This window comes from Thalia democratica, chromosome 2 (assembly GCF_965202585.1).
Source record: "Thalia democratica chromosome 2, ktThaDemo2.hap1.1, whole genome shotgun sequence".
Lineage (NCBI taxonomy): Eukaryota > Metazoa > Chordata > Thaliacea > Salpida > Salpidae > Thalia > Thalia democratica.
In genome coordinates this window covers 66,231,699-66,303,787 of record NC_139166.1, presented here as the reverse complement: position 1 = coordinate 66,303,787, position 72,089 = coordinate 66,231,699, and the positions used below count along the sequence as shown (strand labels likewise).

The following is a 72,089-nucleotide window of genomic DNA, read 5'->3' as shown; positions in this document are numbered from 1 at the left end:
TTTAATATTTAAAAATCTAAAAAAATCTTATTGAACAGGTATTAAAAGTTGTATGCCCTGTAAGGATTTTTTTTACTGATTAATCAGACAAATTGCCCACCCATAGTAAAGTCATAAAAAACATAAACTATAAAAATAAATAGTTTATTGATATATGTTACAAATAAAAAACTAAGTTCATTTAGGAAAACAAACAGTTCAATAATCTCTAAATCTAACATTTGTGGCATGTTAAATTGAAAAATCCTTTTATTTTATACTTAACATAATTCTGTGTGATCAGTAAATTCAATAAATCAGGAATAGTAAAAGATTTCCTTTTCTGTAGTTATCTAAACAGTTTTTTATATTTAACTAATTAAGTACGGTTTTAAAAATATAATTTTTATTTTAAGTCTAATTCTCTTCTAATATAGGAAAAGAAAGATTAGAAAATAAATAATTAAAGAAAAATAATAGGAAAAATTAAAAAAAAAATTGAAAAAAACTGTTACCCACCTTATTTACATAACATAGTTAAAATATGTTTGGTGGTACAATCTTATCCAAATAATTTTAAAATATTGCATTGCATAGTGTAAAGCTTTTACAGGGTTGTATAGGAAAAAACAAACGATGTTAAAAGAAACATGGATAATTAAAAAAAAAAGTATTACCTGTAGTTAATACTTAAAAAGTATATACTTAAAAAATAAAAAAATAAAAAAATGTTAAATTTGATTTTAATATTTTGTAGTATTTGTAAAAAGCTTCTAATAAAAGAACATACAAGATAAAAATTTCACTATCAATTTTAACTAATACCTAATAAAGAATATAGCTCCTCTCATATTTTTGGACTAGTAAACCACAATTTTCATTTAAAAGTTTAAACTTTTAAAAATTGCTTGCATTATCCAAAACAAATGTTTTTCAGGCATATCATTACTATTAAAAAATGTATATAAGTTAGTTGAGAAAAAGTGCTTAGTTAAATTTTGAAAAAAAAATTAGTATAAAATCTACAAAATTGGTTAATCAGTTTGTATATTATTTTAAAGAAAAAAATTTGAAAATGCATAAATTTAAAGCTGATTAATAAAAAAATGTATTTGAAAATATATTTATGCATTTTAGTGTTCAGATTAACTTAAATGTCCTGTATTTAAAAAGTTACCTTTATATTTTAAAATCGGTTTAAGCTTAATTAAAAGTTTACCAAATAAAAAGAGGTTTCAATCTTGTATGGTCTTATTATATAAAAATCTGTCACAAAAAAGTGTGTAAAGATAATTAAAAAAAAGGTTGAAACAGTTTTCTCATACACACTATAAAAACTATTTTATAAAATGCCTTTCGATTTTAAGGTACTTATTGCGAGTATTAGAACTTTTAATGCCTGCTATTAACACTACTCTTATATAGAATCATAAAACAAAACAAAATGCTGTCAGAATGGATAAAATCGCACTTGGATTCAAAAGACATTTCTGGTCTAAAATTTGTTGAGCAAACAGTAAAAGGTTTAATCTTTAGCATTTCATGGGCTCGTCTTGGAGATGATGATTGGATTAAAAAGTGGGATGTATTTATTGTGAGTTTGATTTTGTTTATTAATTTATCTTAAAATATTTATATTTGGTTAAGTTCATTGAGCCAATCTTATTTACTTATTTATAATGGTTTTTTTGTAGCTTTTTTAGGTGCTAGTTTATAGAACAATTATAGGCTAAATATTTTTAATGATTTGGTCACTTTATTTTATAAATATGATAAGAAATTAGTATACATGTCATAAATATTTTTACAAAAATAATAAAAGCCTAGCTAACCATACATATTTCAAACTATTTGAAAATATGGTTAAGCATCATAATTTTTACATTTGGAAAATCTAAACTACCGTTTATTAACTAAAGCTCTTCATTTAAGGGTTGCCAAAAATACAAGAATCCAGTAAAAATCAGGAGTTTGACAATTTAGGCTTAAAACACTTGGAAAAACTTGGAATTTGAGAAATTTTGAAGAAATCTGGAATATCAACAAAAAAATACTGAAAAACCTGAAAAATTTAAAATTTAAACAATTTGCACATGTGAAGTGGTAAAATTTCAATTTGACACAAAAAAAGTCATATAGTATAGATAAATTTTTATTCACCATAAAGAATATTTCATTAAAAAACACTTATAAAGTTTTTTTTTACAGTATATTTTAAATTTTGCTTTACTATTTAAGTCAGTTTTTACCTTAAACTTAGTACTTCTGTACTAAAAATAGATCCAAAAGAATGTGGTTTTAAAAACCTGAAAGAAATTCTAAAATCTTGAAAGAAACTTATTAAAAACATTTGACAACCCTGTTCTTATCTAATAATTAGTGATCTGCAAAGTCAAAAAAATTAGGATATTATCAGATCCAATTTTTTTTTTGAGTTTAAGATCCGGCTGGATCTGGGTCCAAATCCAATTTCGAAATTAGGATCATGCCAAATCCATATCCAAAAATGCATTATTTGGCCAGATCCAAATGCTAGGATCCTGTAGATCACTACTGTTAATCAAAATTTAGGAATACAGTTAGAAAAATACATGGTATATTGTATTTTATTTTAAAGCAATTTTATTTTAAAAAGATACTAAAATGGTTTAGTTAAAAAAAAAAATTGGTAAATGAAAAATTAAATATTTTAAAGATTTATATTTTTAATATTTTTAACAAAATATAAATTTTCCACTTGAAAAATAATAAATTAATTTTATTTAAATATTACTTTTTAAATGAAAAAAATTTCATATGCTTATAATAACAATAAGTGTAAATTTTGAAAATAATATTTTTTTACCTTTAGCATTAGTAAGTTTTATTTTTAACAAATTGAAAATATAATAATAGTTTACCCAAAAGCAACACAATTTTTATAACTAAAGCTAAAAACTTGATTTTTTAAATATTACCATTCGTATTGTATTTTAATTCTATTAGTTTTATTAAAGTCGTAAGCAACTACCACTATAAAAAACAACTCATACCTGCATCTCAGGCCTGGGCTAAACATAAAGGAAAATGTAACATGTCAGAAGATATTCCAGATTATTCAAGCCCAGAAGGTAAAAGGAAAATGTCTTATTATAAAAATCTGCTCAACAATGCGTTATCAAAAAGCTTAGACATAAAAAGAATTGACTACAATTATGCTCAAGGACTTAGATATTACTGCATAACAGATACAAAAAAAAGTAAAAATCAAGGTTCATGAAGTTAATTTTGATGTTGAGTTATATAATGCTATTGAACTAGAAATTTTAATGTTTCACCTTTTCAAAATTTCTTTCTCTCAAGTTTAGTTATTAAGTTTAAAGGAATTAAAACTATAAATACAACTAAGGTTTTTTGTTGTTTAAACTATGGAATTTAAACAAATTTATTGAAAATAAAGTTATATTGTGGAAATCAGAGCTCTAGTTTTTGCATTTCTGTTTTTATTATTTAGTACCTTATTCTGATCGTTATTTTTGACAAACTGTTCTTAAGAAGTCGCTTATTATTTAGTTGCAACTTATTTAAGTTGGTTATTAACGAAAAAAAAAAAATGTATTACTGTTTGTTGCAACTTATTTGCATTATTTTGACAGCCAATATGAAAAACTGCAAAGACGTTTGTGTTGATGAACCGCAACAAGTAACTAGCAACTGTAAAGTGTTAAGTAAGTTTATTGTAATTAAAACAAAAACTTCGAAATATGGTTTTTAGACATGCTTTTTATAAAAGAATATTTGTGTTGTTTGTATAAGTTATTGTGTTAATAATATCAAAGTTGATTAAGGTCATAGAGGGGTCTAACTTAAGGACATATGGGAGTGAGGGGGGTGTCTGACGTTTTTTTTTACTTTAAGTAGTATTGGATCTTATATGAAGGCTTGAAGTACAAACTACAAGCCAGTTTTTATCGAATAAAATAAATTCATTTAACTTTTGTGATACTGTAAATTTTATAAAAAGTTTCCAATACAAACGTATAGACTACAAATTTTCTAGTTAAAATTTCTTGGAACTTCAAAAAACCACTAAAAATCTATCTTCTCCTTCATTTTATGAGCTAGAGACCTCAAAATTTCAGGAAACGTTCCTTTTATAGTTTAAAAGACTTAGAATGTTTCGATTTTATAACTATTAGAAAATAAAAATTTGAGATAGAAGAACAAAAAAAAAAGGTTTTTTTTTAATTAAATTTTTTTTTTATATCAAAAAAATTATTTTATGCAATCTTCTTAAAATTTTATAATAGATTTTCTATGAAAGTTTGAAGAAGATTGCTTGAAAAATGAAGGATGAGATAGATTTTTAGTGAAATGTCTTTTTTGGGTTTTTAGTTTCCATTAGGAACCTATTTAGGTCATCAAATCAAATCTTGAAGGTTAATTTAAATTTTTTTAAGCAGTTAAAAATTTCTGACTGCTCAAAAAAAAAAACTCTACAAAATAAGATCAAGTTGTAAAAATCAAGGTCGACCCTCCTTAAATCATAAGTTGACCTTAGTTTGTAAGATATATTTCAGTAATCAGATACTTCATAATCATTAACAAAATACAAACTAATTTTTTAGATATGAGGCTAAAAGTTAGTGAGTATAAGAGAATGGGGAGTATAAAACACTTTTTTTTAAAATTTAGTTTTATTTTTTATAGAATGAACTAAGCTACTTGTTACATTTTACTGCATGCAGGGTTGCCACTTTACCTGGAAACCTGGAAAAACCTGGAATTTGACAATTTAAGCAAACATGACCTGGAATCTGAGAAATTTTGAAAAAAAAAACCGGAAATTTGTTCAAAAAACCTGGAATTTTTAATGATTTTAATATTTTCAGTAGTAAAATTTCAATTTGACACAAAAAATCTATCATATAGATATGATTTTTTTGTCATCATCAAAATTTTTTTTTATTATTAAAACACATTTAAAGTAACTTTACGATATCTTTTCAATGTTTTTATAGTATTTAACACAGTTTATTACATAGAAATTAACTTAAAACTAAAAATAGACCCAACAATGTGTACTTTTAAAACGAGTGGCAACCCTGTGCATGTTAAAATTCAAAGTAATTTCAAGGTATAAGGGATCAAAATTAGAAGTTTCGGAGGCGAAAGCTAAAGGACAAAAATAGATTATTTCACTAAACATCTATCATCTCCTTTAGGTTTTGAGCAATTATTTTAGAACTTTCTCAGAATGATTTTTAATAAAATTAAAACAACTTGTAGAAAAAATATGTTATAATTTCTGTATATTTTTTTTCTTATACAAACTAAAAAAAATGTTTTTTAATTTTGGTAATAAAGTTTTTTTAAATGTTTTTTTTTCTTCGAAAAATCTGCTTTCAACAAATTGTTTGTAATACTTAAAAGACACTCCTGAAATATTGAAAAAAAAAATGCTTTGAAAATGAAGGAAGAGATAGATTTTTAGTGAACTTTCCAAAATTCCAGGAAAATTAGCTACGAAAATGTTTGATTCCATCTGGTTGTATTGGATTTTTTTTTTAGAAAACTTGCTATATCTTGAATTTTATTTGATTTTTTTGTTCTGTATAAAATATTTTATAATATATACTCTAAACTTTGAAATAAGAGCCAATATTAATTTTTTTAAACATAAATCTTGAACCCCTGTCCTATATAAATTACTTTTAGAAGTCAAGTTAAGGAGGAAAAAAAAATTACTGTCAATCTTTTTTCTCCTTTTTTTTATCAATAATTCTCCTTTATTTTTAATAATTATTGTCCTTTTCTTTTACTTAGATAATAATTTGCTATACAAATTAAAAAAAAATGTCTTATGCAAGCGTTATAAATTCTTTTTAGATGAAAACAATCAACATTGTCAACCAGGAGATGTTCAGAATAAAGTCACTATTGCTGATAATGATACCTGTAGGTATTTACATAAAAAATCTTAATCTTTCTATGTACTATTTAACATGTTTGCTATCAAAGTTTTTTATTTTTTTATTTAAGCTTTTGTATGTTTATTAAAAACATGCTTTAAGCACATTTCAAGTATATTGTTACACAAGTTTTGAGAAATATGTGTGTATTTGAAAAATAAATTGAGTTCGCTCTTTTAGCACAAATAAGTTTGATATACGTTATCCAACAGCACAAAATAAAAATATTTGCAATGTTTAGTTTCTGCAAGTTCACCTTTTCAACCACTAGTCAATACGGACCAATATGAACAAGACCTTTTCACAGGTAGTTATACAAGGGTGAGTAGTTTTTTTTTCTTTACTGATTTTTTCTAACTGGATTTTACTATTCAAAAAAATAACTTCAAACTCAGTACAGTCTATTTTGGTTATCTGATTTGGTTTGTTAAAGTTTAGGTTTTAAGCCTAAACTGTATTTATTTTATCATCACGAGTATTTGCTTTTTCAACCCTTAATTTTTAGGAGAGGAGACTTTTTATATAAGTGTTGACTATTTAAAAAAATTAAAAAAGGGTTTAATACAATTTAATAAAACTGCTCTAACTATTTAGATTTTTAAGATTTTATTTCAATTTAAACGGTATCTCTTTTAATGTTAAAAAGTTTTAATACTTTTAAGGGAAGATCAAACTCAAAATTTACACGTTTTTATAAAATTGTAGATTTTGGTTGAGATTTTAGGTAACTTACAAACATCTACAAATTTTTAAGTAAGTTTTTGTAAGTAGTGGGTGGATTTAAAAAAAAATCTGGAAAACTTAACACAGAGTATACCATTTCTTATATTTTAATTTGATAGTTCAGCTCAATCCTATGTGTGTTTATTTATTTTTATAACTAGAACACAACGTATTCAAAAAATTATTATATTTTGTTTTGTAAATATCCAATATTTTAGACAATAACTTTTTATTTTCATAGAATATTTGTTGACATAAGTCATAATTAAAATATCATTACATTATTGCTAGATTTTTTAATTACTGTTTTGTTATTTGTCTAACAAACTGTAAGCTAATGACTGTTTATTATTAAGTAATATTTTGTACCAATTTTACTTGATAATTATTTAATTATTCGTAGTAACAATAAACTGGAAATTTTTTTTTTATTAGTCATGAGAGCAGATAAGTTTCATACATTTATATACGTATAATGAAAAATAAATTATCAAAAGGGCAACTTTTTAAAATAACTATTATAAACTTTACAAAAAGTTCATTTTAAGAACACGAAGAAGGCTGTAGGAGGGGCTCATGGCTTTTTCTTTGAAAATTATCATTGATTTTTGTTATGAAAGGTTTATGTATAAATATATACTTTTTTACAGAAGTTTAAAGTTTCACTAAATTTTTGTTTATACTTCAGTCAATTTTTTATAAAAATTAATGCAAAAACATTCAGACTGAAATTTTTAAAATAGCCAGCTTTCTCAAAAATTTAAATACTTACTATAAAACAGTAAAGTTTTGTATTTGTAAATATTACAGTCTTCGCTTTTTCAGTAAAAATTTCTTTAACAGTTTAAAACATTTTATTTGTTGGATTAAAAATATTGGGTACACAAATTTCTAGTAAAAAACAGAGACATATACACCTATCTTATGAGTTAATAAATATGTATGAATAAATTTTAAAATAATAAAACTTCTTTTTTAAGTTTATAAACCTGTTACAAAACTTTTATTTTTCAAAACAGGTGAAATGCACCTAAATAATTTGATAAAAGTCTACAAATTTAAAAACTTGTAAATTTTGTTTCAAATTCTTGTATACATACATGAACTTGCTTTCTAGTTTTACTTTAGTAAACTGTTTTGAAAACATATTTTGTTTAAAAACAAAGTATAAAAGTGTACATATTTTTCAACCTTAGTTTTAATTTTTATGTTGTTTTATTTGCAGCTATCAAAAAAGAACAACAGTCAAAAATTATACCTGTTAAACGGTCATGGACCTAAAAACCTGACTGAAAGCAGCTTTTCCTAAGCTCTACTTGGTATGAAAATTAGCTGATTGCTATAATTCAACTTACCATTTAATCTATTTATTTAGCTTTTATAAGAGCTAATCTGTTAGAGATATTGTAATAGGTACATTGCTATGTATTCTTTTTACAAAATTAAAGAAAAATCTATTAGTTCATCTTTCTAGTAAATACGTTCAGAGTTAGCATCCAAAGTATCATAGATACTATTTTAATGCTTTCTTTTTCGTATAATAACAGTTTCAAATTTTTTTTTCAACTACGCACATCAAGTATTAATCATCCTTTGAAAATTTGATAGTTTTATTCATAATTGTTTATTTTTACTTTTTTAGGCATTAAAGGTTTAATTGATTTGCTTAAATCAAGAAGTAAGACCAAGCAAAACCAACAGAGCTATACTTAGCTGCAATAATTTGTGTAAGTTTAAACATTATTAAACAAATATTCATTAAAATGAATTATTGTTTTAATAATTAAGTAGGAGTGATAATTATCTGTCATATGAATCTTTATATATTTTTGTACTGCTTTTGTTTAATTGTTTGTGCCTTTGTAGTAAAATTAACCAAGTTTTTATTTGATTAATTTTATTTTGTTGCTTTTAGTTTTAGTTCGTATATCTAGTACAAAAATGAGTCATAATGGCAAAATAGGGGAATTTTCTAAGCGAAAAAGTTAAAAATACTCTTCTACAATCATACTTTTTACATACTGTTATATTTAAGATAATTTGAAACATACAAAGTCTCATAAAATTGAATCAGTTATGAGTTAACTTGATTTTTTATTTAACCATTTATCATATTAGTAGGTATCAGGGTAGACACTTAACCTTGAATTCTGGAAAAACCTGTAAATTGACAATTTAGGACTGAAAAACCTAAAAAAACCTTGAATTTGAGAAATTGAAAAAAACTCGTTAAAAAACTTGGACTTTTGAACAAAAATCGCTAAAAAACCTGGAATTTAAAAAAAATTTTACATGTTAAGTAGTGAAAATTCGATTTGAAACAAAATATCTATCATGAAGACAAAAATTTTTTGTTATAATCATTTTTTTATTTAAAAAAATTTAAAGTAGCTTTACAGTATCTTTTCAATGTTGTTATATTTTTTATACATTGTTTTTTTATCTTAAGCTTAATTTTAAACTAAAAATAGACCCGAAACGTGTACTTTTAAAAATCTTTTAAGTTCTTCTTACCATAAAAACTTAACAAATGTTTAGTTTGATTAATTATTTGTAGTTATTATTGTAAGAAGCTTTTTACTAAACTTTTTAAATTTTAACAGAATTGTTGTGTGGAGATAAAATATTTATTAACATTTAGATGTTGGATGATGAAAACAAATTGGATGATGGAAACGGGGACCTACCTGATTTATTTGGCATGAAGGAGCTAGATTGTTAGTTTAAATATTTTTGTCAAACATTGAAAAAACTTCTTAACAAATGTTCAGGTATTTCTTTTTTATTGTTTTTTTTTTTTGAAACTTAAAAAATTAAGTAAAAGTGTACCTTTTTTAGACTTTATTAGCTAAAGAAAGCAAGTTTTGAATAAATGTGTGTTGCATGATTTAAAACAATTTAGAGTTATATTTAAATTGTTATATTACAAAATTTTTTGATACTGTTATATTATAGAAAGAGTTTCACCAATAAATATTATTTATTAAACTAAAACAAAAGTCTTAAACTATAAATATCAATGCATTAAATTTATAAATGTATTGTAAGTATAAGAAATAATTAAATAACGATTATACAAATACTGTCGGAGATAATATGACTTTTAATTAAAAAATACCTCCTGACTAGGTTATTTAGTCTTATAAGTAAGACCAGTTTGAAAAAAAAAGTTTAGCATCTTGGCTTCAAAATATTAAATTTTTGCGTTTTTTTAAATGCATTCTTTAATAATATTTAAATTGCTAATTTATATATTTTAATTATTTATTTATATATTTATAAATATTTAAAGTATATTGAATTTGATGTCTTAACTGATTACAGTGTTCAATACTTAAGGAAATAAAAGTGATTAATGTTTTATTCAATAAATAAATAGTATTTTTATCTTTCAACAATGATTAAATAGTTATCAATTGCTTACATGGTTTTATAATTTGTTGTAATATTTTAGTTAGTGATTGCATTTGTCAATTACATTTTGAATTTAACTTCTTCAAATTCACATAACTATTACCAGTTTAAATTATGAGTTTGTTTTTGACTGGTTTAACAACTGTTTGTAAAGTAAAGATAATATAGATAAACTTTTTCATATTTTTAGTTTTTTTTAGTAGTATTAATTAACCAGACTAACTTAAGGACATGGGAGGAGGTCCAACATTTTTTTTTACAAAAAATTACATAGACTTTTATATGAAAGGGTTAAGTCCAATCTACAAGCCATTTTTTATAAAGATTAAAAATCTAATTTAATTTTTGAGATCTTTTATTTTTTGTAAAAAGTTTCCAATACAAACGTATAGACTGCAAATTTTTAGGCTCAATTTTCTCGAAAATTTTAAAAGTCGCTACAAATCTATCTTCTCCTTCATTTTTTGAGTTAGAGACCTCAAACTGTCAGGAACTGTTGCTTTTATAGTTTGAAAGACTTTTAATGTTGAGATTTTAATGATATTGAAGAAAAAATTGAGATTAAAAAATGGGAATTTTATATGATAAAATTTTTATTTTTTTAAATTAAAAAAATCTTCCACTATATCTTTTTAGTAGTAGACTTTCTGTGAAAATTTGAAGAAGATTAGCTTAAAAATGAAAGAGAAGATAATTTTTTTATGAAATAGTTTTTTTTTCGCGTTTTTGGTTTGCGTCTTCCATAAGGAACCTAATGAGCACACCAACTTTTATCGCTTATTTTTCAAAAAAGTTGATTTAAATTTTAAGAAACGGTTAGAAATTTCTGATAGCTCAGGTAAAACCCTTCAAAATAAGACCAACCTGTTTAATCAAGGTAGACCCCCTTATGCCCTTAAATAATAATCTATTTCAATTATCTGTGATGTTTTGAGTGTTGTTTTGTTGATGTTAGCACAGAAAACTGTATTTAAGTTTGCAATTTTGTAAATAATTTGTTTTGTTAGCTAGACGTGTCGTTTCATCTCCTTGGTGATAAAATCTGGGGGGAGATGTATAAGTATTTACCTAACTTTCATTATGTTTTCTTGTACAGATTTTATCATTCTTTTAATTAGTTTGTGAATAAACTCAATAAAGAAAGATATATTTATTTACTTTGTGTTTTCTTTGTTGAAATCTTCATAGAAAAAATCAAATAAACTTTTACCTATAAATCAGGAGATTTAAATAAGATTTAAAAGTTATTTATTTATATAAGCTATATTTAAAAACACTTATGTCAACAAAAAAGCTATAAATATTAATCTATTAGGTGCGCATGAATTATTTGAAAATGTTATTTCATTTGAAATAGTTTTACGGCTTAAGCATTTTAATTATCTAATATATTTCTTAAGATAAAGCTGCTAGTTATAACTTTCAAAGCATTTTTTTTGTGCCAACAGTGATTAAAAAATGTAAAAAATCTAGATCTCGAACAAACCGAAAATGATGGCAAGGTAAATTTTCCTGCTCCAAGATTACAAGAGAGTCTTGCTTATCAGGGAGGTCAAACTTTAACAGACTTTGACACAAATAATGAAAGTAAGCTTCAAAAGTTGTGTATATGTTTTAAGTATTTTAATATTTTATAGAGTTTTATATACTATTGTATTTTTTTTTTATTGAAAAAGGTAACTTAAAACAATTTTAGTCTTTAAAACATAAATAAGATGTTTACTAGTTGTTATAAAAACAAATTTCTTAGAAATTTCTGAAGCTATGTTCGTATACTAGTAAACAAAATGGTAAAAATTAATTTTTATGTGTATTTAGGATTAAAAAAATAACTTGTTTGTTACAAGTACAAATGTCTATATATATATATATATACTACCACAGATGTTTATGTGTCAAAACTTAATTCCGACTAACGGCGTTTCACTGCTCTCAAATAATTTTAAGAACAGATCTACGGAGTCTATAAAATATTAACACACATTAGAAAAAAAGCATGTATAATGTTTATGTGAGTAGTAACTTTAAACCAGGGTTTCCCAAACTCATTTTCTAAATCGCCCCTTTTTCAGAAATTTAAAAAATAATCGCCCCCACGATTTTACAAAGTAGTTTTTTTCTTGAGTACAAACTTTTGAGTCGAAAAAGTTGTGTTCGAAATGTAATTTAGTCTGGTACTTCTTATGCATGCACTTTTGGGCTGTGTCCAAAGTAGTTTACAGGGCTTGAGAAAATAAGTTACATTTGTTTTCTTATAAGCCCAGTAAAGTGTATTAAAATAATTTAAAAAAGCCTTTTGTAATCTGTAATAACTCCTGTTTAGACATGAATTGTTTTGAAACTAATGAAACTTTTAGGGTAGTGGTGGACAACTTTTGTAGTCAACAATTCATATTTACTAAAAAATATTTTCTAGTTTCAACTCGTAAAAAATGTAATTGCAGGCTGCATAATTTTAAAAAATGAAAAAATGAAAATTAAAAAACTCCAGTAAAGTTGTAATAAAATTATTTAGTAATATTGTGATCTAGGAAATTCTATTGTTAACTGAAAACAATATTGAAAGTGTATTCCAAAATATTGAGTTTCAAAAAACTAAATTTTATTTATTTTGTATAAGTAGTTTTCAAGTTACTTAGCGGGTCGAGGTTTAACTTGATTATAACCGTACGTTACCCATCTGAAATCTTAACTGAAATCTGACATTATAATAATCTCTCATATAACGATTTTCGGACATTTAGAAGTTAATACTAAGTAACTTATTTAAGCCGCACAAAATATTTGAATTATTTTTATAAATAGGCATATTCCAAAATTACTATATCACAGATTAAAAAACTATAAAAGAATGAACAGTTTATTTTAGACATAATAAAATAAATATTAAAACATAATTTATGATCTAGTTTGAGGAAGTTTGACCGACTGGTTGATTATCTCACATGAAAAGTGGTTTCATTAACAGCTTCAGATAATGCTGTAAAATAATTATTTTCAATGCTAAGATATATTATAAGTAAGTTAGTTGTAAAGTTAAAAACTTAATTTTAAACTTTTCAAACTATATGTTTTGTAGTAGAATACCATTAAATAGTATTTGACTTGGAATAACCTTTAGGAAACTAAACCTTGATTTTAACATTATCTATTTTCTTAATTAAAATTAAAAAAAAAAATCAAAATTTCACAGTTAATTCTATGATCAGAAAGTAATCGATTGAAAATTTCTTTTAATTAGGTTAAAATTTTGTTGTGTAACTGTAGCAGTCTTTTTGATGGCTTATTTAATAATATTTAAATTTATGTTTTCTCTAGTTATTAGCCTATAATAATTTACCGGAGGAAAATAGTGAAACACTAAAAGCTAGTGTAGAACTATTAAAATAAACAACACATTCTAATTGATAATATATTAAAAATTAAGATAAAACAAAAACAGTTGTATTAATAGTTTAAAATTCTTTAATATATAGAATTTTCAATAATAATAAATCAAATTAGAAAATAAAACTGAGTTTAAGGTTTTTTTAAATGAAAATTCTTAAGTAATTTCAAATATAGACCTCAAATCTATATTCTTTTAAAACCAAAAATAAAACTTTTGAAATAAAAACTTTAATGGTATCAAGATTTTTTAAATTTATACAGATTAAATAAGTAATAACAAAAATATTTCAAATAAGTTTCTTTTAAACAAATTCTTTAATCACTATGCTATAAAAACTTTTAGTTTAATGTAAACAACAAATATAAACTAAACAATTAACTAGGTCAAAATAAAACTATTAACAGATTTAAAAGAACATAAACCATTTAATAAATACAGTAGACTCCGCTTGAGTTCGCACTTTAAACAAAATCAAAAAGTGCAAACTCTAAAATCATTACCATTTTTTTTTACAAAATGATAAATTTAAATGTGTTATATGCAATAACGTTAGGAATAAACATGAAATCAACTAAAACATAAAACTAACATTCATTAACAAAATAGATCTATATAGCTATTAAATCTTATGTATTTTTTGTTTTATTCATACATAGTTAGTAATAGACTTTATTTAAGTTGAATTTTAGAAAATATAAATTTGCACTATTTTTTGGGTAAAAAGTGCGAACTCAAGAGGAAGTCTACCGTAATTAATGTTTATTAGGCATTATGCAAACCTGTTGTAGAATAAATAACTTAATAAATTTTTTATTATAAAAAGACTACTTAAATACAATACAAACCAGGTTAAATAAGAAGTATTTTAAAAGATCAAATAAAATAAAAAAAACTTTCATAAAATAATGTCTGCCACTGAAGTCTAATATAATTTGAAGGATGAGGTTCGTGATTGCTTGCAATTTTTTCTAATCTGATTCTTAATCAGTAAAATAACGCCTCATTTACAAATTTCTAGATTAGATCTTTTGCTGAATATGTTGATAACTGAACTGAAAGCTTTCTTAACAACATAGCTAGAAGGAAAAACTATAAACAACAATCTAAATTCCTCTCAAATGATTGGACACTTTTGCCTTAGGTTTTGTTGAGTCCAAAAACTTTCATATCGTTTTTTGGAAAAATTTATTTAAGTTGAAGGTCAGTTTGTAAGTCTAAGAAAGTTTCCTGTATGTCGTTTACTTCAAAAAGATCTGCCTCGAAGGGATTCATATTCTTATCTATATGATAGCTTTTTTGTGTCAAATCGAAATTATACTACTTAATATGTTGAAATTGTTAAAAATTCCAGATTTTTTAGGTTTTTTTGCCTAAATTGTCAAATTCCAGGTTTTTCCAGGTTTCTAGACAAATTGGCAACCCTGTATAGTTTTATTTCTTAGTCTAACTTAGTGACTTTTCAAAAAACAATTAGAAATATCATGAGGTGATAGTTAATAATATATAACATAGATTTTTACAAACCATTTAAGATCCTAAATAACATATATGTCAGGTTATAAAATGGTGAGAGGGATTCCGATTGTCTATGATCTATGTAATTGTTTTATAAGAAAATATATGAATGAAAATATGTAAATTACTTGAAAGAAGAAGTCATTACTTCAGGATCAAAAATTTAATAGCAAGCTAAAATTAGTAAAATAGCAAGATAAAAAAAAATTATAACAACCCAAAATTTTAAAATCGCCCCCTTTTCGCCCCCTTACTTGTTATCGCCCACCCTTTCGCCCCCTTACTAATTATCGCCCCCCGACTTACTAAAATCGCCCCCAGGGGGGCGATATCGCCCACTTTGGGAAACCATGCTTTAAACGAACTTTATGGTTTAAAAACAAAGTTTGGAATAAAAACATAAAAATGTAAAGTTGTCTACAAAAATTATAAATTTAACAAAGTATATACTAATTTCAAAAAAGCTCTAAGAATAAGCAAGTTTTAAAAAATGAAATTAAATTAAGTCATGCAGAAATGTTACGTCATAATAAATTTTTAACCCATAAAGTTTGTTTATAGTTACTACTCACATAAACATCATACATAATTATACATGCTTTTTTATATATTATACAAAGTTTTTTTTTAACGTGTGTTAATATTTTATAGACTCTTTAGATATGTTCTTAAATTTATTTGAGAGCAGTGAAACGCCGTTAGTCGGAAAAAAGTTTTGACACAAAAACATCTGTGGTATATATTCCGATAAGCTTAGCTTATCAGGATCTCCAGGATTTAACGCCTTTAAGCTTACATCTTATATATATACTAAGTTTTTTTAATATATATGTATATAAAGTTCATTGCAAAATTGTCTAGTTAAAAAAACAGTAAATATTTTTCATGCTTTAATCAGGGTAGCCATCAAACCTGGAATCGTGGAAATGCCTGGAATTTGACAACTTAGACTATAAAAACCTGGAATTTTAAACAATTGTTACATGTTAAGTAAAGTATTATTTCATTGTCATCAGAATTTTATCATTGAAAAACTCATTTAAAGTAGCTTTACAGTACCTTTGCAATGTTGTCTTACATACATAACACCGTTTTTTTACTTTAAATAAAACTGAAGCTAAAAGTAGACCCAAAATGGTTTACTTTCAAAAGCCTTGAAAAATTTTTTCAAAAACCAGTGGTCACCCTGTTTAAACCTCAGCTGTTAAAGTTGGAATTGATTTGCACCTCAGCTGAGGATTAAAGCTTTCAGCACTCTGCATAGTTAAATAATTAAATCTATCACTTCCCAAGTTGTACTAAAACCTATGTTTTTGCGCTTTAGGAAGCAAACATATTCGAAGGCTCAGTCTCATTATCATATAAACCACCTTTAATCGGTTATTGAGCATAGGCCAATGTAGAACTTCTTTTCAAGGTCAGAGTTAACTGTTGCCTTCTAAATAATGTTCTCCAACGACAATTTCTCCCTTTCAAATCATATTTGCAGTCGCCAGCGCAATTACATTGATTCAGAATTTTATTTTTTTTATTTAATATGTTTTGGTTATATGACTTTATTAATCTCTCCAAATTAGTCTTACATAAATAACTAGTTCGCATATTATGTATGTTGAAGATTTTCGATAGTGGATTGTTTTTGTTGAAATACTTTTTACTAGACTACACACTTTCTGCCGATATTTGTTATATCTGAACTTCTGAATGGAGGAGACAACATACATATTATGCAAGCTAGCTGTTCATGTACGGCTAATTTAAAGAGAATAATTTAGTCACATAGCCAAAAAATATTTTTAAAAAGTAATAAAAGTAGTTTTTAAAGTTAGCTACCTAAAATTATTCAAACTTATTTAACACGTCATCATGTGTATTTTTGTTATTCTTTAATTGCTACAAATAATTGTTGAAAATTGCTAGTAAACTTTGTTAGTGTTTTAATGATATGATAAACGCATTAAAACTGCAGTAAACAAATCGAAAACAAGTTTTTTTATTTTTACAAATAAATATATATATTTATTTAAGAAAAAAAATATATAACTAAAATTACAAAATTTAGAGTTGAGACCAGAGTCTAAAGATGAAAAGGATAAACAACTTGGAGTTGTTTTAAAAGAACTTAATCTAAAAAGTTAGTTGGTTTCTAAGTACCAGTATGATAGTATTATATAGTTAGAGAAATGTTTTTAATTATAAAACAGCTGTAATTAACAATTTTAAATAAATTATTTCTAAAAATTTATAGAATTAACAAATAAATTAACATGTCGAAAATCATTTTTAAACTCTTAATCATTGTCTATAAGTTATAGAAACTTTCAAGTTGATAATAAAACAAACATTTATTAAAACAATGAATTAATTTAACCTGAATACAGGCAAATAAACTATCAGAACTAAAAACTTTAAACAACAGGATTTCCACATACTTGGGATACTAGGACACTCAGGATAACACAGAATATTAAGAATTTGTTTTTTAAACTCAGACTGACTCAGGATAGTTTTTTTGATAAAAAATTCAGGACAGTTTAAAGATTTCTAAAAGTCTTAGGCTAGTTTTTTTTAATATACTTTACATGAGATACAGTTGATTTAAATTCAGTATTTTGTTATTTAATAATAATTTTTTTTTTAAACTTGATGTTTTTGATTTTTTACTTTTTAAATACTTTTTTTAAGATTTGTACAAAAAATCAGGATGACTTTTTTTAAACTCAAACAGTGGCAACCCTAAAACAAGCTAAAAAAGTATGGTGCAAAAATTTTCTTTCTACATTTATACTTTTTTAATAAGTGTTAAAAAGTAAATCTTCATTCATTCTTTATTTCACATTTAGTTTTAGCAATTAGTCTTCTTACCCATAAACGTTTTTGTTATTGAAACTATTTAATTCTAGTTGTTCTAAACACATGATTCTTTTGCAGGGTTTTCTAAAGTAGACGAGGCGCTAACTAATAAGGGGTAACTATAGCAAAAAAGTAATATATAACTTGTAAAGCAGCAATATCTTACAAAGGGTAAAATTATTTTAAACTTGCGCAAAGGGGTCGATTACGAAAATGTGTTTTGGAAACCCTGCTCTGTAGACACTTTCAATTCCTAAATCCTCAAGTGAAGTGTTTTATAAAGAAAAGTTGAAGTAATGTCTATTCTTCACCTTTATCATTTAAAAAAAGTTCTTTGAAATATACTATACTTGTTTCCGTTGGCATCTATTGGCAATAAAATCTAGTTGCATATGAATTATTTTAACAACTGATGATCTCCTATGATTTGATATAATGGTGAAACATTGTTTTGTTTGTAGTAATCTGAGAAAATAGATTATAGTTCGTCTTCTTTATGATACTTAAATTGAGAACTTATATATTGTCAGGGTTGCCACTCGGTCAGGAAAAGTCAGGAAATCAGGAAAAGTCAGGAAAAATTTGAAAAAAATTACAAAAGTCAGGAAAAGTCAGGAAAAAATGGGGGTTTTGAAAAAAAGTCAAGAAATTTGATAAAATTAAAAACAAAAGTCATATTTTGTCAGTTTAACTTTACAAAATTCCTTGTTTTCTAAAGCCTTCAAGTGGTAAAAAATTAATTAAAAGTCCTTTAAAGTCAGGAAAAATTCCAAAATTTTCCTAGAAATTTACAAAAATATTTAATTTTATTTCCAATGCCTTCAAGCTGGTATAAATTAGTAAAATATTCTTTATTAAACTGTAAAAATTTTCTATTAACATATTGAACAAGTACCCTACTTGAACAAGCAGATTTTGTAAGCTTTTTAGTTTTGATGATCTGTAGCAAGGACACTTCCATAGTGAAACTGTGATTTATACACAAAAGTTTATCTAGCATAATTTTAGAATCAAAGAGTTTTATGATTAAGTAAACAATTGAGTTCTTTATAACTAAGCAGTTAGTTTACTATTTTATGTAACAAGTTAGTGTGTATACTTTACCTCTTTATAATTTTTCCAAATTTGTTTAAATTTATAAAATAAGTTATAAGAGAGGTATATGCAAAGATTAAGTTTACTTATTATTTGTATTTTTTGTAGAGTAACTCAAGTTTTTAAAGTAAATAAGAGTATATCTATTTGTTACTAATTTTATACTAACTTAGTATTAGATGAAGAGGTTGAAGTGCTAATAAAAAAACTAAGAAAATAAATTTTAGTACATACATTTAAAAAAAACAGTATTTGATTAAGTTCTTTATTGTTTTAATGTTATAACTGTAAAAATTCGTTATTGTTTAAAGGTTTGAGTTGTGAAAAGTTCCTTATTGATTTAAGGTTTTAATTGTAAAAGTTCCTTATATGTCGTTTCGTTTATTTATATACATTTATACTAGGAAATTGTAAAAAATTGTGTTCTTTATTGTTTCAAGGTTTCAACTGTAAAAATTTGTTATTGTTTTAAGATTTTAATTGTGAAAGTTCGTTATTAATTCAAGGTTTTAATTGTAAAAGTTCCTTATATATCGTTTGTTTATCTAGATACATTTATGCTAGGGTTTGCTAAAAAATTGTTTCTTTTTTCAGACAAGCTGTGTTTATAAGGTAATAATACAAGTATTTTGCTGATAGAGCTGTTTATTACAAACATCAATCATACACAGATGGTTTAAGTGATGTACTGAAAGTTTGATGATAGAATTCAGCAAAAAACTGTTGTTTTTAACCTGTATAAAAATTAGATTGGAAGCTTTATATAGTTTAAAGTGTTAGATTATGTATTTTAGAATAAGTTTAATTTAAGAGTTTGATTTAGAAAAGTCAGGAAAATTTTGGTAAAAAGTCAGGAAAAGTCAGGAAATTTTTCTCAGCTTGATGAGTGGCAACCATGTATTGTTCAATTTAAAGCAAATTACAATATCTTAATATCGTAGAAAATGAACTTGATCAATTCGAATTTACTGTTGGCGAAAAAACATATTTATGTCAACTGAGCCAAGGACTGCATGTTAATTTGTTTGGAAGGTGTCAAATCTTGGATGACTCGCTTGTTGAAGGGCTCATTGAAAGCGTTGGACCATATGTTGTTTTGTTAGAAAACTCAGGTACTACCATCGTTCTTATTCCATTATTGTTTAGTATTTATTTATTTTTAATAACTAAGATTTAAATTGTATTTAGGAATTAAACTTTTTTTGTAAAGTTTTTATAATGTTATAACAAGGTCTTTTCTATTTTTACTTTAGAAAAGTATTTCATATCACTTAAATGAAATACACTTTATTTAGATGTCAATGAGAATGTAATAAGAAGTGCAGAAGGGGGTGTAATTTTGAAGTTTGACGAAGCCACATCCACTTTAAACATGTATCGGTTGTGTGAATTGAAAGTGTTTGTTAGCAGTTATGGAAAACACAGCTTTGAAAGTCTAAAAAGATCTTCCAGCAAGAGCGGATCTTCTAGCAAGAGTGTATTTGATTTCCATCGTTTCAATTCTAAGATCCAAAAAGGTAAACACTTGGAAGGCAAAGTCTATATCAGGTTATTGAAAGCTTAATAAAGTAAAAGTTATCGTATTTAACTCATTCAAAATTAAAATTCGATTTAAGTTAAAATACGTTCTACTTGACTGTCTTAAAAATAATTTGTATATATTAATAACTTTTATGTCAAAAATTCATTGCTGATATCATAAGTCTTTTAAAACTAAATTTTTAAACTAATGTTGTAACCACAGGTTTCAAAGCATCACAAATCCTTTGGTCACCATGGAACTCAAACCGCTGGTCGGTGAAAGAATTACTTCAGTTAAAACAGTACCCACTCAAAACTGGTAAATTGAAAACAGAGAGTCTATTTGTGTAATTGAAGCTTAGTTTTTTTAGTGAATTGTTTTTTTTAATCTCCAGAATTTTAACTTGATATATAATGATTATTTATTCCTACGCATTGCACTAAACTCGAAAGTGATTGTTTAAACTTTTCAAAAGATTTTTCTAATCAAAATATGAATTTTTGATTTTGCACTAATTCTGTCTGTTTGTGCAGTTGTTTTATTCGCTCTTAACTGAGAGCCACTGTAGTAGAAAATGTTGCAACTATGTTGGTTTATTAGGCGAATTCATTTATCAAAGTTTATTCATAAACTAAAATTGTTATATCAAGTTACATTTTTGAAACCATTTCTTATTATCTGTATATTGTTTATGTTGGACCCATAGAATTTTGGTACGTTTGCTGTTTACTAATCTTTGTTACGACTTTAAATATCTATATCTAAAAATCTAAGCTTAAATTGGAGCTTGGTATAAATTTGGTAATTTGCTTTTAATTAAAAGCAATAGTGACAACTATTTAAACTTTATTTGGTATTGTTTAAGTATTATTATCAATTAATATGTAAAAACTACTTTGGTTTTTAGATTGTAATTTTGAATATAGTTTTTCAATTGATACATAGTCTGTAGCAAAACACATTGAAAAACTGTTACTTAAATCATGGTATTTTTGACACTAAAAAGACTTTGTTTATTTTAAACGTTTATTTCAATGAAAGCAAAACCACGCATATGACTGTTTTTAATTGACTTGATAAATTTTTTTTTCTTAAACTTATGCGTTTTTTTTTAAACTTTGTGTTTTAGTAAATATTTTATAAGCATTTATTATTCAAATTTTAGACAATTTTTAGTTCTGTAGAAAAATATTTATTAATACGCTCAATATTTATACGTTTTTTCTACAATTACGAACTACACTTCAGCGTTTCTATGTGAAAATAGTATCTTTAAGTTTTACTTTATTGATCCAAAACAATAACTAAAAGTTAAATTTGTTTAGATATTTTCTTTTTCGTGTGTTTGCTACTTTTTGTACGATTTTCTTTCTAAAGTTCTAAAAGGTTTCTATGCTGTTTCTTTTATCCAATGTTGTAATTCAGGTTAAAGTGTAAAAAAATTAGTCATTTTAAAGAGCATTGCTTATTGCTTTTTATTATATGTTTTTATTTATTTATTACATTGTAAATTAGTTTTAAACTTAATATAATTTAATGGTTTAATTCTCAATAACCTATGTTATATTTTTTAATGAAAAAACTGGCAGCTTCAACGTTTATATTAGTAACTAATTATATTCACTGAAAATGTTCTCAAAAACAAACTTCTTGTTAAATAGTTTAATGTGTATGGAAACTTTTACATATCATAATTAATCTTCATAGGTTGAAAACTTGTTTAACCTAAATGAATAATATATAGTATATTGTTTAAATTTCTCTCAAAAATAATTGTCTAGCATTGTATCTTATTTATCCCTCAAAAAAAGAGTATTATATTATTATTTGTCTTTAAAAAAGACATTTTGAAATCTTATTAGACCTGGACATATGTGTTTACAACAATACAAAGTGCCTAATGAAATGTAAATTTTTAATTAGCAGTATTTTTTAATCAACTTTTTACTCATCAAGATTTAAGATCTAAACCTTTTTTTTCTTGTTATCAAGCTCAAAAACATCACTGCGGTGCCTATTTCATTTTGCCTTTAGTTAATTATAGTTTCATATTGGTTTATCGACGTTAAAAAATTAAAATTTGTAAAAATCAGGTGAATATGTTTAAAGTAACTGAAATCCGTATAAACGAAGCAAATCCATAATTATATCTATGGTTTTAGTTTATATTTTATCGCATTATATATAAAAAACTCTGTTTTACATTTTACAACTTACTTTTCCTGAATAATATCATTACCATTTTTTGCTTATTTCGTTTATAACATTATATTGTTTTACAATGTTTTTTTATAACTTTTTAGCTGTATCAAAAGTAAGAAGTTATGATTAAAGTTTTGTGTTGTAAGTATTTTTTTCAAACAACTATTTACTCTATAAAGGTAATACTTTCGACTGTTTTGAAAATTTGTAGTATTAATTTGCTGTTTAATATTTCTTTTTGTAGATAAATTTCTATTAGTTTAATAAATATATAGGTTTAAAATAATATTGTGGTGGTATTTATTTATTTTAACTGTAATAGTTTATATACGTAACTGAACTATTACAAACTTTTTTCATTAAATAAATTTTAGCTGAATAGTTTAGAAATATTTTCTATCTATTGATAAATAATATTTTGCTTAATAGTATAAATTAAAAATAAAAAGTTTGGCGAAAATATCCAGAGGCTTTAATATACCGTTAGCACAAATGCAAAACACTTGTTATTTCAATGATAATTTATTTATACTTAGTGAGTTTTAAGTGTAATTTGTCGTATAAAGTTTTAGAAATGATAATTTAAACCAGTTTATGGTTATTTTAGTTGCACTAAAACTTTTTAAGGTTTAATTAGATTTTATCATTAGGTCTTATTTTGCAATCCATTTTGGGCAGTTAATAACCAGTTTCAATATACTTAAGATTAACTTATATATATAATATATGTATAATTATATTAAATTATAATATTAATATATACTAAGAATAAAAATAAACCAGAGATTAAATTTTTTCAATAACATAAACTAAAAAATTACGTGTGTACCAACCAACTTACAAGACGTGATATAAGTTTTGGCCAAAGATAGGCAAACTGCGGCCCGCAATATACGACTCAGCTAAATACATACATTTAAAAAAACAATTATAAAAGTTATTGTGCTTAAAACTTACTATTAGGATCTTAGTTTAATTATTAGTGTTTTATTATTGCTTTGCTTATCACATTTTTGGTTTAAGTTAGCAATTTTATAATAATTTCTACAGTTTTAAAATAATAGCAACCACCGTGAACTTTTAGTTACACGTTGTAGCCTGCAAGCAACTTTTTTTCAGAAAATTGACCCGTCACTTTTAATGGTTGCCGATCCCTGGTTTAGATTATACTTGAAGTTTAATAATGCTTTTCATAAAGAATAAATAAAAATGTATCTGTCTAAAAACATCAAAACAACAACTTTTTCCCTAAATAAAACGTTTTAGTTTAAAATCTAGTTTGAAAATAATCATTTCAAGTATCGGTATCTTTATATTTATTTAAAATATTTTAAAGATAAGGTTAGTTGATAAGTTTTTTTTAGGTGAGAAGTATTTAACTGTAACGAACGGACTGGAAATATATGTTATATTAAGACTAGTACTATTTTAAAAGTCTTTTTTGCGGCTTCTACATAATCGACAACGTTAAAATATTTAGAAAAAAAAAATCGATAATAACTAAATTTGTGTTTAATGTTTTTGAGATATACGTAAGAATTGACTGGTGCTGAGTTCACTGATAAAATAAACTGAAATAAAATTATAGACATAGTGTTTTGCATAGAGTATGTCTTACCCTGTAAACTACAAAAAACAGAGACCTGAGAATATCTTTCATTTTACTATTTAATGTACTGCTCATCTGAGAAAAATTTATTGTTTTTCTCCATTTAATCATTCGTACTTTTGTCTTTAACTTAATTACTTAATAAGCTTTAAAAATTTCCTTTTTATCCATTATATCAAGCACAACAGTATTAATATTTATTAAACCTAATTGTTACACTGACTTAAATTACTATTTGCTTGTTTTAAATATCAAAGTTTTTTAGTAATGAAAGCTTTTCCCTAAATGTAAATTTTGCTAATATAAAAAAACTATAACAAGTAAACGGCCGCTAACAATGACGCTCGACTACACTTATTTTCGTTTAAAGTTAAATTATTATTTCTTTAGTGTAAAAGTTTAAGAAGTATTTATTATAGAATACTGTTTAAGTTTCTCTCTGAATTATTTGAATAATTTTTTGAACACACTAATTTGTTAATTTTAAACTGAATATGTAAGTTTCTGAAAATGATTAATTTAACTAATTTACATGATGTACTAAATATATGAAAAAAATATGTTTAATTGTAGAAATGTATTTAAACTAAATAAAATTAAAGTTAAAATCTCAGGGTTGCCACCGACACCAGTTTAATTGGAATTTTAAATTTAAAACTAATTTCTGTTGGTCAAAGTTTAAACAAAATTTTAAACAATGTTTTCTTACTAGCTAAATATCAGTTTAAACGGCAAGAAAGAAGTTGTAATTTATGAAAATACGAGTAACCTATGAAAAAAATTATTTCATGATGTTGTCAGAAAGTTTTACCTGAAAAAAGGTTTTAGCAAGTGTTCTGAACCTGCCCTAGTAAACAGAATAAAATGGTTTAAATAAACAAACAACAAGTTAAAATACAGTTGTATTAACCTAGTTTTTATCTTACTGATACATTTATACTGAAAAAAATATTACATTTATTTTTTTTACAAGTTTTTTATTGTTTATGATCAAATTACTAATTATTTTATCATCTTATACAAAAAATAAATAAAAAATTTTAGGTGTGAAATTTTATTTTGAAGTTTTGCGAAACTTTAGTTTCAGGTGCAAAGTTGCCTTCCAAGTTTTGAAAATGTTGAGTCAAAATTTTCTATATATGCTGATGCAATGGAAACAATCAAACCAAAAATCTTTTTTTTCCAAGACCAATACCAAAGTAAATGCAGTTACCGGAAAAATCGAAGCAGAAAACGAACGAAAGGTAAAAGAAATGAAAGAATTAAACGTAATTTTAGTTAAAATCCTTGAGTGGAGAAATTCAACCACTCTAACTTCTCTTGAAAACTATAAAAATGACTTGCAAACTGTCCCAAAAGTTCTAGGAGAAAGCAAAAAAAAAGGGTAGTTAAAATCACTATATCGTATGGATAAAACCACAAACGTCAAAAATAAACCGATCATAGTAAAGCTTAATGATGTGGCCTCTAAACACAGACTGTTAAAACTGAGAAACCTGAAAGTTATGCATAATGGAATAGAAACAGATGTCTCTACCAACCCCGATAGAACTATTATAGAACTTGAATCATTCAGAATCTTGAGAAATGGAGTTAAACTGAGACAGCCGTTTTGTTTCAAAACTGTGAGTCAAACTGTGGGTCAACAGCTTCAAACCCTTCTAAACATTTAAAATTTTCTGATAAATATAGTAATTATCATAATAAGTTTTTTTTTAAATGATATAATTACTGTAGAAGTAAACATTTAAGAATTGGTTTCACTAATATAAGATCTGTTTTGAATAAAGTTGATTTAAGAAAATTATTTGTATATGAATAATAAAAAAATATTTTTCTTACTGAAACATGGTTGACTCTTAAAGTCAGCCATGTCATAGTCTGTCCCTAAACTCTAAAATAATTTATAACGATCGGAAAAGTAGGGGTAGGGGTGCTGCTGTACATTACAGAAACTCCTTTAAAGTTAAACAATATGTAATCTCTACTTACAACACAAACTTTGAATATCTATGTATAGAAGTAATTAAAAAAAAAAGATTTTTCTTTGTCTACCTTCCCCCACTGTCTGCAGAATGTGCACTGACTGTTAAAAATGTAACTAAAATAATTAAAATGAATTTTTTTCAAATGATTCTTGAGGGTTTTAATCTGCCAAAAATAAATTAGACAATTTCTAGCGCAGACTACAATGAATCCCTTAACTGTTTTCTTGATTCTTGCAAAGATAATTTTCAACTCAGGTAACCCAAAGTCCAACTCATAAAAATGGAAACATATTTGATCTCTTAATTTGCAATAACTTTATTCTAGATAAAATCTTACCTCATTCAATAACTTTTCCATAAGAAATACGTGTGACTATAAGTCGATCACATTTAAAATTGAAACTGAAAGTTAAAAAGTTATCGACGGTAAGGAAGATTCATATAATTTTAACAAGGCAGATATTTAAAACATTAATAATTACTTGTCAAAAAATAACCGGATTTCAATATTTAACGAGTCAAAAAATCTCCAACATATTTATGACCAATTCATCAGTTGAATTCAAACCTCAATTAAACGTTTTGCACTACTTTATTCTAAAAAAAAAAAAAAACGTGAGAAATATATTATCTACTAATAGTTTATCTTTTTCTTTCAGGTTTTTCAAAGTAAAAGTTTTCTTTGTCTGTTTTTAGTAGTAGAAACTAAACATAAGGTTAAACTGAAAGGATACTTCGTTTTATATATTAAAATATTATATAAATATTTAAGTGTACATGATACTCCTTATTTTTCGATTTTAATTTTATCTTTTTACATGTACTTTTTATTATAATTACCATATTTTTCTATATTATTATTTCATTTTCTAGTAAATTAGTCACCTTGTAACAATTTATGCAGTAACTTAGCTAAAATAAGGTTTTAGTTTTTAATCAGAACTGCTATTGAAAGTAAGTGCCTGAGTTTAACTAAAATGTGTGGCAATCATGATATATTTATTTCAGTTGAAAAAACATCGTATAGAAAATAATAACTGATTGATAGATTAATATACATACTTAGTTTTACAATTAGAGTATAGAAATTGTTTTTGAAAGTTCTTGATAAAAAGTTTAAATAAAACATTTTCATAATGTTCTTTATGATAAAGCTGCCTCAATCAATTTAATATAGATATTTATTGATAAAACTATATGCTTTATCTTAAAATAGATTAATTTTTTTTTTGAATTTATTTTAGTTTAAACTATTAAATTTCTATTCAAAGTTTATATTTATAATATTAAGTAAATTTAAAACTCTTTTTTTGCTTTCTACAAAACAAGTATTTAAACATATTATTTAAAACTTTGAAAAATTTTGATTAATATAATTAAATTAACAAATCAAATTATGATTAATCTGAACCTTTTTCCCTTTAATTACTATAAGTTTATATTTATAATGTTAAGTAAATTTAAAACTCTTTATTTGCATTCTACAAAACAAGTATTTTGTATAATCAAAACTTTAAAAATTTTTTATTAATATTTATTAAATTAGCAAATCAAGCTATGATTAATCTGAACCTAACTACTTCTAAAAACTAATATCTAGAAGAATTATTAAGGGTTTAATAAAAAGATGATTTGTTTCACTTAAATATTAAACTAAATAATTAAACAGTTTAATTGATAAACGTAAAACAGTACGATTAAAAAGAAATAGTTTTTGTTTTTTTATTGCATGTTGTGCTTCCTAAATTTTAGTTAATATTTACATAAAATCTTAAGCATTAGTTTAGTAAATTTTGATTTTCAAAATATATCTAAAAATTCTAAATTATATAAAAATAGCAAGTTCTTTAATAAAAAACGGTTTGGTATTTATACATCTCCTCGAATGTAATGTAGTTTTAAATGTTTTTCAAACCAGCTAAAGTAAAATTAGTCTACTTAGCATTTATCTATTTAAAATTAGCATTACTTAGAAAAACTTTTTTATTTATGTTTAAAACTCTTATAAGTTGTAGTAATAAAAAGATCCTGGTTAACAATACTCATCAATCATTAGGATAATCGAAAGCCAATATAAGGCTTACCTACAACAATGACCGACTTAAAATTTTTTCAATTACTTTATATAGAATTAAATATTTTAAATAAATTAAAATAAGTTGTTGCTAGTTTTCTTGTCTATCTTTTTATTGTTTACTTATATGCTTGAAAATAGTTCAGTATTTTAATAATTAAAGCTCCTGTACATACTCAAAACAAAAATAACGAAATTTTTAAATTAAAGTTGCAGCTTTGAATACATTTCTTATTAAAAATTAGTATTTTTTTTTTCAATTGGCAAAAAAATCTTAATTGTACATTTGCAACTCTTAGTGCCTTAATGCGTTGGTTTTCATGAAAAAACTAAAACAATTTTTAACAAATACTAAAAAACAAACGGCCATCCAAAACTTGATAGATTTGTTTCCTTTCCCTAGTTGTAATTTGATGCAAGTTGTAATGCTCGCAAAATTCACTTTTTAATGTTGGTTTTTTTTATTGGAAACGTGATACAATTCATAAATAGCGCGTACAAACTAAAATTTATAGTTTTTATGGTTACACCAAAATTAAAGAATTTGTTTTGATAAAAATTACTTTAATTAAAAAATAGGTTTATAAAGTATAGTAACGATTCTCTTTGAATAGATGCATAGTAGTAGTAATGAGTAAAAGTTAAGTAACAATTTTAAGTTTTTAATAATTCAAACTAAGTAACTGATGATACATTTTTATCCATGATTTAATAGTGAAAACAAAATCTACAAAAATTATAGGCTTTAATTAATACAGAGTTGCCACACACTGAGGCTTGTTTGAATTTTATAAAGGTTTTTCAAAAATATCAGGCTGGCTCATTTTATTCTGGGGTTCTTTTGTAAATCTCAGGCTAGCAGGGTATGCTTTTTAAAGATTTCAAGTTACTTTAATATATTAAATAAAAGTTTTGAAAACTTTGTTCTTGAAGATTATTTTTATTTTCTACTTGTTCTGTTCTGTTGTTCTAACAAGAAAAAAAAAAAGAGTTTCCAATTTGTCTTTTAATATATATTTAATTTTTCTTTTTTTTTTATAAATCTGGATGACTGGACTAGTTTGAATTAACTCAGGATAGTTTTTTTTGACTCTCAATAAAGATTTTTGCTCTAAAAAGTCGCAAACCTTATATATAACTTCAGTATAATTCAGGGTTGCCACACTTTCAGCCAAGTTAAACTATTTTTAGAATTACAGTCTTACTAAGCATATTTTTTTTTGCGGAAGGTAGTATAGTTTTTGTATTTCTGTTAAATTTCTGAATACATAATGTCAAAAATTTTATTGAAAAGTATGAATTTTTAAATCATAGCGTTACTTTAAGTATACTGCTCAGATTTTTACATAATTTTCAGATTTTGCTTTCTCTTTAAACTTAAGTTGACTTAAACTAGTTCGTTGTAACTTATGCAGAATAAAACAAACTTAGTTTAATTCAGGACAGTTTAAATATATAAAATTCTCAGGATAGTTTAAAATTCTTTTTTTTTAACTTTTTCAATGTTTTTGCTTTCATTGAATGAAATTTCTTTGTTGTAATTTCAATTTTATGTTTTTTTTGTTTAAATTCTAATGTTGTTAAATAAACTGATTTTTTTATTTTTATGTTCATTTTTTTCAAATATATTCATATTATCTTTTATAAAATATATATTTAAAAAATTTAAGGCTCATGATAATTTTTTGACTCAAATAGTAACAACCCTGCTTATACTTGTTACTCCGGCTGATTTTGTTTTAGTTTTAAGAAAAGCAAATTTAACAATTATTACTGAATTCATATTCATTCAAGACATTTTCTAATCAATCAGAACAGTTTTGACTAAAAGGATTTCAAACCTTGTCAAATTTTATTAACAATTTCTACTTTTTATGTTTGATTTTATAAAAAAAAAGTTTTTGTTTGATAGCAACTTCGGTGTTATCACAATTAGATTTATTTTTATTACAAATTATTAAATTGTCATTTTACTTTTTTTTTGCATTCTACATTTTTTTATTACTATATTTCTGATTTTTATCTAACTTTTTATATTAAACTAAGCTAAAATAAAATAAAGTATTCATTACTACAAAATTATTTACCAAACAAAGTATTAAAAAGTATAAAATACTTAATTTACTATATAATACAAATCGTTAACTACTTTTTTCATTTAAATTTGCTTCTTGGAGTTTGTTATAGAAATAAAAAGTTTTAAAAAGTTAAAAGTCAGCACAATTCTTTACTTCTAGATGTTTATTTTTGATTTTGATTAAACTAGATTAGAAAGCAATCATGTAACTTAGTTGTTTTAAAAAATATTTTCACATACTCAAAGTACTCAGAATAATTTTAATGCTATTTTAAAAGTTCGGAAAAGTTAGGCTAAGTAGTTTTTTTTTATTTTAAATTCATGCTGCCACATGTTTGTTTGAACATTTATTGAAAAAATCAGACTAGTTTGATATTTTCTGAATACTAAGCTAATACTAAGCTATATTTATATTAATTGACTGTTTGTTGAGTAATTTGATGTCAATATAATTATTTTCTAATTTAGATTAGCTTTAAGAATTACAAACTAGTTTTTGGTCGATCAAGATTGCTGTTTCACTCGAAAGAGTGAAAAACTCTAAATTAAATTACTAATTCCAGTTAAAATCTTAAAACATATTACTTATATGTAACAAATTTCATAAAATAATATAGTTAAAATTTCTTTTATTTTATCAGAAAGAAGTGACAATCAGTTACAACCCTAAACTTTTAACATCAATTTTAAAAAAATCTTAAAACATTTACAGTAAAACTTTATAACATTCTTCGTTAAAAGTTTATAAAATAATTTTTTACGTTTGATTTTCCGAATGTATAATTAGTATAAAAAATTGGTTATAAGCACTTACTACTTAGCTGGTAGAAAAATGTTTCAGAATCGTAAGACATAAATTAGGTAACTTAAAGATATATTATAAGTTATATAGTTTTTCAAAGGTAAAATAAAATATCATTTTCCATTTTAAAATATTACAAAGTTTATTGTAAGGATTTAAAAAGTAGAAGAAGAACAAGTAAAAAACGAAAATGTGTACACTTACAACCAAGGCCAATGGATTGAGTTGGAGAAAAACATTTAGGTCATTAGCATCACATAATTTATTTTCAAACAACTTTTGATCATTTATGAAAATTTGCAGAATACAAAATAATGTAAAAATTATCTTAAGTCTATTCCTTCTCGCACAATCTTTTTGTATTGGATTTCTTCTACTTCGTCGTATTTAAATTATTTTGAACGTTGCACTTCAAAAATTACTAACGAAATCTGCAATAATTTTTTTTTGCTTATTTCTACGACTAGTTTCGATTATAATTATCAACCATTTTCAAGTAGAGATTAATATTATGTACAGAGCATTTTAAAGTTAGTAAAAAAAGTGAAAACATATAAAATAGTGACGTAACATTCATTTTTAGTTTAAAGATCTTTTAGTAAAAAAGTTACATATTATTGAATTTGTATTAGTATTTTGAGATAGAGCAACTTTTCCACGTACTTATTGAAAATTTTAAAGTGAGGTTTAATAAAAGGGGGAGATCTTAAATTATTTTTCTAGTTGTAAGAAAAAATACGTTATACAAAAATTCTAAAGCTTTTGTAAAACAACCATAACTGCAAGTTTAGATTAAAAAAATCAAAATTAGTAAAAATTGCAAATAAAGAAAATAATAGTTTATCATTAATCTGTATCTAAAAATAGAAACATTAGACAATATTTTAATAATTGACAACAATTTTTCAATCGCAGTTAAAACTTTTTTAATGTCTGGTACATAACTAGTAATGTATATTTTATTATAGTAAATGTGTATGTATTTAACCATTATTATATGTATTTAAACATTTTTGTTTATTAAAAATATCTCACATTAATATTTCAAAGCATTTGATAAGTTGAACGTTTTTAAAACACTTTTCTATTAATTACGTAGGATTAAATAGAAAACTGATAGAGTAATATTTTTAAGTAAAACTTTAAATTATGTTAAATATAGGTATTAAAAAATCCTTAACATTATGATTATTATGTATTAGTTCTATTCCTTAAAATTATCAGAAAAACTTTACTTTACTTAAAATATTTTACAGAGTTTTAGGAAACTAAAAAATTATAAATATTGCGGTAGGACTTTTTATGGGTAGTATTTTATGGGCACTATTTTATGTGTAGAATTGCTGCAATCAATTCTGCCCATAATTTGATGTGATGTCATTAGAATTATAGGTAGTATTGAGATGCTGCCGCAATTAAATGAAAAACAAAATACTGTCTAGGGCTAGGCCTTTTATAAATATTATGGATAGTTTTTTATTTTAAAATTTATAAACAAACAAATAAAAAATAACTTGATTACACGTAAACCAATGGTTTGATTTATTTGAACATTTATTTAAATTATATTTTGTAAACTAACATAAGTAATTGCTAGAATTATTGAAATATCATGGATAGTTTTTTATTTAATATTTGATGAAAAAAAAAAAGCTAGAATACACTTAAACCAGTTGTTGATTTCGAAGTATATTTATGTAATTTTTATTTTTTATACTAACAGAAGTAATGGCTTGGCATATTATAAATATTTTAGATATTTTTTTAATTTAAGATTTTATAAACAAAATAAAAATATTAAACTTGAACACACACAAACCAATCGTTTGATTTATAGTTGTATATATGTAATTTATATTTAGTAAACTTATAGAAGTAGTGGTTTGGTCTTATGTGTACTATTTTATGGAAACTATTTTATGTGTAGAAATGCTTCAATCAATTATGCCCATAATTTGATAAGATTTCATTTAAATTATGGGTACTATTTATATGTTGCTGCAATTAAATGAAAAATATATACTGTCTAGTACTTCCTTGATATAATATAATACTGCCTTATACAAATATTATGGATATTTTATTTATTTTAAAATTTATAAACAAACAAATAAAAAATAACTTGATTACACTTAAACCAATGGTTTGATTTATTTGAACATTAATTTAAATTATGTTTTGTAAACTAACATAAGTAATGGCTAGAATTATTGAAATACTATGGATAGTTTTTTATTTAATATTTGATGAAAAAAAAAAAGCTAGAATACACTTAAACCAGTTGTTGATTTCGAAGTATATTTATGTAATTTTTATTTTTTATACTAACAGAAGTAATGGCTTGGCATATTATAAATATTTTAGATATTTTTTTAATTTAAGATTTTATAAACAAAATAAAAATATTAAACTTGAACACACACAAACCAATCGTTTGATTTATAGTTGTATATATGTAATTTATATTTAGTAAACTTATAGAAGTAGTGGTTTGGTCTTATGTGTACTATTTTATGGAAACTATTTTATGTGTAGAAATGCTTCAATCAATTATGCCCATAATTTGATAAGATTTCATTTAAATTATGGGTACTATTTATATGTTGCTGCAATTAAATGAAAAATATATACTGTCTAGTACTTCCTTGATATAATATAATACTGCCTTATACAAATATTATGGATATTTTATTTATTTTAAAATTTATAAACAAACAAATAAAAAATAACTTGATTACACTTAAACCAATGGTTTGATTTATTTGAACATTAATTTAAATTATGTTTTGTAAACTAACATAAGTAATGGCTAGAATTATTGAAATACTATGGATAGTTTGTTATTTAATATTTAACAAAGAAAAAAAAAAGTCTGTTAACTTAAACCAACTGTTTGATTTAAAAGTATATTTATATAATTTATATTTTTTATACTAACAGAAGTAATGGCTTGGCATATTACAAATATTTTAGATATCGTTTTTCTTTAAGATTTTATGAACGAAATAAAAAAACTAAACTTGAACACTCATAAACCAATTGTTTGATTTATAGTTGTATATATGTAATTTATATTTAGTAAACTTATAGAAGTAGTGGTTTGGTCTTATGTCTACTATTTTATGGGCACTATTTTATGTGTAGAATTGCTTCAATCAATTATGCCTATAATTTGATGGGATTTCATTTAAATTATGGGTAGTATTTAAATGTTGCTGCAATTAAATTGCTGCAGTTAAATGAACAATAAATACTGTTAAGGCCTTATGTTATGGATAGTTTTTTTATTTTAAAAATTATAAACAAACAAATAAAAAATAACTTAAATACACATAAACCAATGTTTTGATTTATTTGAACATTAATTTAAATTATGTTTTGTAAACTAATATAAGTAATGGCTAGATTTATTGAAATATTATGGATAGTTTTTTATGTAATATTTAATAAAGAAAAAAAACTTGAATATACTTAAACCAATTGTTTGATTTAAAAGTATATTTATTTAATTTTTATTTTTTATACTAACAGAAATAATGGCTTGGCATATTATAAATATTTTTGAAATTTCTTTTATTTAAGATTTTATAAACAAAATAAAATATTAAACCTAAACACGCATGAACCAACTGTTTGATTTATAGTTGTATATATGTAATTTATATTTAGTAAACTTATAGAAGTAGTTGTTTGACCTTATGTATACTATTTTATGGGCACTATGTTATATGTAGAATTGCTTCAATCAATTAGGCCCATAATTTGTTCTAGCTAATACTTATGTAACATAAGTATGTTAGTTTACAAAATATAATTTAAATAAATGTACAAATAAATCAAACTATTGGTTTATGTGTGTTCAAGTTATTTTTTATATGTTTTTTTATAAATTTCATAATTAAAAAACTAACCATAATGTTTATATAAGGCTTACACAGTATAGTATTTTATTTTTCATCTAATAGCAGCAGCATCTCAATACTACCCACAATTTTAATGACATCACATCAAATTATGGGCAGAATTGATTGCAGCAATTCTACCCATAAAATAGTACCCATAAAACACTACTCATAAAAAGACCTACCCATCAAAATGTCACAATCTGCATATTTCACAACAGTTTTGTGACATAATAATGAAAGCGTAAATGCATTATAAACGTTAAGAATACTTGTTACCAGATAGGGGTTTAGTTCAAATGGATGAGGGATCAATGCCCGGCACCTTCGCATTTTTATTATATTTTAGCAGAACATATTTAAATAATGTTAACAGAGTATTGATTTATCTTATTTGATGTTTGAATTACAACTTAGCTGAAATGACTGAAATAATAACAGTTTTTATTGTTTTACTTGATAATTTTTTTATCAAGTTCTCTTAATATTCTAGGTATCATTAGCTCTAAACTACATTTATTAATAATCTGATATTGATTTTAAAATTTTCAACTAATTACCGATGTTTTCAAGGAGTCCCTTGCATTCTAATAATATTTAATTTAAATTTACAACTTGAAATTTTTTTGTTAAAAAATTTTAATATTCAAAAATTTTTAAGGAAGTACAAACTTGATTTTACTAAATATTTTTACTTAGTTTAGTAGTAGGTTTTAATAAAATTAATGAAATCTATTTTCATAGAAAAATACGGGTTTTTTAACGGAATTTTGTTATAAATAATTTTTAAACTTTATGGATAACGGATAACAAAAAATAACTTCTTGAAAACTATTGTATAATACAATACAAAATACAGACTTATACATTTTAATTTAGTTTGTGTTTTGTTATTTAAAATTAATTCAAAATATACACGGACTTTTTAATTAAAGACTGATATCAAATATGATATTTCTTTCTTTCAATTATTTATAATGCAGCTTTAAATACGTTTCATCAAGCTTGTTTACTTTTATTAGCATTTTTATAATTTAAATAAATTAGATACTTGTATTGTATGGTAAGGAAAAATTAAGAAAATAAATACTAAGTTATAAAGCACCGATTTTCAGAGTATACACAATATACAAAAACTGTGGAGTATTAATAACAAAATTTAAAGTTTTTAAATTTTACTTTTATCAGTTTTTTTTTTCAATTTGTTATTAAAATTAAAATAATGTCCAACTTAAAACCAGATTTTTTTTCAAGATTAGTCAGGAGTAATTTATCTAGTTTATTTACTGTTAACTCTTAAAACAGACAAAACTGTAATACTATTCTTTTCAATTATTTTTGTTGGTATAAACCAATTTGTTAAGTTTAATTCTACAAAATTTAAAACTTAAATGCTTCAAATTTTTTACGTTTTCTTAAATTAATAAATTTTTGCACGGAATTTTATATTATCTGATTAGACAGTTTAGTTAATTTTCGTAGTATGGCAATCTACTGTGATGTGATAGTTGTGTTGGTGAGATCTATTGCGATGTGATAGTTGTTGTGTTGTGATCTACTGTGGTGTTATAATTGTTGTGTTGCAACCTACTATTTATTTATTTACTAATTAAACAGTTTTTTTTTTATAAAAAAATTTAGATATAAATCAATAAATTGTAAGAAACATACGAATTGACTTTTTTTGCCGAATAAATATACTTTAAATTTATGATACTAAGTGAAAAATTTAAATCTTAAAATATTTATCTAGTTTTCAACTATACACTCTAATTGAAGAACTTAACTTTACGACAAAATAGTTTTTATTGCACAACAAATTAACTTCAATTAGCTTTAGTAGAATGATATTTTAGATTATAAAAGAACACAAGTATATAAAAAATAAGTTAATATAACAAAAAATTGCAATGGTTAACAAATTATAAAGTATCAAGAAAACATAAAATTTAAAGTAAACTTATAAAGCAATAAATAGAAAACTTCATTTCTATAAGAAAGATTTTTTTGAGTTACTTATAAACTTATTCTGAGTAAAATGATAGTTGGTAACAATTAAAAAAAAAAGTAAATTTTTTCCTTTCAAACTTTTTGATGATTGAGAACGTTGATTTTGAAACTTATTTTAATTTATTGTTTAAATGTAAAAAGATGATGAAACGGGTTATAACACAAAATAATCTACTATAAAATTTATGAAGGTAATATCTAATATTAGGATTCAGATAATATTCAATTATTAAGGTCAGATCACCTTGATTTAGTTTGTACTGGACCTCATTGACACTTTTCACAAACCATCTGTTTAGATCAGCTAGACAATCATCTTGTTCTTTCTGTCCTGAACAAAATGTTTCAGTAAAAGCATAACGTTCACATTATAACACGAGTATTTTAGAAATAAAAAAATATCAACTTAATCAAATATTAGTATCAGTAATCAGTTGATTGGAAACAAAAAGGACAACTTTATAGATAATATTAAATGTTGATGTAAAATATTTTAGAAAAATCAACGTACTTTCATGTATTTACAGTTTTAAATAGAATAAGTTTTTAACTTTTTAGTATTAGTTATTGTTAAACATTTCTGTTATTATTTTAAAAATGTTACTTTCTCAAGTTCATCTATTATTCTTTTATCTTCAATTCGTTCTGGTGTTAGATCATCCATTTGAAACACTTTGTGATAACTATTAAATAAGTGTTAAGTAAAACTAAAATAATGATATGGATAAATATTTGAAAATTTTAAAACTAAATTGCAATTTTTAGAAAAACTACAAGTATTTGTTAATAAGTTAACTTATATTTTTAAAACAGATATCACAAAATTGAAACGATTTATGTTGTAAATGATAGAACAGACTAAAATAATAACAAAACTTGGTTGAACAGCTTACTATATATTATAAAGTTTAAAAAACAGTTAAATATATGAATTATATAGTTTAATATATACAACTCATTTATAAAATATTAAAAACAAATCTTCTACACATAGTAGATTTACTTTGTGTTTTTAAGCTGTAACATATAATGTAATCATGTAAATATAATCAATATATTTACATTATATGATTAACTGTACTGTAAACTAATTAGTAAGGTGGTTGTTGAAAAAAGATTAAATAATTAAGTATAAAACATTGTTGTAGACAAGTTACATTACGAAAAGTAAATAAGTAATTATTTGTAACATTTCTGTGTTTCTGACAAGTTTTGTAAATATAATAAAAACGTTTTAAGATTGTTAACTGATAATGTTTGTCAAAATTTTTATTTAAATGTTTTTGAATAATTTTTTTTTTCAATTAAGATTTAGACAACTAGTCTGTCTATAAACTTACATAATATTATTTAAAAACTGTTATTAAGTCTTTAAGAGGAAAATATGTTTTATTTTGTGTCAAATTGCTGCTGATAAACCAATAAAAGTAATTTTTAAACAAATAAGTTTCTAAGTAAAAAAGTAATAAGTCGAATATTGTAGTGGTGTGAATAAATTTTTAAAATATATTTTTTTTAAGCAATAGCTATGTTTTGATAAACCTAATATATAACCAAAAGTGTCAATTTATTTTTTATGTAACAATGAATCAAAAAGTGTTTTATAGCTTAATAAGGTAAACCCTGTAATATGATATAAGCAACAGGTCACTAATTCTAAGTTTTTTGTTTGTTTTTATTTTCTTTTAATTTTCTGATAATAAAATAGATAGCACTTCGTTATACATAGAAAAAAAAGCATTAAATTGCTTTTTTAGTCGTGAACTTGATTGTTAAATACACAAAAAAATACGAAAAAATAAACTTAAGTAAAATAACTTTGAAATAAATACTGAGAAACAAAAATATATACATACAGACAAAAAAAGTCTGGTAAAAAATGTAAAAAATATACTGTTGTAATGATTCTTGCGCTAAATCTCACTAAATGACGTCATAAATAATTCCTGATGATGAATTTTCACAGCATTAAATAAAAAGAAAAAACACATATCCTGGCTTTTTATTTTCAGTATTTATGTTGATATTCAGTTTTTTGAACTATTTGTGTTTTAAGTCACAGAACATTTTTATTAAAATAAACCTAAGTTTAACATTAAACGAATAAAGTTTTTAATGTTGTTTTAAAAGATAGAGAAACTGATCGTTTTTTTCTTCTGTATTACAATTTATTGAAAAATGTTAGTAATATGTTAAGAAAAATTGACATTACTGTTGCTTCATCTTTTAATTAAGTGAGAATGATTTAAATTAATCTTGAAGCACTTTGAGACGTGTTCATTAAAAGTTGAAGATACAACAAAGCAGTATTGAATACACTATATAGCATAAATTAAATTTAGATTAGCAAACCATTAGTTAAATCATTTTGATTAATATTCAGTAATTTTGATTAAAATTAATAATGAAAAATAACCTTTTAAGGTTCATTAAAATTAATGCTAAATAATCTTATTAAAACACATTGTATATGTAAAATTGATAATGTTATTTAGTAAAAATATATTTATGTATTTACATAAACTTTTCTTCTGTACTTAACAATTGTATATTAAACTCAATTAAAATAATTAAAAAATAACTTCAATATTTTATAAAACTTGCATTATGTTCAATGTTAAACCAAATAAAACATTTTTACCAATTTGACCAAAATATTTTACGACTACCTAACAAAAACAAACTATAATTTGTTATATTAAAGTTTACTAACAAATGTACATAAGCATATAGTTAATTTTATTGAATTTTATTAACTACGTAAGTTACAGAGCTTTTTTTTTTAGAATCATTCATAATTACTTTAGTTAGTAGTTATAAGTTTTTTACTATAAAAAGTTTAGCTCTCTTTACTAATATAAAAAAAAATCTGTCACTGGTAACTATTAGCAACAAAACTAAAAACTAAAAAGTAGAAGCTTGCTTACAAAGTAACTTTACTTAAATTTATGCATTCAAGTTATTCTAATCTTAACAGAATTCATTTTACTAATTTTATAGCTTTTAAAGAAACTAGTTTTATATTTAGGTAATTAGGTTTTATTAACATTCTATTCTAATTTCAAAAAACAATTTAAAAGTTTACTACTTCACTTGTTTATAAAAACTTTCATATTTTTGTATAATAACTTAGAAACTTAGTTTTAAGTTTAAGAAATTTTCTACATTAACAAAGTATTCACAGTTCGATTTAACATAATATCTACTTTTACTAGTAAAAACACAACTAATGTATAAGTTTTTTAATTATCTCGTAACGATATAAAAGATTATTAAAAATTTTCAAAATCAATTTTAGTAACAAAAACTTTTAAAAGCAGTTACAATGACACATTATATAATTTACCAACTACTTGTCTGTGAAGCAATAGAGTTTTATGAATGATGGGTAAAACAACAAAGAAAAAGCTAGCTAAATTCATATCAAAAAATTACTTATTACTTAACAATTTAGTTTGAGTTTTACTAAAAAGCTATAAATCATTTTATGTTTGTCCTAACTTTATAAAAATTTCCGTAATGTTAAAAGTTTTAGATATACTGAAGAGTAAGTATTTTGTGAAACAAAGATCAAAAAGTTAAGCAAAAGTTTTAAGTTTTATTTCTTTTAAAACAGACTTCAATATTTTATTTTATCGTTGGAAAAAAAGACTAAGAAAATTTTATTGAAATGTTACTAACAACTTATAAAAAAAGGACAAAGTTTATCGATAGCAATTTTAATTCTATTTAAACCTGAACATCAATGTAGTTTGATAAACAAAATGTTGAAGGCTGTTACACGCTTCAAACATCATAACTTGATGACTCTACGTCCTTTTAGATTTTGTTAAACGTTTAAAATCGAGACTACTTCTTAACACACTTAATAAAATCCAAAAAAACTTTTAATATACTTCACAGACTTATTGTTAATATCCAACCAAAACAAAAATGGGAAAATATCTCAAGCTCGTCGCAATTGTTTTACTTTCGAATATTATAACATATTGTGAGGGCATATTTGTGTTCACAATAGACGGAGAAGATGTGGCTGAAAACCAGCTGATAACTCATGTTGTGACGCATGAATAGAAAGCAAAACGCTGTTTTGCTACGTTGGTGGATCTAAAAGATTAAAACTAATTACCATCGACTGGTATTATCAGCCGGACGAAACTCAAAACACAAAAACCAACACCGGTTGTCATGAGGCAGTAGAAACAAAAAAAAAGTGTGGAAAAAATAAAGACGGTGTGAAAAATAACATAAAAAACTGGTGCTTGAAAACAGATTTCGACGAAAACAAGTTGAACTTAAAGCTGAAAAACGTTCAACAAAGAGACCAGGGTATTTATATTTGCGTGGTGAAAAACTGGAAAACATTGGAAAAATTTGTACGGTGGCTACGTATTGACTGTAGTCCAGGTAAAAAAATAAAACAATCAACTAAAGTTTATCTGTAAATGAAACAATTAACCAATGTTCACTTGAAAATAGATCAGACGACCAAAAAGTACTTTAAAACAGATAAAACAACCAAAAGTGACTCGGAAATAGAACCAACAACCAAAAGTGACTCGGAAACAGAAAAATCAATCAAAAGTGTCTTGGAAATAGAACATTCAGCCAAAAGTGACTCAGAAATGGAACAATCAACCAAAAGTGACTCGGAAACAGAACACACAACCAAAAGTGTCTCGGAAACAGAACACACAACCAAAAGTGACACGGAAATAGAACAAACAACCAAAAGTGTCTCGGAAATAAAACAATCAACCAAAAGTGACTCGGAAATAGAACACACAACCAAAAGTGTTTCGGAAACAGAAAAATCAACCAAAAGTGACTCGGAAATAGACAATCAACCAAAAGTGACTTGGAAACAGAACAACCAACCAAAAGTCATTTGGAAATAGAACATATAACTTGAAAATAGAACAAAAGAAAAGTGAAGATGTTCTTGTTGTATTAACTGTAATCACATCAAGTGTGATCACTGTGACAGTAATGGTTTGTTTAGCCATTGCTGAGTGGAAAAAGAAAATTCGAAATTCGAAAATTAATTTTGACTCGCAAGAAAGTTCTGGTGTTGTATAGGTTAAAATAAAAGCAAAAAATAATTTGATACCGAATCAAAGATATATCAATAATTTAACTTTGGAAAATGTTAAAAAGTAGTTTTGTATTATCATGTATAAGATAAAGCTTAATCTATATACCAACATTTTTTAATAAAAGTTTATTTTTTAAGAAACAGTATAAAACCTTGTAGTATTTTAATAACAAAAAAAAACAAAAAAAAATTTTCCTGTCGGTATCCCTTGGTTTTTTAAATAACCTATTTATATTTAAATAACCAAGGGATGCCTACAGGAGAAAATTTCAGCATGTAACTTGCAAATATTGCCCTCCACTTTTTTACCAAAAAATTAAACCTTTTAAACTTATGTTATATTTATAAAAGATACATAGACGTCATCATTTTTTTGTGCCGGGCACATAAATCTATTTTTATTCAAGATGAACTCACCTAAAAATTTCAATCTCATGATTTAAATCTACAATTAAAAAAGTCTCAACTACAGTAGAAGGAAAACAACTGGAATTTTTAGATATTTTATATACCATAGATAGCTCTGAAATAAACGGATTTAAAACAGTAAACCACTCTAAAGCCACAGCAAATCAGCAAAATTTTTAAATGGCAATTCGTATCATCCAACACATGTTTTTAGAGGAATAATTTTATCAGAAGCTAATAGACTTAAAAAATTAAATGAAAAAACAGAAGATTATGAAAAGGCACTAATTAACTTAAAAATCAAATGCAGTAGATCAAATTTTAGTAAAAAATTAGTTAATAATACCTTTAATGAATTAGATGAAGTATGTAATAAAGATCTTAAAACAATTAACATTAAAAAAGCAGAACAAAGTGAAAAAGTGACTTGGGCAACCAGCTTTATTTAATTCATAAACTTTAGCAATAATAAACAATGTAATAGTACAGAATTATTAACATCAAAATAGGAAGACTACCTTCTGAAAAACACTGAGAAATATATTAACAAACAAAAATAGTTTTACAAAAAAAGAAAAAAACAAAACAGCTGAATGTGTAAAGTGTGTTTTATGTGGAAATTTTGGAAACTATAATAAAAGTATGATAAGTAATAATAAAACAATACACAATATGAAAATTTAACAACATTTAAATTGCAAGAACTATGGAATATATGCAGCTACATGCAACATATGCAAAAATTTATACATTAGACAGACTATGAACAGCTTTACTAAAAGGTGGAATGCCCACAGAAACATATGGAAAAGGTAATAAACTAAATAATAAAAAGGTTTTTTTAAGTTTTATTTAAAATCTCTTCAAAAAGCTTGTATAATACTGAGACTGATTTTTGTTGATGGTTCTAACCAATTTTTATTTTCGTTTTTCTAAAATTCAATCCTGTCCGGTCTTTAAAATCAAAATAGGAAGACTACCTTCATCCCATTTTAATTTTTTTTTTAATAACAGTGATATTATTTGTTCCTTTTACTTTCTAAAATTCAAGTTATACAAATGCAATAACAAGTAGCAGAAGTCTCCTAAATATTTTATTTTTTTGAAAAATGTTTAGTATAAAACGAGCAGTTATGTGTGAATATCATTTATCAGTTCATAGAAAGTAATAGAACTTATAAATTAATATAAACACACAAGTTAAAATTGAACTTATTTACTCACCACAGTAATACATTACATATTGAACATTCCATAAATTTTTTTATTTGTTTTTCTAAAGTATAAACAACTAGATAACTAACTGTTTATTTTTTCAAAAATCGTGATTTTACCAAAGTAAGCCTTAAAGTTTAATTTCTAGTTAGCAACAATGTAATATAATGTTTTGATCTGAATATTTTATTTATTAGGCACCTTTATTTTAATATTTTGTGTAGCGTATAATGCTTATATAAAGCATCAGCAATGAGTAAACAGCTAAAATTACAGTCCCTAAGCTTAAATGAAAGCAAAAGAGTTTACATCGCACATTAAAAACAAATTATGCATTAATATAAAACTCAAATTTATATAGCGTATTCAGCTAGTTTTTTAGATATCATGTACTATCCCTACTAGCTAAACACACTACATATTCATACATATTCTTCATAACATTTGTTTTAACATACCTTTTAACCTTCTATGATATGACTAAATTGTTTTTCTTGTTCAAGTGAATATTGGTAAAACATTTTAAAATTGTACGTTTATTTGGAAATCTAATTTAATGTTATACTTTTTAATTCTAAAATAGAACAAAAAAAACTCTTTTCAAATAAAAGCAATGTAGGAAACAAAAACTTTTTAAGTAAACTGGTTTTTGTAATTAACAACTTTTAATAATCAACAACATTCTTTAAACAGTTTTGAATAGCCATAAGACTATACTTAAGTTCAATACAGTTAAAACTGTACATAAGTAGCATAAAAAAGTTTAATAAAAAGAATTATTAGAAAAAAGAGAGTCACTATTAAAAAGTTGTCAATTTTTAAACGGAATCTCATCGTACACATGATTCTCGCCATCACAAACATTTTGCGACTGATCCACATTCGGATTGCTTTCTATGACGTCACAACTTATTTTCGGTGTTTGTTTTTCACAGCAACTGACATTTGTGCAGTTTAAAGGAATTTCGTAAAGCCCATCGCTTGAAACTGTTTCATCACTTCTGCCCAAAACCTGCTGTCTTTCTATGTTTTTGGATTTATTTCCGGCTGATGAAGTTTCATCAAGTACGTGATATTCAGACGGGATCAAATATTTTTTGTTTGAATTCATTTCTTTAGAACCGCTTTCTTCGATTTCGATGTTTGTTTCGGATGAGCGCATTTTATTTTTGCACTTGGTGAAAGCAAAGTAAGCAACTACAGCTGCTCCTATAAACATTCCGAGAATAACAGCGTACTTTAGAAAGTAATAAAAAATTATTATACCAAATATATTTACTGTATTAAAAACTGTTAAAAAATTATATTGTAACGACCAGCAAAAACTATAAAACAAGATATAAAATTTAATATTTCCTTAAACAAAAGAGCAAACAATAAATTTAAATTATATAACTGCAGGAATAATTTAAATCACGTTTAAAATACTACAAATGGTATCAAAAATACTGTGCAGAAATTAAATCTTGGTCTAAACAATGGAAAAAACCTTTAACCTTAGATTAATTTTGTGACAAAAGTTCCAGAAAAAAAAACCTTTTACTGCATCCATAAAAATTAAACAAAAGTTCTTATAATAATGTTAATTTTTATATTGTGCCAAACTAAAATAAAAACTGTTTTACATATGTTAATTTTTGTGTATTTCTCTTTCAAGAAAAACAATTGTTGTTGTTACCTGCAAAATTATCAAAACTAAGTTTTAAAGTTTAAGTTATCTTTTTTATCAATAGTTAAACAGTTTGTAAATTCATATTGAAACTTACTTTTTTATTAAATTTGGATCAAAGAAGTTTTGCTAATCTATGCATACACTAAACAAGATCATCTGCTACAAGTTTTAAATTAATTTTTATTTAAAGGTTTTGTTTTAAAATTTTAGTTTAATTAGCTAGTTTAACGAGCTATAAAAAGCAAGAATACACTACTGATTGTAAAGTAAAAACTTTTTACAACTATAATAATGTAAATACTAACAGTAATTATTTAATTATAACTTCTGTCCCACATTTTCAAACACGTTTTAAGTAATCATTCTAAAATTTTAACTTCATGTTTTTTGAAGTATCTAATTGATTATTGTATATTTTTAAATATTTTTCGGTTAAAACTTCGACGTGAATGAATATTTTTAGTGTTTTGAATAAAATGAATTTCTTACATGTATAAATAAAACAAAGTATAATTATCATTGAAATATTAGATTTTTAATGGGAGTTTGATGTTGTTGGTAGTTAAAAAGTGTAAAAGTTTACAGTTTTAATTAGTGATTATAGAAATTCGATGTATAATAGTTAGTGTGAAATTTTTAGTGCAAAACATAACAAAAAACTTTTGTATAAATTGACTAACAGTTTAAATTTTATAAATTTAACATAGTTAATCATTATTACTTCCTAAAATATTGAAAGTTGTTTTAGAAAGAAAGCTATATTTTTAAATAAAAAGTACATACTGAAAAACAACTGAATTTAATGCAAATTAAAAATAAATGATTAAACCTAAAAAATACTAAACTTTATAATTAAGCAGTCTTCTTAAAAATATTTGGTTGAAGATAAAACAACTCTAAAGCAAAAAAAAAATTTGTTTAAAAGTTGTTGTGTAATACGCCACAAATTAATACATTTTTATAAAACTTTAATATTGTGGTACAAACTTATGCAAACTTTATGAACTGTTTAACTTTATAGACTTAAAAATAAATCTTAGATTTATTTATTTAGTATTAAAACGCACTGAACTCAGTTGTTTTTTTAGTATGTACTTTTAATTAATAAATAACCCTATGGTGAAATTAAATTTTTAATTGAATGTTTGATTATAGTTTTTCATTTAATACATAGATTTCTTTTTGTTAAGTAATTTTATAAAAAGAAATACTTTCTATTAAAGTTTTAGTTGACAGTATACATTTTATATAAAACATATAGATAATAAAAATATAACTGTTTCAAATGTTTATAGAGTGAAGTCAACTTATTAGTACTTTAACTAACTGAAAACACTAAAGATTTAATTTAAAAAGAAGAGTGCAAAAATTATAACGTCATAAAACTAATAACTTTTAAAGTAAATAAACTAGGGTGGGTTAATTTACAATTTCTTCTTTACAAATATTTTATACAATATATATGAATATGATGTGTATTAATTAATACTCAAACTTACCTTCATAAACTTTATTGTACCTGTTTTAAGGTTTATACTACCGTATAAAACCAATTGATTTCATCACGGAAGGTACAGTTTTTTTTTGTTGTTTGCTAATAGTATTACTTGTTATTTTTTTTTTCCAAGCAAACACTACATTAAATCACTAGTAACTACTTAGTACTAGTAAGTAATACATGTTTAGTTCTTTAATATAACATAAAAGTTTTGTAATCACGTTATTTTTGATACAAAAATAGTTCATTAAATTATTAGTTATAATAAAAGTCACAAGTAAAAAGCTTAAAAAGAGTGGGCCTGTCCGGGAATTGAGCCCGGGACATCGCGTACCCGAAGCGCGAATCATACCCCTAGACCAACAAGCCCCACATCTGGTTCAAATATTTGCAGTTAATAAAGTGCAAAACGTTTCATGTTGAAAGAAAGGTACAAAATTTAAGCTTAGTGCAATTTCGGATATCACACCATATTTTTTAACCTTGTAAGTAGTCATCTGCATTAATTAGTTTTTTTTCATTTGTTTGATATTTTTATTAACTGTATTTATGATAATATATTTTTTCACTTAAACTGACCAATATCTTTTGTATTTATAATTGAAAAATGCTTGTAGTCTAATTCACGAAGTTTATAACATTCACGAATAATGTTTGTTATTTAGAAATAAATATCAAAAATGTTTGATAAAAAAAATATCTTCAAATAATTATAATTTTTGAATTTTTTAATAGTGGTTAATAACGAGATATAACGACAAAACAGAACTTAAAAATTAAATCAAAATCCAAATATAGTTAACTTTAATTTGAATATCAAAATAATCAAAATATAGTAAAATAGTCCGAGCTAGTTTTTAATAAAATATCTTTATTAAATAACTGATATAAATTCTCATTAAACTGTTTTTACGTAACGATGTTTAAATATAATTTTCAAAAATTTGAATGTATAAAATAACATTAAGAGTGCTGTTGTTAGCAACTTTTGAATCAAAATATCCTTACTTTATAAGCAAAAGCACAAAGTAAACATTATAAAGATAAATTCAAAATAATAGAGATAAGACAAGAAAATAGAAATATGAAACAAAAAAAAAATTTAATGGTTAAACACTAACTACTAATTGAAATTAACAGATTTAATCCGCTTTATAATTTTAAAATTTTTAAAACATGGGCATAATGAAAATAATTAATTTTTTTAAGTTCAAATAATGATTCTAAAACATTATTTAACCAGTTGTATAATATCTATACTAGCTAAATCGTTTTTAATGAAAACTTTGAGGCCAGTGAATTTATAACAACTTTAACAAAAAACTTAGCTTTCAACAATTAGTATTAGGTTTTTGAATCTTTATAACATTATTTTATTTTTATTAAATCTTTAGATATAAAACCCAAACCTTTTTTACTTGAAACTAAAACGAAAACTATTAGTAACTTTAGAAAATAGGCCGAAAAACTAAATTAAACTTATTAAATATTTTCTTATGTTAAACAAAAGGTATCACACGCATTTGTACTGTTCGCAATGTACACTAACTTGAAATTGTTTGCATAAGATTAATTTTGTAGATATTAGTTAAACTCAGGCTGCTTAAGGATAATTTTTATTCACTCAGGTTACATTTTGGTTACTTATGTTTTTTTTAATCTGAAAAAGAGGCTACTATATCAGCAACATGAGCAATTTATGAACAAATTTTGTTTGAATAACTATAATATATGAATTATATATAATATATTATATAAATATGAATAACTCATACAAAGTTTAAAACTACGTCCCGTTTTAGTTTATCGTTTTTCTCTAAGCGATTATTTAATTGAAATGTACTTGAATTTAAAAGAAATGGCTTATTAAGTATCTGAAATTTTTTAAATGGTTTATACTTAGTAAAAATTATATTTTTACTCCTATAAAAATGTTTTATATATTTTTTTTTGTTGTAGCACAGTTCAAACTAATAAATACTAAAAATAAACAATTTAAAAGTTTAGTCAACTATAAAGATACTAATTTTATACAAATTCTATATTATATTAAAGTACATACAAGTAAATTAACGTAAAAGAAAGTAAAAGAAAGCAATTTAGGCATGAATACATATTTTTTATTATTATAATAAGTTTTATTCAGCAAAAATTAAAAAACAATAAATCCATATTTCAACTTCAACAGTAGCAGTTTAACAGCAATATTTGTTCTTTTTATTGGTTTTAGAAGTAATTATGATACCTTGCTTTGTACTATCTTGATCGGATGGCTTCTGTAAATTAAAAAAAAAAAAATTGTTGTTTAGGCTGTTTTAGATTATCATGCAATTAAGAGTGAAACAAAAATCGTATACATTTTAGAAATTAAATAAGTTTAAGTTAACTGCATGGTCATAGTTCTGTTTACAAAACAACAATGATCTACACGTACCTTGTTCAAAATGTCAGTAGCGAGAGTGAGAAAAGCTTCTTGTATATTGACGTCACATTTAGCTGAAGTTTCAAAAAACTTCATTCCGTGTTCTTTAGCGAGCTGGAAAGTAAAACTAATGTGATGATTAAAAAAATGACTTCATATACATCCAATAAAAAAGCAGAATGTATTTTTCCTGGACAAGACGTTAAAAGGTGTCCAAGTGATGTAAAACTAGATAACCGAAAGTTTTTTTTTCCTGCACCAGGTCCTAAGATTAACTAACTTGAGCGTTTTTTTGTCGTTCAACAAAAATTGTATTTATAAAATGTAAAAAAAAATATGTTTTTTGTATTTCAATTTCAACTTTGAGTTAGTTAAATAAGATTAACAATAACTTTGGTATAACTAATAATACATGTTTCAAAACCTAAGACATAACAAAAACTAAGTTAAGAAAAACTTAAGTTTAAACTTAATATGTAAATACGAATTTTAGCAAAAAAATTTTCTTCTAATTTATTTAGTTTAAATTTTGTGTTCTGAAAAATATATTAAAAATCAACAAAAAAATTATCAGAATTCTAAATTCTTCATAAATCAGCGGAAAATGCTTATAGAATATTAAAAATATATTTACTTTTTTAAAGCAATTTCGTATTAGTTTTAAGTAATTGTAAAAATGTTGATAGTTATTGGAAATTAACCAAAACCTAAGACTAAAAATTATTTGGCTATAATTAAGATTAAAAATTGTACTTAACAACTAACAGCTTCTCCTTTTTCTTTTGATATCTCTCTCTTATCATCCAAATCACATTTGTTACCAAGCAATATTTTTTCAACATTTTCATCAGCATGCTGTTTTAAAAAAAATACTAATTTCTTCATTTAGTTTTTAAAAAAGGTTAATTTAATAGTTGTCCTAAAAAACTGTATACACTTGTTAAAATTCTATAAAATAGTTAAGAAAGTCTAGACCTAGGGATTAAAAGTGTCAATGATGAAGTAAATTAAATAGTTTTAAGTACGAAATAGGTTATCTATCACAATTGACATTTTAACATACAGTTTAAAGTCAGTAATTCTATGTAAGAATTTCTTTTTTAAACCCAAACAATAACATCCAAATAAAGCTCATAAGTTTTTATTATTTATAAAGTTAAGTTTTCGTTATTTTAATCCATAAAAAGTCTTTGAATTAATTTTGAACTATTATAAATATTTCTAGCACAAAAATCAGTCTAAAAACTTTACACTATTTACCAATATTACTGACTTAAAAACAGAAATAATTATCTGTAATATACAGTTAATTTTTAGAATATTAAGAAAGATTTTAAACTAAAATGTTTACTTGTTTTATTTTTTTCAGCCATTTTGATAAGTTATCGAAGCTCTTTTTCTTAGTGACATCATAAACAAGCATAATACCGTCAGAACCTCTGTAAAATGACGTCGTTATTGTGTTAAATCTTTCCTGGCCTGCTGTATCCCTTTAAATATTTGTTTGTTTTTAAATTAATTGGTTTTACCTAAGCACAGAGTACAAGACTCAACATTTTTTCCAGCCTAAACTATGCTTTATAGTGAATATAAAAAAAATATATTTTACTCCATAATCTATCATTTGATGTTGAACCAACTTAATTTAACTATTTTTAGAATATTCAAATTTAGAAATTCAACGTTTTAAAGGTTAATTTAAGTAAACATTTCTTCGGTAGAGTATTTTAAAATTCTTTCAACTAGACAATATTACTTTTTTAGGTGTAACATACATTTGTTTAGTTTAAAAATTTGGTTTCTAATAAGTTGCTAAATATTTTTAATAATAATATAAAATAAATTAGAAACTTAACATTTTATTTTTATTTATTAGGGATACTGTTACTAATTTTAAAAAACTAAATTTTTAAGAATTCTGTTATAAACAAATTTTCACTCAGTTTGGGATGTTCAGTTTTAACAAGTTCTTAAAATATAACGAACATAAATAAAGACAATATTTCTTGATATAATATACTTAAAATCTATGTTTGCAAAAAAAAAACCTAAAATGAATCTTTTGAAGAACTTTTCTTTAAAACTACACTATTTTTAAATACTTTTTAAAAATAATTTACTTGTAATTAGATACCTTGATAATAAACAACAGGTATTTAATTTAGACTTTAAATTAAATTTATATTATAAGATTACACCAACCAAATTTTAAGCAATACTTTTTTTCCATTCAGTTCCAGGGTTTTAAATCTGTAGTCAAGGCCTAAAAAAATTATTTGATGACTAAAGTATTTTAAATAACTAAAAGTTTAATCAAAAATTAAACAGCAATTATACAAAATAAAAAAGTATTAGTATAAAAAATGTAAAAGGTAGATTTTTAGTTTTATTGAAACGTATTACTCAGTGTAATCCATCTAAAGCTTAACAAAATATTTCAGTGAAAATTAAATAAAAAGTATTATAATTTTTAAATAATTAATTTGTTTCTGATTAGGTTTTTAGATAACTAGTTGAAATATATTCATTCAAAGAATTAGATACACACAAATATTTTTCTTATGGTTTTGTTATTTAATTTATTTAACTTAATTTATTTGCTAATAAGTTTGATAGTTACATCTTTTATAAAACTAAAAAGTTGTTATTTTACAGTTGATTTATCCTATAGTTTTTGACCTTGCCTTTTAAAAGTTTAATATTTGCTTCTTTTCATATACCTTATACTTATTCATAAAACTAGAAAAGTTATAAACAATTTTTAAAGTATATAACACATCATCTAAATAATAAATAAAGGATTCTTACCAACTGTAGGTCTTTCAATAGTATCATAATAATCCTGTGAAAACCTGTATATCACACTAGTTTTTCCAACGTAAGAATCTCCAATTAGTATAAACTTGAGATTTTTTAATGTAAAAGTCATATTTAGGTTCTTTTTTTTTTGTGCAAACAAATTTACTTTTCTAGTAAAATAAAACTAAGATAAACATTTACTTTTCTTTTTCTATTTACGCTTAAGATAGTAGTAATTTTAATAAAAATTTTTAGACTTTAACTTTTTGTTTTAATGTCAAATTTAATATTCAAATAGTAATTAATTTTGTTCAACAAAATATTTATTTTCAAAGTAAAAACTTATCTACAATACCTGCATACCAAATTTTGAAAACCTATTATAAGCAATTCTTTTAAATGTAAAATAAATTATAAACTGCTAATTTAGGATGAAATCTATAAAGCTCTATTGAAGCGCTTAAAAGTTTTTAAACTACTTATTATGTTTGTATTCTTTATTAACCAACCAAAAAAAACTCTCAAAATATGTTAAAACCTGGTGAACAAATAAAACTTAAAACAGATACCTTTTAAAGTTTTGTGCAGGACATTTAATTTCTTTTAAAATTCACAAAAAAAGTTTTGAATGTTGAACATATATTTAGTTTTATTTCATGCTTCTTAAATCCAAACGCTAGAAATTAACTTGTATTTTTCATATTGGTTATAATTTAGTTAAAACAAAATTAAACCAGGTTCTTCCACATTCATAAAATAAAAATTGTTATTGGTTTAAACATTTAACTCAAAAAAAAAGAAATTTATCAGAAATATTTTAAAACAACTTTATAATAAATTTTTTGAAGATAAAACTTGGTAAAAAAATTTAGCTATTTTTAAGAAATGTAAAATTAGTATATACTTTAGTTATATTAAAACATTTGAATAAAATTAAGCATTAGGTGTATTCAAAAGTTAAATGCTTTTTAAAGTAAAGAAAAAAATAACATAAAAAATTTAAAAGTTATACAAAACAAAACTTATAGTATAAAAAAATGAAACTGAAAATTAGTTAACTATTAAGAAAATAGGAAATAAAATATTAAATTGAATTACAAACTGCAAAATAAAACTTTTCTTTCATTTTATTCTAACTCACTAAGTTATCTAGTAGATAGTTTACAATTTAGAATCATAATTTAAGTTCTGTTGAAAACATGAAGTCCAAAATGTATATCCTAAAAGTTTGAGTGTAAGTAATACTTAGACAGTTTTATAAAAGTTAGAAATGTCACGAATTAAACTTCACTAATTACAGCTGTTCAACCAAGTGTGTTGTTATTCACACTGCTGCTAATGCTGTTTTAAAAAGTAGGAAACATTTAGCATGTTTTGTTAAAATTTTCTTTACAAAATTTTCCAGAGTAATTTAGTTTTAGCTTAGAGCTATAAAAAAGATTTTTTTAAGGTTTCAAGTAACTCATATTAGCCAGATATCTAAAACTTTACTTAAACAAATTCAGTTCAACAAGTATGGACTGTACCGACACCTGGTTCTAAAATTTTATTATTATATAGGTTCTTTTTTATTTGTAAAAACAAATTTACCTATCTAGTAAAAGAAAAACTAAGATAAGCAATTACTTTTCTTTTTCTATTGACGCTTAAGATAGTAGTAACTTTAATTGAATTTTTTTAACTTAACCGTTTTGTTTTATTGTTAAATTTAATATTCAAGTAGTAATTAATTTTGTTCAACAAAGTATTTATTTTCAAAGCAAAAACTTATCTACAATACCTGCATACCAAACTTTGAAAATCTATTTTAAGCAATTCTTTTAAATGTAAAATAAATTATAAACTGCTAATTTAGATGAAATCTAAAAAGCTCTATTGAAGCGCTTAAAAGTTTTTAAACTACTTATTATGTTTGTATTCTTTAATAACCAACCAAATAACTCTTAAAATATGTTAAAACCTGGTGAACAAATAAAACCTAACACAGATACCTTTTAAAGTCTTGTGCAGGACATTTAATTTCTTTTAAAATTCAAAAAAAAAGTTTTGAATGTTGAACATATAGTTTTAGTTTTATTTCATGCTTCTTAAATCCAAACGCTAGAAATTAACTTGTATTTTTCAAATTGGTTATATTTTAGTTAAAACAAAATTAAACCATATTCTTCCACATTCATAAAATAAAAACTATTATATGGTTTGAACATTTAACTCTATAAAAAAGAAGATTTATCTAAAAAATTTAATACAACTTTATAAAAAACTTTTAATAGATAAAAATTAGTATAAAAGTAGACTATTTTTAAGAATTTTATAATTTTATAATAAGTTTTTATAATTAGTTATATTAAAACATTTGAATATAATTAAACATTAGGTTTATTCAAAAGTTAATAATGCTTTTTAATGCTTTTTAAGGTTAAAAGAAAAAATAGTATAAAAAATGTAAAAACTATATGAAACAAAACTTATAGAACAAAAAAATGAAACTGAAAACTAATTAACTATTAAAAAAAAAAGAAATAAAATATTAAATGAATACAAACTGAACAATAAAACCTTTTTATTTCATTTGATTCTAACTCACTAAGTTATCTAGTAGATAGTTTACAATTTAGAATCCAAAATTAAGTTCTGTTGAAAACATAAAGTCCAATTTGTATGGCCTAAAAGTTTAAAAGTAAGTAATATTTAGACAATTTTACTAAAGTTAGAAATGTCACGAATAAAACTTCACTAATTACAGCTGTTCAACCAAGCGTGTTGTTATTCACACTGCTGCTAACGCTGTTGTAAAAAGTAGGAAACATTTAGCATGTTTAATTATTATTTAATAATTAGATAGTATGTTTTTTTTATATTTATTCAATAATTCAGCATGTTTTGTTTATATTTTATTTACAAAATTTGCCAGAGTGATTTAGTTTTAGTTATGAGCTTTAAAAACATTTTTCTGTTAGCCAGAATATTAAAGTTTTACAAAAGCAAATCTAGTTAAACAAGTGTGATGATGTACTGACATTGGGTACTGAACTTTCATTAATAGTATTAAAAAAAATTTATCCTTTAAAAAGTTATTGCTTTTTTTTTTATTTTAATTTTGATAAAATTTTAGTGTTAATCGTTTTTTGTAGTTATGCAAATTTTACAAATAGTTATATTTATAAATTAAGTACAAATAAAAAAACAAGTAAAACATTAAGAATTTATATGAAGTTATTCTTAATAACAAAACGTTTAAGTTATAGTTATTTTAAATTAAAATTTTGATGAAGTAGTTTTAGTTTTTACTTTATCAGGTTGAAACACAAGTTTTAATCAATTTAAACGAGTCTAAAATAATATAAAAAAAATATTTTTTCTCTATGTGCACATTTATTGTAAGTTAGAGTTATTTTGTTTTAAGATTAAACTGTACTTTATTAAATAATTTTACCATAGTTTCTAAATACAACCTAGGTCATTGCCATCTATAGTTTTAGATACATGAAAATTTAATTTTTATCTTTTTTAACCTTTCTTATTTAAAAAATATATTAGGTTAAAAATTAAAAATATTATAAACATTATAGATAGACTATAGTCCTCTTACATGAAAATAGTTTTTATATAACTTTTAATATTTAGTTTTATTGTTTTAATACCACGACTAAGTGAACTATTGTTTTTAAATTGACTTAAGATTCTGAGAGAAAGAATTATGTCTTAGTTAATAACAATAAAAAAATATCGATTATTTCATATCAAGTAATAATTTAAAAGAATCATTTAAGCGGAATAATAATCAAATACTTCATACTTTTTTCTTTGAATAGTCATTTTTTTCATTTATTTAGTATATTACTAAAACTATATTTAATTTTGTTAATTTTTATTCAATCTAAGAAACAACTTGAGATATTTATATACCCTTACAAGATATACATAGTTTGCCAATTATACAATGTGTTAGGTTATATTTTGCGCAACAATTTCAAAACAAATACTTTTATACTTGTCCAATGATTAATGAAGACTTTTTGTTTTATCCTTGATTCTTTTGAAATCATACAGTTTTTTTGCTCTGTAAACTATAGTTGTTCGATATAATTAAAACAAATAATACAATTTTATCATAATTTATATTGACTTTAAAAATATTAAATTAAAACTTAACATAAATCAAAAGTAAAGTATTACAAAATTTTAAAATACTTTTTATAACTCCTGTACATTATTTTCAGATAATTTATACTATGTTTTTAATCTCAACTTTAGCTGAAAAATTTTTAAACTCCTACTAAAAAAGTTTTTAGACTAAAGTAATTATATAAACAGTCAGTTTAATTTTTTGGAGTTTTCCTTCATATACTGTTGTTGAATAAACCAAATAGTTAATTAAAATTAATTTATATTTGTGAACCTAGTTCAGTAATATTCATGGATTTACTAGTCATATGCGGTAGTTTTATGGCACGTTTGTTTAAGGTTTTATGTTGTTTTCTTACAAAACATTCACAAATTCTTTTTGATGTAGAAATTTTATTTACTTGTTGTGAGTTAAAACAAAATTTTTACACAAACTGATTTTTTTTAAATAGTCTTAATATTTTTTTAATTCTTACCAAATTATTATTTTCTTTACAGAAAAAAAAGTTTTTATTAAATACACTGTCTCCGATATGCTTGTATTTCTTTCGAAAATTGTTTAAAACAAGTTTTTTAGAACAAAAAGTATTTTCAGAGCTTTAAGTACTTCTTTTTTTAGATTTATCTAAAAGTTTTATGCATGGCTTTAAAGTTGTAGTATACGAGACAACCTATAATCATATTAGTGTTTTAACCCAGAGTTATAAAAATATCTTTAAGATATTTAATAAAGTAACTTAAGTACATAATAAATTTTAAATAGAGAAAATAAAAAATACTTATCTTTAATAAAGACTTTTTTTGGGTAAGAGTTGTTTACTGAGTGCATTTTAAAAAAGAATTTTACATTTATAGAAAGCTATTAAACAAAAAAAAGCTTTCCTTGACAACAAGCTTAACTACTTAAAAAATATTAAACCAAATTTTTAAATAGATCTAATATTAGTTTTTTGCTTGTCATTATGTCCACAAGAAGTTACAAACAATATACTCAAAGAAGTTGTATTAATAATTTCTTTAAAGTCAAAATATAGTAATCTTTGTTGTAAATTTTTCTAAACTTTGTCTTAAAATTTTATATCTTGAGTTTTAATTATTTTCTTACTTTTGTATTTTTCAGTTATACCTACATAAAAATATTTTATTTTTTTGTCATGTTAAGGCTAACACAGGCTTTTTAAATCATACTAAAGTTTGATGGTTCACAAATCTATTTTAAAGCTAATTAGTTTATTAAATTTGAAAAAAAGTATTTTTTTTTTCTAACTTACATCATAATTTAGGATTTTTATAGTTTACTATGTCTTAACAATATCACTTTAAAGATAAAATTATGGTGATCTACAATTATGTAAGAAACTCAGGCTTGTTAAAATATGTTTTTGAAAATAATGTACTTAATTTAGTTATAAAAGGGTTTCAAAACAATTAAGCTATTCAGTTAACTCATGATATCTTAAAACAGCTTGAAGTTTTAAAAGTTCTGAGATAAATCAGGTTAGTATAAAATTTCAAAAAAATTTTGAGAATGACATAGACCAAGTTCCTTTTTTATTAAAAAAACTCTGGATAGTTTTAAGATTTCTAAAAATTTATGAGCAATTTTTTTTTTTTAATAAAATTTAATTGATTTAGTTTTAATCTCGTAAATTTATAAGTAGTTTTGTTGAAAAACACTTCTATTTTATTAACTTAGGAACGTTATATATTTTTCAAGGTTTTGAAAAACTAAGGATGGCTTAGGACAGTTTAAGGTCACGTAAAACAGTACTTATGACTTAATGAATGACAATTCTGTTGTAACTAGAAATATTATTGGTTGAATTTTGATAAAAAAGCTGTTATAAAAACAAATGTAAAATTTAGGAATCTAGTTTGTTTTGTTTGTCTATATTAAACCATATAAAATTTAGAACTATGATGATCTGAAATACTACTTAAAAACTAAGGCTATTCTTTAAAGTTGTTTTTTTATTGCACTAGTTAAATTAATCATTATTAAATGAAACTGTAAGTTGCTAATTGATTAGAAAATCATAAAATGCGAAAACTTGTTTTAGGTCTAATAGCAAGTTTAAAAAGTGATTTTTATACAGTGTTAAACTTGTATTATCTAAGCTTACTAAGCTCAAAGATTAAAAAATTACATACGTATGAACAACTTAACTAATAAAAATAAAAACAAGAAATTTTGTTGTCATATCTTTTATTTTTAATATACTAAATAACTAAACTTAAATGATAAGACAAACATAATTAATTAATTTAACTATTCACTAATAGGTTATGTAAAGTTGAAAAATTTTGTAAATTCTTTTTTTCTAAACTCATAGCAAGGGCGTGTTTTGACTGGTTTCCTGTTTCCTGTGAACCCCCTAAAAAAAAGAAAAGAAATAAAAATTCTTAGAATATCACTAAAAACGTTAATTATTGACTTTGTTTTGGTTATTTGATAAACTTTGAATAATGAATGTTGAATTTATAACACTAAAAAATTAAAAAGTTGCATAACAAAAAAGGCTTGTTTTTGCCCAGCTGAAAAAGATTAATTTCTTTATTTAAATTGTGACTATTAGTTTTAAAGTAGCATTTATTTCTAGGAAACTTTTTACTAAAATGCTATTAGTTTTCTTTATAAATTGTTACTTATTGTAAATAACTTTTAATTAAGTATTGCTTTTGAGCTAGTATGTACAATTTTACTTCAAAAATGTCCAATATAATCGCTAAAGTTTTATTTTACTTAGTTTATTGTATATAAAATGTTGTGTGAAGCTTATGTGTTATGTTGTTATATAATAATGTTGTGTTTGTACTTAAACATTTATACTATTTGCTTATGTGTCAACCAACTAAGTTTAAACTTTAAAAAGTTCATTTAGAGAGTTTCCAAAATAATCTATAGACAACTACACATCTGGTAATTAATTCTTTTATCATTTAATGGTATTTTAATATTTGTGTTTAAGCTGTTTTATTTTTGTATATCTGTTGGCCACAAAGTTGATTTTTGTTTTTTTGAAATTTTCAACTTAAAGAGATTTCAAAATTATCATTAGAATCCCTGCACCATCAGGCAAACATTTATATAAAATTTAAAGATATTTTTACTTAATTGTATAAGTCTAAACATTTTTTTGTGAAATTTAAAATTTTAAAGATTAAATTAGTAGAAAAAACATATTTTTATTATCATGGATTATATTTATTACATGGAAAATTTTAATTTTCTCAGCAAGTTACATTACTTGAATAAGTATTTAAAAGAAGCATTATTTAAAAATGTTATTTTAAAGCAATTGTTTTAACGAATATAAATTTTTTAATACGAGAAAAGTAATGGTCTACTAACGAGTATTAACAAGCATATAATTCAAAATAAAGTGTTAAAGTAAATGCGACTTTATTACACTGTTTAGATACTTTAATTTACATACGTTTCGTTTTAATTTTTCATTGCTACTTAATTGAGTTTTAAAACAAGCTGCTTACAATAAACCATATTTATATTGAGTTTACTACTTGATTTATTGCTTTTGCCGTGTTATTTAATGTGTTTATACTGAATAAAGTTTATAAAACCCTAGTTAAACAATTATTTTTGTTACTTTATACTTAAAATATAGCAAAATTTCATGTACAAATGCTGTATATCAAATATTATTCTACCAAAACTTTAAATATGGGTCAGTTGAATTTTAGATTTCTATTTAGATTATCAAAAAGTATTTTAACATATTATGATAAACAAACAAATTCAGCTTAAGTGTTTAAATTGAAATGTTGTCTATGACTTCATAACGTTTTCTTTAACTTTTTGAATGCTAAACTACAAATTTTAAATAAGTATTTTTCAATGAAAAAACATCATAGTTTGGTAATCATTTTATTAAAGCTTTTTACGTTAGAATTTTTATTTCTGAAAACACCTTACTCACCAAAGTTTTACAACTAAATTATCTTTTTAGATATATAGCTTTTTTTTCTATAAATGAGAAAATTACAGTTCTTACTCAGTTTCATAAGGTTGAACATCTTATAAATAACTAAGTTAACTGATGCTCTTTCTATTAAAAACTGTAACTGTCCGAGGACTGTTCATTTATAATTTGTATACTATTATATAATAGAAAGTATAAAACTAATTTTATTATCAACAAGGTAGTAATAACAAGGTACTATTAGAATTATTTTTTTTAAATTTTTTGCCACGTAAACTGTTTATACCGACAGGTAAAAGTCGAAATATTCGTCCGCCAATGTAAACGTCATTGATAACAAAGCGCAAAAAATTAACGGTCATTGCAAGTGAAATTTACAATTTTATAACTATTTAAGGCACTACCACAACTAAAATGGTGTTGTTGACGATATTTGACTTTTAAATTTAAACACGTAAAAATAATATATTTCTTGTCATATGTAGCTATTTTTTGTGTAAGGAGTCACTAAACTAAAATGGTTTCACTAAAATCACACTTCAAAACAGTTTGCTATAACATTTTCAAAATAAAATCTTTAGTTAAAAAACTTAAGTTATTTTCTTAAAATGATGACTTAATATTCGTAAATCTATTGTTAACTAAAAACTTTTAAAAATATTCTTAGTTTTTGTTCCTAACTCTATGACGTAGCTTCATATTTATTTAGTTTTATTTAGCTTCATATGTTCCTTGTTCTTTTTATCATGTCTGCTACTTATCAAACGATGTTTTATAAAAACTTGTTGTTTATTATAGTTTATTGAGTGAAAAAATTCAAAATAAGTAGTGTTCTGTAATAAAGTAACACACAAACTAAGATGCACTTTTAAATTAAAAAACTAAAGTAAGTTCTTTATTTTAGTTTTATTATATAACTTTTACTTTAAGAAGTATTTTTGTTTTGTTTTCAAGATTTGTGCACATAATACTACAAAAATATCAACTTTTACTAATAAAAAGTATTTGTTTTCACGTTTTTGTAGTTGTCTTAATCTAAATTTCTGTGAAAAAATCAAAAAACTAACTTATGTCAATGATTATCTTTTATTTTAAATAAAAACACATTAAAACTTCATTACAAATTTTCTGTGTATAGTAACATAAATTCTATGCACACTACTATTCACTAGTGTTTGTAACGATAAGAACACTGTTATAAAACTTAAGTTAATTTTTTAGTGATTTTAATTTCATTTATAAAATTAAATGTTTTAGCTTAATTTTAAAATTTGATCATATAAGTAAAACAAAATATCAAAATTTTTTTCTGCTTTAAGAACTAAATCAGTTTTGATGGATTTTCCACTAAAAAACTAGTAACCTTTAAAAATAGAGCAAAAAAATTTATTCTCTGTTTATGAGATGGATTATTGTACTCTTCAAAAGTGACGTCAATAGATTAAAACAACAAACTCTAGTTTTCAAGAGAACTGACGCGTATAAATACAAGGTGTTGTAATACACATGACATACAACAGAAATCATTCATACAATTGATATCCAAAGATTCTTTTAATGATTCCTGTTATCTCCTATTAAAATTTTATTTCAAACAAAATTAACTGTTTTTAACACTAAATAATTTAATGCAACTTGATAATTTTTATAATAGTTAAATTTTTCTTTTCACTAAAATTATTAAACTAAGTTGCAAATATTAGTTGTTGTTAATATTAGTAAGTAACAAAGTTTTACTTTCTAAGTTATTGGATTTTATTACATTATTTTTTATAAACTTAGTTTTATTTCCAAGGCAGGGTGCAACTTGTTTTTTGCTTAAAATTTGCCTATTTTATGAACTTTGATTGTGTAAACATTTACATAGATCGATGTAAAAATAACTGCTTAAAAAAATAATCTTACATTTTTCTTTACAAAAAACATTATAGTTTTTTAGAACTCAATTTAAGATGTTTTTTAAAAAAGTAAGTGCACAAATACTAATTTGATTTTTTATAGAACAATAATGTTACAAAAGCAATGCAACTAGTTCTATAATTAAAATATTTAGTAAGTTAAAGTAATTTAAAAAACAAACTAAAATCACATAAAAATAAATTAGAAACAATCACTTAAAATAGATTAGTTTGAAAGTATAATTTCAACAAAAAATATGCTTTGATAAGTTTTATATGTTTTTTTTACATGTTTTTCTCTAATTTTAGGAGGTTAGGTGTAGTACTAAGCATAACTTGGCTAAAACATGTTTTTCAAATAACACTGAATATCATTGTTTCTTTTTTTTTTTGTTTGATTCGTGAATTCAAACAAATGCTGCTGCCCAGGTTTTAAGTAACATCTTTACAAACTGATGCCAATGCTAGATGCATCAAGTACCAATCTTCTTAATCTAAAACTTAAAAGTTTAAATCAACTTTTAGAACAACCCTAAAACAACTGTCGAATAGCAGCTTGTATAATTTAATGACCTAACAACAAAATACTACCGACATCATGATCACTTTTCGTTTAAATCATATTAGGTAAACAATTTCTTTAATTTTAATAACACTTAAATTCTCCTATAGAGTTTAATTGACAACAGTCATTTTCTTCTCCATTAACAACAAAAGCCGAACAATTTTTTGCTCATTTAAACATGCAATTATATGCCATGTATTACTACCAAATAGAAAGTAAATACGAAACAAGAACTTTTCACCGCTTAAAATATTTTCTACGATTACAAATACAAATATTTTGTAATTTTGATAACTGTTTACTCATGAATGAAAAAAAGTTATAACAAGACTGTATGTCAACTTGCACACATTTGTGATTACAGATATGTTTGTTTTTAGAGCAAACTTGAAACAGACACCACTGACTTTTTCCAACTTTTCGTTTTATTTTGCACCAACAGTACGTATATTAGATTTGATTGAAGCAAAATCTAACAAGTTACATTGTTTCGCAATTTAAGGAAGCTTATTAGCACCTAATTAAATACTAACAACTAATAAAACTGGTAATGTGCTTTATAAATTTAGATTTTTTTCATTTTTAAATTAATAGAATCTGCTATTATAAAATAAAGTCTTAAAAATAAACTGATATCTTTTTAATAACTATTTTTTTACATATAGTATAGTTTTTAACCCTTCAGCTTGTTATTTTATACTGTTGCTAAATTAGTATTAATAAAAACACTATAACAAAAAATGTAAAATTTTATAGCTATCCTTATGTATCAGTAATTAGTTATACTATAAATATAAATAATTAAATATACTTACTATAAGATTAGTTATTTTTATCCTTTAATTTGTATATATAAGGAATAAATGTACGTATCTGCAAACTTGTTGTAAAAATATAGAATATAATATATACACATTTTTTATCAAGAAAATAATCATAATGAAAAACTTTAAGTTTTACCTTAAAAATTAGTTACTATTTTTTTTCATTAAAATAATTAAAAATTAATTTAAAAAAAAATTTAAAACACTTAATGAAAAAAAATCTTTGCTGAAAATTAACTTTTAGAAGATTTATTTTTCAACTATGTACTACTTTTTAAAATTATGTTTAAAAAATTAAAATCCGTACTAATTTTTTTAATGGTTTTTACCCTAAGAAAAAAACTTATCACATCTCTTAATACTGTATGTTATGTTCTTTTCTGAAATAAAATTTTGTAATCATGTGATAATGACTTAAATTTAAAGAACTATTATGTTTTACAATATTTTTTTATTTAACTGTTGTTTATTATGTCTGTATCTTTATGCAAACTGTATTAATAAACTTACATAAGTTCTAATTTACTTTTTAAAGCTAATAAAACAACTTTTTCACAGTAAAATTAGTGTTTTAGCACATTATAAAAATAGATTTAAAATAAGTGACTGTAGGTTATCTTAAACGAGACGTTTTTTTGATTATGTGCTAGTTTTTAACTAAATAAATACTTTGAAAATTGCTTATTATAACAAGGAGTTGCCTGTAATCAGCATATTCTAATAACCACTTTTTGAACACACCTAACTACCATTAAAAAATGAATGATATAGAACAGGAATACGAAAACTAAAAATATTTTTAAACCATACTTGTCATCATTTAGCGTTTTAAACTTAATTTTTTAACTAAGTAAAAGTAATTAATAATATAAAAGTTTTGTAACAATTATTTCAACCTCTTGTTATCTGCTTCCTGTTTTTAAAACGCATTCTTTATATCTATTACAATAAGTATAATTTTAAAATTTTTTGAACACAATATTTCTATAATAGAGGTGTTTAGGAAATTTCTGTTGAATAAGGTTTACGTATCATTTTAAGTTAAAGTATAAAAAGGTTTTACACTGACATCATAAGATATTACTGATCAAATACTTACAAAACTTCACATGGTATTTTTAACTTTGTTCAATGATTTGTTGCTACATTTTAAATAAGAAATTATCATAAAGATAAATGTTTATACTCACAACCATGATTAATAGATTGTTGTTGAGAAATACATTTTTGTCATCAAACATTATATTAAATAATTTGTAAACATGTTGTAAGCAGTTTTTGTTAAAACAGTAATAAAAAAATGTTATCATTAGTATTTGTTTTATTAAAAACCAAAATTAACTCTAAAAGAAAAAAAAACGTATGCACTACGATCTTTTTGAAACCCATTTCTGCTAATATTGACCATGGAAACCATACAATTTCCCCTCCTCTATATTTTATGATCATGCACTTTCAAATTTGTTCTTACCCTTTCTACAAGAGCAAATACTAAGATGCAATGAACAAGCGAAAAGGAAAACTTGTTAAAATTAGTGTAAACAACGTGGTATTTATCTTAAATATACATAAATAAATTATGAGTATAAACATAAATCGTAGAGCACAACATCATTTATTTAAATTTTTAGATTTTCTTAGTATGTGCTACAAGTATCAAAGATTAGTAAAAATAAATATTAATGTTTGTTGAACAACCTCTTTTTTATTGTGAAATAAATGATAAAGGGCTCACAAAGTTTGTTTTAAGGAATTGACGTCTGTAAAAACTTTTCAGAAAATATTTAAAACAAACTCAGAATAATTTATTAACATTGATATTTATTAAAAATACTTCATGTAAATTTTATTAAATTATTTTTATCAGATTTAAAAAAAAACATGTTTTATTGTTATTTTAAAATATTCTAAAGCAGTTTTAAAACTTTTTAACTTCAGTATTTAGTGAAATTTATTTAGACTAAATTTTTATATACTTTAATCAGAAATTTAAAGATAATCTAAAATAAATGATGGTAAAAATAATTGTTTTAATTTTATTTTTTTCTTTTCTATTAGATAGAGTTAATTTTTGATATAGCCTACTATTATCAATTCAAATAAAAATTTGAAAACATAATGATAAATTAAAATGCTTTTTCTTGTTTTAAAAATAACTAAATATTAATTTAAAAAAAATTTTTTAGTTGTATGCTTTTACTTAAAATATTATGCAGAGGCTAAAATTTTAGAGGGCTTATTCTAAACTTTTAATTAGTTTTTATTGTTAAACATTTTTTGGATGCAGTTTTTTTTGGTAACTAGTTATGCGTAATCGTAAAAAGGTGATTATAAGCAAACTTAAGCAAATTTAAGTTTATATGTTTGACCTATAACTTTTTTGTGATTTTTTTTGTATCTAAAACAAATGTGGTTTTCACTAAATATATATCGCACTGGTTAACTTATTTGTTAAATATCATTTAGTTAAAATAATTACAAAATACTATACTAGAAACTAAAATGATTTACTAAAATATTCATAAACAGCTAATAGTAATTGTTTATAAATTTTTAAAGCAGTAAATATTTTTTATTTAAGTGCCCTGAATAAATGAATCATAAGCAACTTTACATTTAACATTACTAAATTTTTCTTTTCAAGAATGAAAAAACATACATTAATAATTAATTTCGTTTATTTTGCTACCTTGTGGTAAACTTTTGCTCTTTCTAAAAGGCACCTTTCAATTAACCTAAAGCAATGTTTTGAATTTTTTTCTAAACTTTCGCCTCTAAACTGCTTTTAGCTTTTTCCCAACTCTCACAAATACATGCATTGTAATGATTTCAATGACGTAACAAGCAAATTTACTTAATAAATCTTACCTTTTACTAAATATAAACTAATGCACAGTTGACTTCATTTAACTGCAAACAGTTTATTTACCATTGACTTATTTGCTAATTTACAAACCACTGGATATGGTTTTCATAAATTCATACTTTATTCATGTTTTTAGCTGTTTTAAATCAAAGGCCATTAAAATCAACTCAACACATTAAAAAAAAGCTATCATTCTAATAAAAGTATAAAAAATTAAATTCGATATAACACAAATGGATGTTGTTTTTGTTAATTTACATTTTTATATATGTTACAACAAATGTTGACAGAAAAATTTCCAGAGAAAAAATTTAATTAAGTTTAAATACACTACGTATAAGTAAACAGAAATGTTAGTTAATGGTTTAAAATATAATTCATTGACTTTAAATAGCACCTTAAGGATAATAAAAAAGTTATTTAGCATTAATCAGTTGTACTTTAGTATAAATTTTTCATTTAGTAACATTTGAAGCAATACAAGCATCAGCTTTAATCATAAGATTTTTTATAAATAAATTATCTGACTTAACACCAAAACAAAATAAATTATTAAATTAAAAAACATATTATTCTTTTTGTTTACTAAAAGTTGATATTCCTTTATGAATTTTAATTTTTTTTAAACAAGGTTCCTTACACAAGTTTTTAATCGAAAATTTTTTTTAGTTTGTGAGTAGAACATAGAAATTAACTTTTAAAACGTAGCTTTTAGTAGCTTAAAGTAGTTTATAAATTCTTATTTGTTTAAATCTTAAACAAGAGCATTAAAATTCTTTCCATTAGATCACCTAAAACATTGAAGTACATCTTAAAAAAGTAAATAGAACCATCTAAAGCTAATATTCTAAACGTTAAAAAAATAAGCAACTTGTCGATATAATTAGCATGAACTATGTTTACTTTGTAAATTCAATTTTTGTATAATTTAATAGTCTTATAGTTTGTTAACTAGTTTTGAACTGTATTATGATTTATGTATAAATATATAGAACTAACTTTTTATCTAAAATGAAAACACTTCAAATAATAATATATATACAACTGATATATATATATAATACGTAACCTGGGTCTCAGTCTGTTGAAAGATTTTAATTTGTCAATCAAAGTGGTTTTCGATGAAACGATTATATTAGTTTTAGGGCTTGTCTCTAGTATACAAAGGTACGACTTAGGATTTAGTAGAATAACGCTAATGTTTTCGTTTTTTAACAGATAATTATAAAATACAATAAAAAATATTTATTTACAGTTTTATAACTTCCAAATATAAAAAAGTTGTAGAAATAAATAAGTGACAAGTTTACTTGTTGAAAATAACTTTACTCAAAGACAAATAGCTAAAATTTTAATCTTCATAAGGTATTATAATCAAGAATCATATATACAATTACTACCTAAATGCCTTTTTTTAAAAGCAATACATGTAAGTATAAAAGTGTACATATTTTATTTTTTATTATCAAAAAAAAATGTTGCGTTAAATATTTTTAACTTTGAACAACTACAAAAAATTAATACAAAAATCTAATTGCTTACATGAAGATATAGCTTACTTTAAAGAAGTGGAAAAGAACAATTAACATATTTAGACATATTGATTACAAAAACAAAAAAGGTTCCTAACAAATATTTACAGGAAAACAACATTGACTGGGCAATATATACATTACCAATCTTTTTGCAGTAAGAAACGAAAAGTAAACTTAAAAGAAACATTTTATTATACGAGCATTTTATAGAGTTAAAATAATATATCTTAAGCAGAAATAAAAGGTATTGTTAAATGCAGTAAAGTTAGCAAAACCCCAGAAGTCAGTCTATTAAAACTTAGAAGAAAATTAATATAAAATGTTATTGATTAAAAAAGAATACTCTTAAAAAAATATGCGAATCTAATTATTAAACTCAAAATTATCATTGGTAAAACGCAAAAAACCAACGAGACACAAAAAAACAGAAAATTCTCTCGTAGAGAAAATTAGTTTGCTATATGATAGTTCTATAAAAATTAAAACAATTTTAATTTAAAACTTAAGTAAATTGAAAAGAAATATTCAGTGTATCAAAAAACTCATTAACTTAACAGTCTGACTTTGTTTGTAATTTTGACAGTCAGCTGACACAAATAACAGAGAAAATAAATAATGAAACTAAAATAAAAACTAAAAAAACTTCCAAATGTTAATCTTACTGACAATTTTCACTGTCTATCAGTTTAAAATATTGAAAATGTAAGAAAAAACCTCAACATAATTTAAAATTAAATTTAGTAAAGTTTAAAAAAATTAAAAATTGTATTGAAATAAAAACAAGCAAAAGCTAAAATTTTTGATTTGATATTTAATGGAACATTGGCAAATTTTTGTGTCTACATTGCTCCGAATACTTTTTATTTATAATAATTGTTTAAAATATAATCAACCTAATCAGACACTTTATTTCATAAACGTTTTCTTTTTAAATTCTAGGTGACTTCAATATGCCAATTAAAGACTGGAGTATCCCAAGAACATATTACAATGACTACCACGAAAGATTTATTAAACTTTGTTCAGGTAGTCGTTTTACACAACTTATTGGTTCATCTACAAATAAAACTGTAACATTTTTCATTTACTGCTTTGAAATTTTATGCGGTTAAATAGAGTTAAGTTTCATTCAATTCATCCACTTTTGATTAATACAAGTGGCCATAAGGTTGTATCATTAGGCATCAGTGTGTACAAAGTAAGTGTATTTAAAAAGGTAATTTCAGATAAAATGTGAAAAGGTGCTATTATCTGTATATAACATAGTTAGATAAAAATATATGACAATTTGATAATTCACTGCTACCTTGCTCACAGTAACATTTATTTTATTTATAACTAAATCAGGATTAATCATGTAATCGCTACATAAATTTAATACTACATATTGTGACTGATGCGGGAATCGAACCCTTTGCTTCTTAAGTGAAGCTGTGTATTAAGCTATCCTGTAACACATGTTAGTATATTTTATAGGGCTTACAAACAGTATTGCTAGGTTTGAAAAGAACAAAAAACAAGAGCAACGTTTTGAAACCTTTGTTTTGTAAAATATTTTTGATTGTTTAATTTAATAGTCTTAAGTTAAAATGGTAAAATTAAGATTACTAAAAAAATAATGCAAACTAAAAGTAATAATTTAAAAGTTTTCTACGCTTACGAAACCAAGTAACACTACTGTATGTTAAGAATCACTAAGAATAGTTGTTAAAGTTATGTTAAATTTTTTAAAAGTAAAAAAAAAACTTTATAATTTACTTAAATGAGTATACAACTTGTTAATTTTTTTTTATTAATATATGATAAATAAGTGTAAATTTAGTAGTTATTATTTTGTTTCGATAGTACGGTAAAAGTAAAAAAAATAATAGCACATAAAAATGGTACAGATTTAAAAATAATTAATTTATAAATAATAAAGTAAAACAAATTTATGATATGATTGATGCTTATAATCAGCGCTATAATTGTTTCTTAACTAGAATAATAAGGTTGACATAATTTCTATTTATATTAATACAAAGTTAAAAAATACAACAAAACTTAATATAATTATTTAAAAAGTATGTATAACGATTACTTGAAGTTTTTATTTTAACTAAATAAAATGTTGGTTTTTTTAGTTTATTGGTGTAAACTTGATCTTATGTCTCCATTAAAAACAAATCCTCACATAGTTTGTTAGTTTGTATATGATTGAAGTAATAGTAAAACTCAATTTGTTCAGTATTCAAAATAAGTTAAACTTTTCTTTAACTAACATGATACTAAAGATATAAGAACAGAAAGAAACAGGCACAAAATATTTTATACTAACAATAATATAAACGAAATATTAAGTTTTTAAAAAATGAGGTAGAAACTAGAAGAACTTGTACATATTCTGAACAATGTACCAGCTACCGCATACAAAACTTATTTTAGGTAGAGCACGTTACAGAATGGCAAAGTACGTTGACCTAAGCAGCCAAACAGAAACCTCTTTTGTGTGTCGATATTTTAACTAAAACAAAAACTTGTGCGAAACAACTATAACTGAGTTTTCAAAAAATATAAATACGAATTCGCGATGTGTACAAAGTTTTATTTAAGATGTTTTGAAAAAAGTAAAAGCGAACCTTCTTGTACATTTTCAAATTACAAATTATTGTTGTAGAAAAGTATAACTAATTCCAAAAACAAAATATTTAGCAACTTTAAGTTTTCAAGATAAACTAAATATAACACAAAATGAGAAAATAATGCAAGTTCTGAAAATAGACTAGTTTAACTGTGTTCTTCCAACAAATAAGTACTCAGTTTTATTTGTTATTGTTTAAAACCAGAAGTTCTTAATTTAAACCCTTTAGCGTGTGTCGATCTTTTTAGTTAGTAGAACAACTTATGCAAAATAACTACCATTAAGTTTTTTAAAGTGGTGCAAATTTGCTATAGATCTGTTTTTCGTGCACAGTAGACCTTGAAAAAAATTATTTCAATACAGTTTCGTTTAAAAATTTAAAACATTCCAATTTTATAACAAAATTTGCCTGATCGAGATATATTTTTGAAACTTTTTAAAGCCGTTATATGGCTTTTCTGGTATATCCGACCCATTGATAAGAGACGTCCCTAATGCTTTTTATAGGTAATAAACGAATAAAAAACTAACATAAAAGTGTAATGTAATGTTAAACTTTATATTTTTAAAATTAGTTAAACCCGGATCCTTTTCCGTAATCGTATAAATCTTTAAATTTAAAAAGATCAGGATTCGGCCGAATTTCAATGTGATAAAAGGTCAGAGTTCTGTTAGATCACTAGTTTTTGTGTAATATTTACTAACTAATGCTGCTATTACAGCTTTCTTTGTGGTATTTACAAAAGTTGTTAAAAATAATGTTTGGTGCTTTGGGCTTAAATTTGTTAGTATTTGTTTTTGAATGATTAAAAAAACGTTTACTAGTTTTCATTTATTTTTTTAAGTATAGATTATCTTACTAAGCATATCTATTATTACTATTCGGGTTAATTTTAGTCATACTACTCAAAAAAGTCCACAGTATTAAGACATAAGCGTTTGTTATTTCGTATTAGATATAAATTAAACTTTAAAAATTTTCTTTATTTATATGTTCATCCATACATTTTATTGTATTCAAATCCTTAGCCTTGTTATAAAATTTTAGTTTTTACATTTTCAAAACTAAATTGTTTAGTATTTTTAATTCATTTATTTAGCATTCAAAAAAAAAAGATAGATAACTAACAATTTAATCACATTTGAAGTAAGATAGTTTATTGTAATGTAAAACATTATATAATATAAAAGGATTTGCAAAAACTTAATACTTTTATTACATTATTTACCAACTGCGTATAAACAAACAATAAAAAAACACGAAGTTTTTGAATCAAGACAAAATCACTAATAAAGTTAAGTTTTCAAATACGACTTACAAGATTAAATATTTGAGAAAGAAATTTCAAAAATAAGTATATACTGCTAAAATGAATAAATAAAATGAATAGATGTTAGCATATTTTCAAACAAAGACAAGTTGCATACTAAACTAATAGATGACATTCACTTTCTTTGTATTACAGCCGAGTGCGCGAAACTAGTACCTGTCAGTT

At 23.6% G+C, this 72,089-nt stretch overlaps 2 protein-coding genes across 3 annotated transcripts; one reads left to right on the top strand and one right to left on the bottom strand.

Annotated features, from left to right (window-relative positions):
• The first annotated feature begins 1,418 nt into the window (after nucleotides 1-1,418).
• On the top strand, nucleotides 1,419-21,273 carry LOC145829740 (uncharacterized). Of its 2 annotated transcripts, none has more exons than XR_014369574.1 (8): nucleotides 1,419-1,573; nucleotides 3,023-3,230; nucleotides 3,615-3,686; nucleotides 5,848-5,916; nucleotides 6,172-6,251; nucleotides 7,879-7,972; nucleotides 8,296-8,380; nucleotides 9,295-9,335. XR_014369574.1 is itself a non-coding variant. In XM_082937608.1 (8 exons), exons 3-8 carry the CDS (start codon nucleotides 9,295-9,297, stop codon nucleotides 20,763-20,765), a joined length of 786 nt encoding a protein of 261 aa, XP_082793734.1. In that variant the 5' UTR covers nucleotides 7,948-7,972; nucleotides 8,296-8,380; the 3' UTR covers nucleotides 20,766-21,273. The 2 variants fall into 2 exon arrangements, 1 of the variants encoding a protein (XP_082793734.1); XM_082937608.1 differs by lacking the exons at nucleotides 1,419-1,573; nucleotides 3,023-3,230; nucleotides 3,615-3,686; nucleotides 5,848-5,916; nucleotides 6,172-6,251 and adding exons at nucleotides 11,541-11,654; nucleotides 17,036-17,107; nucleotides 19,863-20,033; nucleotides 20,217-20,469; nucleotides 20,666-21,273 and having other exon boundaries at nucleotides 7,948-7,972; nucleotides 9,295-9,370.
• A 23,363-nt stretch (nucleotides 21,274-44,636) lies between these two features.
• On the bottom strand, nucleotides 44,637-52,346 carry LOC145828876 (ras-related protein Rab-10-like). The gene is made up of 6 exons (XM_082936622.1): nucleotides 52,226-52,346; nucleotides 51,620-51,680; nucleotides 50,769-50,907; nucleotides 50,183-50,272; nucleotides 49,424-49,531; nucleotides 44,637-45,062 (listed from the first exon to the last, which is right to left on the bottom strand). Exons 1-6 carry the CDS (start codon nucleotides 52,344-52,346, stop codon nucleotides 44,637-44,639), a joined length of 945 nt encoding a protein of 314 aa, XP_082792748.1.
• Nucleotides 52,347-72,089: the final 19,743 nt, after the last annotated feature.

Excerpts from the sequence above, each read along its gene's own strand:
- LOC145829740 (XM_082937608.1), top strand. The coding sequence starts at position 9,295 with ATGTTGGATGATGAAAACAAATTGGATGATGGAAACGGGGACCTACCT. Across the intron at positions 17,108-19,862 it reads AAAAGAACTTAATCTAAAAA|AAAATGAACTTGATCAATTC; the intron begins GTTAGTTGGTTT and ends TTAATATCGTAG. Across the intron at positions 20,470-20,665 it reads GAAGGCAAAGTCTATATCAG|GTTTCAAAGCATCACAAATC; the intron begins GTTATTGAAAGC and ends TTGTAACCACAG.
- LOC145828876 (XM_082936622.1), bottom strand. The coding sequence starts at position 52,346 with ATGACTTTTACATTAAAAAATCTCAAGTTTATACTAATTGGAGATTCT. Across the intron at positions 50,273-50,768 it reads GGCTGAAAAAAATAAAACAA|CATGCTGATGAAAATGTTGA; the intron begins GTAAACATTTTA and ends TTTTTAAAACAG. Across the intron at positions 49,532-50,182 it reads CAAAAGAAAAAGGAGAAGCT|CTCGCTAAAGAACACGGAAT; the intron begins GTTAGTTGTTAA and ends TTTACTTTCCAG.